This window comes from Rutidosis leptorrhynchoides, chromosome 9 (genome assembly GCF_046630445.1).
Source record: "Rutidosis leptorrhynchoides isolate AG116_Rl617_1_P2 chromosome 9, CSIRO_AGI_Rlap_v1, whole genome shotgun sequence".
Classification (NCBI taxonomy): domain Eukaryota; kingdom Viridiplantae; phylum Streptophyta; class Magnoliopsida; order Asterales; family Asteraceae; genus Rutidosis; species Rutidosis leptorrhynchoides.
In genome coordinates this window covers 340,469,013-340,522,676 of record NC_092341.1, presented here as the reverse complement: position 1 = coordinate 340,522,676, position 53,664 = coordinate 340,469,013, and the positions used below count along the sequence as shown (strand labels likewise).

The 53,664-nt window shown below is 33.5% G+C and overlaps 3 protein-coding genes across 3 annotated transcripts; all 3 read left to right on the top strand.

Moving 5' to 3' along the window:
* Nucleotides 1-23,995: 23,995 nt before the first annotated feature.
* LOC139869121 (uncharacterized) lies at nt 23,996-27,452 on the top strand. Its single transcript, XM_071857446.1, has 3 exons — nt 23,996-24,954; nt 25,061-25,536; nt 25,696-27,452. The coding sequence occupies exons 1-3, from the start codon at nt 23,996-23,998 to the stop codon at nt 27,450-27,452; spliced, it is 3,192 nt and encodes a 1,063-aa protein (XP_071713547.1).
* Nucleotides 27,453-42,753: 15,301 nt separating this feature from the next.
* On the top strand, nt 42,754-46,409 carry LOC139866221 (beta-carotene hydroxylase 2, chloroplastic-like). Its single transcript, XM_071854374.1, has 7 exons — nt 42,754-43,312; nt 43,647-43,706; nt 43,836-43,907; nt 44,750-44,884; nt 45,127-45,252; nt 45,964-46,020; nt 46,140-46,409. Exons 1-7 carry the CDS (start codon nt 42,893-42,895, stop codon nt 46,212-46,214), a joined length of 945 nt encoding a protein of 314 aa, XP_071710475.1. The 5' UTR covers nt 42,754-42,892; the 3' UTR covers nt 46,215-46,409.
* Nucleotides 46,410-48,599: 2,190 nt separating this feature from the next.
* On the top strand, nt 48,600-49,592 carry LOC139869120 (uncharacterized). The gene is made up of 2 exons (XM_071857444.1): nt 48,600-49,103; nt 49,218-49,592. Exons 1-2 carry the CDS (start codon nt 48,600-48,602, stop codon nt 49,590-49,592), a joined length of 879 nt encoding a protein of 292 aa, XP_071713545.1.
* Nucleotides 49,593-53,664: the final 4,072 nt, after the last annotated feature.

The window sequence follows — 53,664 nt, the reverse complement described above, 5'->3', positions numbered from 1 at the left end:
CGCACGCCGTTGAACTTTCAACATCAACGCCTAGGATGCCCGAGACGACGATGGACTAGTCACGGGTACGTTTCTTCACAACAAACCGTATATTTCATACTTATTCGATTCGATTATCGCTAGACGTTTTACAACCGAGACCTTGACTTGTACTCTTTACATTCCACCTTTTTCCCCTAGATACTACTTAGGCAATGTAAGCGACCAACGGAAAGATATTGTGTGTCTATAAATTTTATCGGAGGATATGCGTTAAGAAATTGGACTCGACACCTATAGAACTAAGGAGCTCAGAACCTATTCGTTAGGGAGAAATTGTTTCCCTACAACTAGGTATAGATTATTGTGAACCGAGTAATTTTCGGTTGGAAGCCGATACTCTCTTCCTCGTATCCATTACCTCATGATTATTTGCGTGGATCCCGTGTATTCCAAATCAACCTCCGTTCCGGTTATCATCAATTGGGGGTTAAGGGAGACGATGTCTCCTAAGCCATTTTTCCGAACTCGCAACGTAGTTGTAAATCTCTCTTAGTACCGTTTGATTTATTTAGGACTCCGTCCGTATTCATGAACCTCCTAAACCACGTATGCAACTTATCTAGACAAATCTGTTATCGTATTTATGGATGACATCTTAACTTATTTAAGTAAAGAAGGAAAACGAACAACATCACCATCTTACGCTCGAACTTTTGAGAAAAGAGCAACTCTATACCAAATTCTCCGAGTGAGAATTTCTGTTGAACGAAGTCCAATTTTCTAGACCATGATGTTAATGGTCAAGGCATTACAATCAATCTCGAAATCAAGCCACATGTAATCAGGAAACTCTACCAACTCGGACTTGTATTCGTAAAAATCTTAGATCTCGTCTGTTATTACCGAAGATTCATTTCTGACTTTTCTCGTGTTACACGACTTTTAAACTCGTTAACTCACTAAGGAAAACTTTAAACCTCTCCGTGTTCGCACCTTGAGCGTGATTCTTCACACCAACATTTCTAGTTAAAAATCGTATAGCAACAGATGGAACTCAAACATGGAAATATTTCTACTTGAACGACGAAAGGCATACTCTCTCGACTCAAAAATCAACATAACTAAAATTCGTTATTTTGCACGAAGAATTCGAATACTAAATTGTGGATCCGATCAATTTTCTCGTCATCCCGTACCACACTACCTACCTCTGTTATTTCACCATCACCGTCTGATATTACTGGAATTTAAGATAACACACAATCCAACGATACTTCACTCTTCTTTGACTTAACGCCCTTGTGTTTCTGATAATCGGTCAACTATTGTTCAACCCCGAACTATACAACTACGTGTACTACCTCGTTTCTCTTTCAGACTTCAACTTTTGACAACTAGAGGCACGTTATGGCAACCTCGAGATGTAAGCTCATCCTATTCTAGGTCCTCATTTCACTCCTATCTTTATCGCTCGCATTTCCGTTTAAGGAAACTCCTTGTAACATTTCTCCATGGATAGAGAAACTCCTTATATTACATTAGTATTCGCCACGAGGGTGAATAGTCCTAACGAACATTTTTCGAACCCTAACTGACTTGTTCAAACATATCTTAAGAGATTCTACACCAACACGGTGTATCTTCGTCATTTATCCTGTATCGTAATACTCGTTTCACTTCTAGTGTTACAAGAAACCTTGGGAACGCGTTTAGACATGAGTACCGCATATCATCCCCAAACCGATGGGCAAAGTGAACGTACCATACAAACATTGGAGGATATGTTACGGGCTTGCGTTGTTGATTTTGGAAAAGCTTGGGACAAGCACTTACCCCTCGCCGAGTTCTCATATAACAATAGTTATCGCGCGAGTATTAAGGCCGCACCTTTTGAAGCATTATATGGCCGAAAATGTCGCTCTCCTCTTTGTTGGGCCGAAGTGGGTGACGTGCAAATTTCCGGGCCCGACCTCATTCACGAAACCACCGAGAAGATTCTTCAAATCTGAGATAGGCTTCGGACGGCCCGGAGTCGTCAAAAATGCTATACCGACAAAAGACGCAAAGACCTCGAATTTCCAGTCGGTGACCGCGTCATGTTAAAAGTCGCACCTTGGAAAGGTGTCATCCGTTTTGGGAAACGTGGGAAACTAAATCCGCGGTACGTTGGTCCTTTCGAAATCTTAGAACGTGTTGGAACCGTTGCGTATCGTTTGGATCTTCCGCCTCAACTAAGCTCCGTCCATCCTACTTTTCATGTATCTAACTTGAAGAAATGTCTTGCCGAGCCCGATATCGTCGTTCCTCTCGAGGAACTTACTATTAATGACGAACTTCATTTTGTGGAGGAACCGGTTGAAATTGTGGACTACGTCGAGAAGGAATTGAAACAAAGCCGGATCCCGATTGTCAAGGTCCGTTGGAACGCCAAAAGGGGACCCGAGTTTACTTGGGAAAGAGAAGATCAAATGCGAAAGAAACACCCTCATCTATTCCCGGTTCCGGAAACGTCAGATTCCGAGGAAGAAACAACGACTACTACGCCTACCTAAATTTCGGGACGAAATTTCTTTTAAGGTGTAGGTAATGTAACATCCCGCCTTTTTCCGTCAACTTTTCCGTTTAACTATTTTAAACTCCGTTATATGTTTATAACATCTCCCGTTAATACGCGTTTCGATTTATCTTGTTTAGGTAATTTAACGCACCCGATTGGAAGTAGAGGGACTTGTTTTGCCAAAACACTAAAGTGGTGACTAGCCACTTGACTAGTCAACACTTCCACCTCATTTCTTCATTTTCATTTTCCTTTTCATCTAACACTTTCATATTTTTCTCAAATTCTTCATAAAGCAATTCATCATCCATATTCAAACGATCAAGCTTCGGGCCAAACAAATTACATATTCGAACTCCTCGTGATCTCCTCTTCGATTCCATACCAATCTCATTTCATTTGGGTAACTTTCTAAAATCACTAATTTTATGTGTTCTTGAGATTTTTGAGTTAAAAGGTTGTTGATTAGTGTCTATGGCTCAAGTCTAGTATGATTATGTGATTTGTATGCTTGTTCTTGTTATTTTGATGTAACTAGTTCATATTGAAAGATAACATGCTTAACCTTGAGATTTGAGTGTTTATATGTTGTTAGATGCTAAGACTTCATGTTTTAATTATGCTCCTAGTGTTACTAGCTTTATTTTGATGTAAAGTTTGATTAAGGAAACCTCCTAAACTTGATTATGAAATTTGGTGAATTTAGTTTAGGGTTTGATGAACTTGAAATGAATCTTAGATGCATTGAATGATTGCCATGTTGTTTTGTTTGCGTTTAGTTGTATTGTATGCTTGATTATCTTCAAAACGGCGTATTACACATGTGCATTAATTTCCCGAATCATAATATGGCATTTATGAAATTGGAGTAATAAATGATGAGCATTAATGGTGATTTTGATATGAGTTTGTTTGGTTTTGATTGAGTAAATGCGTTTAGTTATTCTCCTTGTCAAATTACCTTTCTAATGATATATGATATGCGTTTTAAGTGTTTTCGGTGCATGAGATGTGTTAAATTGTATTTTGGTTCGTGACTTGGACCATTTTTCTGCAAACTGCATGTTTCCCAGGTATTGCGCGCCGCGCATATACCCGCGCGCCGCGCAGAATTAGAAATCCCAGATGTTTGCCTTCGTGGTTAAGTTCTGACCAGGATTTACACTTGGGTGCGCGCCGCGCAACCCATAGCGCGCCGCGCATACTGCCCAGCTCATTTTGTCTTTGTTTTTCATGTCACAAAAATGTTTCCCGCTTTACTATAACCCCGTTTACCATGAAACTTGACTATTATGCTCGTATATGACTTCTCATCATGAGAAAATTGTCGGACACCCGACCCGACCCCGTTGACTTTGACTTTGACCAAGTTTGACTTTTAGTCAAACTTAACCAAACGATTATACAATCGTTCTAACATGCTTAACTACTTGTGTCGTGCATGAAACTTGACAAATTGATCCACGTGCTATATTAATCGAGTCGTAACGAGCCATAGGACTAATTGAACATCTTTGACCCTTCGTGACTATCGTTATTGATACAACCTATTTGTTTAGGTCAAGACTAGCATTGTTCTTTGCACACGTTACTTGTCGAAGTACTTTTTGTTCGTGCATACAAGGTGAGATCATAGTCCCACTTTTACTCTTTTAAACTTACTTTTGGGATGAGAAAACATAAACGATTCTTTTGAACTAAGTGAACACAAGAACGGGAAAACAAACATTCTACATACGAGTTTAGAACGAAAATCCTCAATCCGATTATCATTAGTTACATCAGATGGTGTAAGCGAGAACTTATGTTATATGGCCATATGGGTTGACAACCCTCATCTTTGACGGTTCGCTACCGTCTACGGATGAAATATATTTTCGAGAATCAGTGTTTGTTCTAGCACTATGGATGGGGTATACAATGGATGGAATGTTAAGCTTTGATAATTGGGTGCTCGTGAATATTAACTTTTAGAATGTATTACTATTATTTCAACTTTGCAAACCTTGTGGTTCGACTTACTTTACTTTTACTCACAAACTTACTTAAACCTATGATTTCACCAACGTTTTCGTTGACAGATTTCTATGTTTTTCTCAGGTCTTGCACGATATGTGATACATGCTTCCGCTCATTATTTGATACTTGCATTGGATGTCGAGTATACATGCTTTTCATGGAGCGTCTTATGACTTTACTTTAAACCGTGTCGCCTAGATTTCCTTTGTACTTATAACCTTGTAACTTAACTTTTGGTTGAACAATTCTTGTAAACTTTGGAAACAATCTTTATTTTGAAATGAAGGCGACATATTTTGGTCAAACTTTGTCTTAAAGACTTATGACCATGCAATGGGACCTACGTAGACGACGCCGTCACTTGACGATTTGTCGGGGTCGCTAAAGTTGACTAGGTCAACTAGTCAACTCCATCCTCCTCCATTCATTTTCATCTCCACCATCTTCATTACTTCCATCTTTTCTCTCAACCTTCAAACAAAAGATTCATCATCTAATTTCGATTTAGCAAGCAAACATCAAAACAAACTACATATTCTTGATCCTCTCATCATCCTCTACGATTTGATACTAACTTCATTGAGTTTGGGTAACATTTCTAAAACTCTAGATTTCTTTAAATTCGTGTTTTTGACTTGAAATGTTGTTAGTTAGTGTCTATGGCTCGTGTATAACATGAATATATGATTTGTATGCTCGATCTTGATGTTTTGGTGTAACTAGCTTGAAAATGAAAAGTGTATGCTTAATCTTTGATTTTGGATGATCAAATGTGTTAGATTGTTAAAGTTCATGTTTTAAAAGTGTTACTAGCATCATTAGCTTCATGTTGATGTATAGATTGATTAAAGAAACTTCATAAACGTGATTATTGATTTTGTGAACTTTTGGTTAGGGTTTGATAGCTTTAAAACGAACTTTTGATGCGTTGAATGCTCGTTAATGTTATTAATAAGTGTTTAGTTGTATTACATGTTTGATTACCTTCAAAACGGCATATCATATGTATAAATTGGATTCCCGGAACTTGAAATGCATTTGATGAACCTAAACTTTGATTGTGAACGCTTAACGACCATTCAACGAGGTTTCTGTTGTCTTAAATGATGATTTTGATTAATGATATGTGGTTAGTTGTATTCCTTGTCGAAATAGCTTTCCGATGATATAAAATACATGTTCTAATTGTTTGCGGATCATAAAATGTGATTGTTTGTGTTTTGGTTCGTCCATTTGAGGAATTCAGCAAACAGACCCTGGATGCCAATTGGGACGCCGTCCTGACTTTTGAGACGCCGTCCCACTCTTCATATTGGGACGCCGTCCTGATTTTGGGATGCCGTCCCACTCTTCATATTGGGACACCGTCCTGATTTTGGGACACCGTCCTGATACACTAAAATGGGCTGTTTTGCTTGGTCATTTGACGTAAAATGTTTGATATGCTACGGACCTCCGATTAACATGAAACTTGGCCAACATGCTCATATATGATTATATAATTTAGAAAAATTGTCGGATACCCGACCCGACCCCGTTGACTTTGACTTTGACCAAGTTTGACTTTTAGTCAAACTTAACTAAACACTTATGCAATCGTTCTAGTCTTTCTTTTATACTTGATTCTTGCATGAAACTTGACAACGTGATTCACATGCTATACTTTTCGAGTCGTAACGAGCCATAGGACTAATTGAACACATTTCACCCGACCTTGTATCGTAACCGGTTAATTGACACAACTTACTTGTTTAGGTCAAGGCTAAGCAACTTTCATGCATACGTTACTTTGTGAAGTACTTTTATACTCGTGCACTCGAGGTGAGATCATAGTCCCACCTTTTCAACAACTTTTTATACTTTTAAATTGTGGGCTGAGAAACATATACTTTGTTACATTTTGTACTACTTACTTTTATACTTTGAACACAAGTACAAGGAAAACAAACATTCCACAGCGAGTTAGAACAAAAATCCTCAATTCGATTATCATTAGTTACACTTGCAGGGTGTAAGCGAGAACTTATATTGTGTGGCCATACGGGTTTGACAAACCCTCATTTCGGACGGTTCGCTACCGTCTACGGATGAAATATATTTTCGAGAAACAGTGTATGTTCTAACACTATTGTGATGGGGTTCTATGGAAGGAAACGTTAAGTCTTGATAATTGGGTGCTCGCGAACAATACTTTTGGAATGCAAACGATTTTGATAATCAACTATGGGAATACTAAATCTTGTGGTTCAAAAACAACGTTTACAAATACACCTATGATTTCACCAACGTTTTTCGTTGACAGTTTTCTATATGTTTCTCAGGTTCATACTCGGCTACTTGATACATGCTTCCGCACACTTTGATTACTTGCTTGAGGTCAAGCATACATGCATACGCTAGTGATAGCACTTTTGGATTAAACCTTAAAGCATACATACTTACGCTATTTATAGCAACTGTGTTTTTAAACTAATTATGTCGCAAGTTATTTCATTTATACTTTATGACTTTTGTAAACTTAGACTTGTTGTCGAACGGTTTTGTAAACTAAACTTGCAAGTCTTGTACCTTTCAAATGAATGCGACATAATTTTGGTCAAACGAGTCTCATATAGGGACTACGACCACGCAACAAGACCTAAGTTAACGGCGCCGTCAATAACGGTTTTGGTCGGGTCGTTACAGTATTAATCCTTAGAATTGTCTTATGATTGTCATCACTAGAAAGGGTGAGTCTTGTACTTTGTAACTAGAAGCATATGCTAGCTTAGCTATCATCTTTCTTAAAGGTAACTAGGGAGTTGATTAATTCAATTGATTAATACTTTTCCAAGGTGAAGACAAGTTGATCTAAGTTAGAGGTAATCTTTCAAAGGGATAGAAGGATTAGGTTTATTGTCTAAGAAGAAATACATGACTTGTAAATCGATCTCCACCGGATTTGGAGAAAGGTGCTTAGTGAAGCAAAACTCCCGATTAGTGAATCGGGGAGTGAATTAAGGTGGATTAGTTAACATCCACCCGAACCACTATAAATCCTTGTGTTTATGTTATTTACTTTACGTTCCGCATTTACACACATTGGTTTGGGTTGACTAAATTGATCAAGGATTGTTCTAATTTTGTTGATCATCGAAAAAGTATTAAAAATCATATTAAGTAACTATTCACCCCCTCTAGTTACTTACAGAGCTCATCAAACTCTTTAAATTCTAAAATATAATAAAGAATTTTATCATGACACTGAAATTATTGCAAAAATCCAGAGTAGGGAACATCACATGAATCTAAGAGCCCCGAGTGATTACAAACAAGATCAGAAAACCCTTTCGCGTCCCAGATACGTTTGATGCAACTCATCAACTCTGGTTCATTGAGTTTACTGAAGATAATCAATGGCGCTTCAGAAGGGAGGATCAAATCCTCATCGGGAATCATCATTGACTTCTTAATCGAAACAGGAGACATATTCTCGTTACCTTGTAAAAAGATGCAAACGAGTTCCCCTTCAACGGAGGAAACTCCTGAAAATTTATAACCCTAGAAGGGTGAATAAAATGTTTACCATGAGACAAGGGTGGGTTACCATAACAAACCAATAAATCTTTCTTTCTTAAATCTTACGAGTCGGGTAGGGGCAAGATGGTCAACGGCCCGGGGCCCAAAAGTTTAGAAGGGCCTAAAATTTTGAATATGTATATACGTTTTTCAAAAATCTTCAATTAAATTAAATAAAAAATCGTCGATTAAAGTTATAATACTGTAATTATAAATAGTTATACGCATTGTAAATAAATAAAGAGATAAATTTAAGTATAACCTTTTTATATATATTAAAAAATTTAACGTATACGAATGGCTATTTTTATTTTCGCACGGGGCCTTCTAGATAGTTGAGCCGGGCCTGCTTACGAGTCGAGCATAAATATGATAGTTTCCGATCTAGATAGCAGACAACTTAAGTTCCAACGATGTGATCGAAATCACATTAAGAAAACAAACGAAAGTGAATCTACAACCCTCTCGAAAGCCTCAGTGCGATGTAAGCGTCAAGAACTGTCCATGTTCCCTTACACAAATCCCCGAGATCGTTTATACCAAATGTTTGTGGAAAGTTGTTATCCTGATGGAAAGTTTTGTAGTATTTATGTGATCCTTACATGACATGATGAGATGAAGAATGATGATCCCCGGTGTTTGAACTCGTTGGGAGTGTTCCCGTAAAAGTAGGAGCAACTATTGCGATAAGGGTTTATATGTTTGCAAACAAATATGTTTTAATCCAAGCATTACGAACTATGTGTAAATTTAATAATATGAATTGGGATAGGTTAACGTTTTCTTCTACCTTCGTGTTTGTATTTTTTACTTATCGATTATGTTTTGTATAATCCTTTGTTCAGATGTATATTAGGCATGTAAATAGCCTGTAGCTGTTTCCTTGAGTATCATGTAAATAAGCAACTCGTGTTGTATCTATATTTGTATTCTAATACAATTTGCTGCTTTAAAAAAAAAATATGAATATAATAACACATAATCTCGAGTATATGCTCGACATAAAAGAGTTGAAATGTACACCTAACACATAATCTCGCGTATACGAGATATAAAAGAGGTGAAATGTACACTCTCTTTTCATAATAGTTGAGTAAATGTTTCTTACAACATTGTACCATTCAAGTGAACGAAACTATAATTTTTTAGCATATACGAGTAATTAACATTTACTCTATATCTAAAAGTTTCGTTTACTCTTAGTTACTTAACTGTCTAAGAACACATTATTTTTTGTGTTCAACAATTAGTTTAATTATGGTTGTATATTTATCAAAAATTATGGTAGTGAAATATATGGAGTACGTTGGAGTAGAAGAATGAAGGGGACAAATCCGTGTTGGAGGCATTATTAATAGTTTCGAGAGACAAAAAAGCAAAAAGGTCATGAGATGAAATTCCACACACACAACTAATTCTAGAGACGTGTCCAATTTATACAACGTTTTAACATATCCTATATTCCCATCTTAGTTCAAACTAGAAACTTACCGAACGCGCGTTGCGGCGGTGGCGTTCGGGTCATAATGTGGGTGCTCTGGTTGTGCTTATTATGTTTGAAACTATTTATGATACGTGGGTCTTATGTTAATACACATAATGTAAACATTCATATAGGGAAAATGGCACGTGTGTTAAGTGTCGTTGTCAGAAAATCTATTCAGTTTGAACGTAGTTAGTTTCGTTTCGTTGATAAAATTATTTTGAGTCTAACGGTGCTAGAGGAAGATATGGGTTGTCATTGTGTTTAGCGTTTTTTAAAAAGTGTCCGTTTCAAGCGTAATTCTTATCGTCTTGTTCATAAAATTATTTCGAGTAAGACGCTACTGTCGAAAAATTTTAACTCGTGGCGAGCGGAAAGATACGGGCTGTCGTTGTGTTTAGCGTTCTTTAAAAGGTATCCGTTTCGAACATACCTTTTATCGTTTTGTTCATAAAATTATTTCGAGTACGACGCTGCTTTCGAAAAAATTTAACTCGCGGCGAGCGGGAAGATACGTGCTGTCGTTGTGGTTAGCGTTTTTTTAAAAGTGTCCGTTTCGAACGTAGTTAGTTTCGTTTTATTCACAGAAATATTTCGAGTTTAACAGTGTGGTCGGTGGAATTTAATTCGGAGCGAGGAGGAGATACGGGCTGTCATAGGGGTTGGGGGAGTTTTTTATTTTAATTAAGTAAATTGACGTTTTACCCCCCTGTAGTTCAGGGTAGTTTATGTAAGGTGTAGATAGTTGAAGGGGGTTTTGTGAATTTTTTTGGGGTGAAGTTTGGTCAATTGTCGTTTTGACATTTTTTGGGTGGACCAAAATCACCACGACTACTAGTATATAGGGGTAATAAATAAAGTTATTATTATTTCTTTTCAGCAGATTACGTGTCATTAGTTTATTGGTAACGTCTGTAAAATGGTACGATAAATACCTGATATTCATTCGATTAAAGTTAATCATGCAACATAATTGTTTTGAATGTAAAATGAGAATCTCAATATTTTGATTTATCTAATAGTTAAATACTCTAAAATCTAACAAGCAAAACATTAAGCAAAACATTAAGTATTAGTTATACTAAGATGTAAGGACATAAATAATCGATAAGTTGAGTTAAAATTGTATAAAAGTACATGTCTATATACCAAGTGGGTTCTCCATCATTTTGGGTAGAGTTATAATCTTGACAGGTCAAGCGAAACCATTCTAAAATGGTCTAGTAGGTAGTTAAGATCAGTAATATTTACTCCGCAATTTTTATTGTTTAAACTTTACTAGAACTGTACGCGGTCATAAAAATAAGACAAATTACACTCCTCATCCCTGTGCTATACCTAAAATAACAATCCGCATGCTTTACTTTTTTTTTTTTTTACATTCCTCGTCCATCTTATATCAATTTATTTCACTCCTCATCCTTCCATCCAAATCACGTTTATTTTAGTCGTTAACCTCATTCACATGCAGAACATGTGGGGGAATTTAAGTCTTTTTATTTAACACTTGATTTATGTATCTACATATAAACCACAGGGACGTTCATTCAACATGAAAAAAAGAAATCTAGGGTTTTTTAGACAAAATTCAAAATTAATCCCGCTGCTTCAAATTCCTTTGTCTCAACCATGGTTTTTTGCAATTGTGGTAGCACCCAATCCCTTATATATACATATTGCACAAAAAGTAAAGTGACAGGAATAGACATTGATTTTCTGAGGAGTCATAATTTTTTAAAATCACGACGTCGTGCTTGATTTAACTTGGCAATGGGCTATAAATCCAAGTCGCGACTTAGATTTAGCTTGGCAGTGGCCTAGAAAACCAAGTCGCGACTTGGTTTGCTAGGTGACGACCAGGCCGTGGCTTTTATTTCTCGGTCATGACTTGGTTTTCGGGGCCACGACTTGGTGTTTGGCTTCGTGTTATAGGGTCACTCGTTACTCGTAATCGTTCTCCTGCTTCGCTAGGCAACCTCTAGTAGAATGCACTTTCCGACCCCGCGTCTGGGTACCAGGGCATTGAGTTGACATGGCACCCCCTATATATACATATTGCACAAAAAGTGAAGTGACAGGAACAGACATTGATTTTCTGAGGAGCCATAATTTTTCAAAATCACGACGTCGTGCTTGATTTAGCTTGGCAATGGGCTATAAATCCAAGTCGCGACTTAGATTTAGCTTGGCAGTGGCCTAGAAAACTAAGTCGCGACTTGGTTTGCTAGGTGACGACCAGGCCATGGCTCATATTTCTCGGTCACGACTTGGTTTTCGGGGCCACGACTTGGTGTTTAACTTCATGTTATAGGGTCACTCGTTACTCGTAATTGCTCTCCGGCTTCCCTAGGCAACCTCTATTGCCATGCACTTTCCGACCCCTTGTCTGGGTACCACGGCATGGAGTGGAGATGGTACCCCCTATATATACATATTGCACAAAAAGTGAAGTGACAGGAACATACATTGATTTTCTGAGGAGTCATAATTTTTCATAAAGTGCTCAAATCATGTCGGATCGACCCGAAATTTTGCACGACTCTTACGTTAGATGAAACAAATTGATTCTCGGGTTCCGAAGTGTCATTCGCATGTCAGTTTGAGCTGCGGAGTTCTGGCTAGCCTTGGTTTCCGGTGACCGAGGTGCGTCTGATGGTTAAAATGCGCATGAAGTGATTTGGGTTTCCGTGAAACCTTGTATAGTTGGTATGTACGTTGTATGGTCTTGATGTCGAACCCGGCTTTCGACCACCACATCCGACACTTGATCGACCGAGAACATTATACGATGGAGGTCACCGTACGTCAACCACATTCGACACGTGAGTGGCTAGTATCGACCGGAAACATGAGAAATCTCTTTTAAAAACCCTCTCTTCAAATCTTGATTCATGTATTATATTGAAATTAACGAATTCTTGTTTTTTGTTAGTATTCTGATTGTAAGTTCTGTTATTGGATTGATCCACCCAATATTGATCGTTCTTTACAGAGTTCATAGAACTCAGCTATGCTAAAAGTCGAACAAGCTAAAATAAGAAAGTTGAAGTTGGTTATAATATGTACTTGGGTCGTATTCATTGTTTATTTTCTTGTATTTAAGCAAGGTTGCAAAACTCGCTATCCGGAGATTAATTGGTCGGGACTTTGAAATGAGTAATCGGCAATTCAGGCATTAATGGGAGATTAGTCAGATTATACTTTTTGTTTATTCATTTAACATATTTCAAAATTATATGTGTAAATATAGAATAAAACCATAAACATACACGTAAAATTTAAGATAATTGTCTGAAATCGTTCATTTTGTTCAAAAACTTTAAAATTTTAGTTTAAATTCATGTTAAATGGTTGACCAAATTTGACTTTGGCTGGCTTTGATTAATAAATACGATTTTTACCCATTAGCTAACATTGACCGATTAATTAATCGGATTTTGGAAAATAATAATGGATTGTTCAATTCTTATAAAAAAGAGTAAGCAGAGAATTAGTTGGGGGTTTTTACAATAACGTATTCAAATAGAAATAATGTCATCATTGTGTTATTGGTCCAGTGGTAATGACTCATACCTCTTTGTTAGAGGTCGGGAGTTCGATTCCTTAGGCGGTAACATTGTACACAATGAAATCTCCTTGATTTTGAACTCCACCCAAGGTCGTCTTTCGCACATTGCATTGCGGGGGCAGCAGGTGAGGGAGGAGTTTACTGGTCATGCCCTCGGATTGGTCCGAGTTTTCTTCAGAGCAGCAGTTTGGGTGGGTTTTGCATATGTGAAAGATGATCGTATGAGTTGTTTAGTCCCCTAGGTGATCTCAAACTACTGTTAAAAAAGAAATAGAAATAATGTCGCTCCCTTTTGTTTTGTAATTGAAGACTGCTAAAATTTGCACTTGTTTTTGAAAGTCGTTATTGTGTTGTGAAGTCATGTACTGCTACCCATACATGATATATGTAGTTGTTTTTATTAGTTGTTAATTGTTTGTACAACAATAATCAAATGGAACACCACAAAGTGTACAACAATAACCAAATGGAACAAAATGTACACCAACACAACAATTGATAAGTCTAAAACCAAATGGACATAAGAAGTCTAATAACCAAATGGAACACCACAAAGTGTAAGAGAAGTCTAAAACAAAGCAAATGCATACTACATTAGTTCAAAATATGATTAGTCTAAAACAAAAGACACGGTTCATTACATAACGCATTACATAACACCATAACAAAAGACAAATAGGTGATTATGTTGTTGCTTTCTTCTTAGTCCCACTACCACTTGCTTCATTTTTCATTTTCAAGTCCTTGCCTTTACTTTTGTTGCTCCATATATTATGCCTATATAATCCACAGTTTCAACAATGGGTACTCTTGCCCTTTCTTAGTCCCAATTTTGAATTTGCCTAAAAAGGCCCTAGATTTCTACTTTTATTGATGAAAGAACGTTCATGTGGTTTAGGAGTAGATACATAATCAAGTGTTGAACAAAAAGATTCCGCATGTTCTACACGTGAATGAGGTTATCGTTTGAAATTAATTAACGTGATTTTGACGAACGGGTGAGGAGAGAAATATTTGGATACGACAGGGCGAAGAGTGTAATTTTGTTTAAAAATAATGAGAAATAATCACGAGTTAATCAAATTATGTTGTATATATTTTAGTAACAAGTATTTCATTCTCCTAATAGTAAAAATCGAGTAAAATATTATTTATATACCAATTTTTGCAGGTCAAAATGTATTTTGTGAAGTAATAAATAAAATAGTGTTATAAAAGTCATGGATGCTAATTTTATTATTATTATAAACATTGTATAGTAGTTTTTTTTAGTATATATGTGTGTTATGAGCACATAAGGTGTACACCAAAAACATATATAAAACACCTACTTCTCTCATATTCCCTCTATATACTTATTAGTAGTCTACAGTCAAGAACCAGGCCACTAAAGAAAGTTATAAGCCTACAAAATTATAACACGTTATCAGCACGAAGTGCTCCGTATAATCAAGGTTTATCTAAGCAAGCACACGTCACTAATCAAGGTAAGAAATTATCTAACTTTTATTAACTTCACTAACATTTATATTTATGTTATTTAAGTTATATATGGTCGGTTATACCGCCTGAATTATATTTCTGTAATCTAACTTTTATTAACTTCACTAACATTTATATTTATGTTAAGTTATATATGGTCGGTTATACCGCCTGAATTATATTTTCTGTAATCTAACTCTTATTAACTTCACTAACATTTATATTTATGTTATTTAAGTTATATATGGTCGGTTATACCGCCTGAATTATATTTTCTGTAATCTAACTCTTATTAACTTCACTAACATTTATATTTATGTTAATAAGACCTCATGATTGTACGCAACACGTCATTTGACAACACGGTACTTTATGTACGCAACACGTCATTTGACAACACGGTACCATGGGTCGAGATTAATTCCGATCAATACGAATACGATGGGATCTTTATATGTTATCTAACATTTATGATTACTTATGCAATTAATCATTATTTATTTCATGCATACTAATGTTTATTCTTAAATTTATAATCTTAAAAGTTAAAATAGAAAAAGTAGTTTGTATTTTTATTAAAAGTAAATCTTAAAAGTTAAAATACAAAAGTAGTTTGTATTTTTATTAAAAGTAAATCTTAAAAGTTAAAATAAGAAAAAGTAGTTTGTATTTTTATTAAAAGTAAATCTTAAAAGTTAAAATAAAAAAAGTAGTTTGTATTTTTATTAAAAGTAAATCTTAAAAGTTAAAATAAAAAAGTAGTTTGTATTTTTATTAAAAGTAAATTTTAAAAGTTAAAATAAAAAAAAGTAGTTTGTATTTTTATTAAAAGTAAATCTTAAAAGTTAAAATAAGAAAAATATATTATAATAATATATATTATAACTTAATATATATTATAATAATATTATTAATAATATAATATGAACCTATATTCTATCCTTCCCTTATGGTTTTATTATTTGTAATCATACCATTATTCCTTTGTTTGCTACTTATGAATCTAAACTAATTCTAATTTCATGTTGTTATTTGTCTATGAAAAAAAAATTGATTATGATTATGATTATGATTTATGTTGTTCATCTTTCTGAAAATAGAAAATGTCAAACTTATTAAAGCTTGAGTTTGATGCCTTAGACGTATCGGGAACAAACTACACATCATAGGTTATGGACGTAGAAATAAATCTTGGATCATTGGGTATTCTAGAAACTTTAAAAGAAAATAATACTTGTTCCGATCAAGATAAATTAAAATCAATTACTTTTATTCGCAAACATATTGATACCACTTTAAAACATATGTTTCTCACTATCAAAGATCCACATGTTTTATGGGAAAGTATCAAGAGTAGATTCGATAATCAAAAGGAAATATTACTCCCAGCTGCGAGGGAAGAATGGAGAAATCTAAGGTTCCAAGATTTCAAAAAGGTAAGTGAATACAGCTCGGCCATGTTCAAGATCCGTTCAAAGCTTCAATTCTGTGGTCAAGAAATAAGTGATGCTGATATGATGGAGAAAACTTTCTCCACAATGCATTCTGCAAACATAACTGTGCAAGAAAATTTAAGATTGCAGAATTATAAAACTTTTTCCAAACTTCAAACTTATCTCTTAATTGCAGAAGTTAATAAAGAATTACTGATGAAAAATCAAGAATCTCGTCCTACCGGTGCTTCCTGAAGCTAATGCTATTAACAATAATAATAATAAAAGAAGAAATGCACATGGACGAGGACGTGGACAAGGTCGTGGCCATATTGGCCAAAACCATCATCATGGAAATTACCATAACAATAATAAAAATCATAACTATGTTCGAAATCACCCTTATGGTAATGGTCGTGGTGGTGGTCGTGGTCGTGGTGGTCGTGGTCGTGGACAAAGAAATAATAATCCACAAAATTATAAAATTCAAACACCATACAATCCCACAAATCACAATGTTGAAGAAGGCTCTTCAAAGAATGTTGAAGATTCTTGTTACCGATGTGGTAAAATTGGCCACTGGTCTAAAAACTGCCGAACAAATCAGCATTCTGTTAATCGGTATCAAGAATCCCCAAAAGAAAAACGAAAAGAAGCAAAATCTTGTGGATGACCTTGATACAAAAATCACTGAGCCAACTTGTGACTACTTTAATGAATAAATTTCTAATATCTATATATATAGATATCCTATTATATGTTTTCGTTAAATAAATGGTTGTAGATTTTCAATCTACACCATATCTAGTTTACTACATATTTCCTTATTATGTGTTATCGTTTGTAACATGTTTTGAATGTAATATATTGATGAATTATGTACTCATTATTTGTTTCTCATTTTTTTTTTTGAAGTTCATGATGTATACTGCTGGAGTAAAAAATCAGTCAAATGGTGGAGATATTTGTATTGCACACAGTGGTGCCACTCACACCATACTCAAATCTAAAAAATATTTCACAGACTTGAAAGCAACGGAAGGAACTATACATATTATATCAGGTCCTGTGGACTTAATAAAAGGAATGGGAAAGGCAAAGTTCATGTTACCAAATGGTACGAATTTTCTGATAAATAATGCCTTATTTTCTCCCATGTCAAAGAGAAATTTGTTAAGTTTCTCTGACATATACCAAAATGGATATGATTATCAGTCAGTGACAACAGAAAATGAAAAATATTTAAGTATCACTGATAAGAATCGTGTAATTAAAAAACTACCAAGACTTCATTCTGGTTTACATTATACACATATAAATGTACCTGAAGTAAATGTGGTAGTTAAAGAAAAATCCTGTGATCCTGTAATGATCAGTTTGTGGCATGAGAGATTAGGCCACCCAGGCTCAACAATGATGAAAAGAATAATACAAAATACACATGGACATCCATTGGCGGATCAAAGGATCCCTCATGATGTACTTATCACATGTACATCATGCTCACTTGGAAAGTTGATAATAAGACCATCACCTCTTAAGGTTGAAAAAGAATCACCAATGTTTCTTGAAAGAATTCAAGGTGATATATGTGGACCAATTCATCCACCATGTGGACCATTTAGATATTTTATGGTTCTAATAGACGCATCTAGTAGATGGTCTCATGTTTGTCTATTATCAAGTCGAAATATGGCATTTGCAAAATTTCTTGCTCAAATTATTAAATTGAGAGCACATTTCCCTGATTATACTATTAAAAAGGTGAGACTAGATAATGCCGGTGAGTTTACGTCTCAAGCATTTAATAACTTTTGCATGTCTATTGGGATTATTGTTGAACATCCCGTTGCCCATGTGCATACACAAAATGGTTTAGCTGAATCATTAATTATACGATTGCAGCTAATAGCTAGACCATTGATAATGCGAACAAAACTCCCAATATCTGTATGGGGCAATGCAATTTTGCATGCTGCATTATTGATTCGCATTAGACCAAGCGCAAGTCATACATATTCTCCATTGCAACTTGCTTTTGGCCATCAGCCAAATATTTCCCACCTTAGAACATTTGGTTGTGCGGTTTATGTCCCTATCGCACCACCACAACGCACTAAAATGGGTCCTCAAAAAAGGATGGGAATATATGTTGGATATGAAACATCTTCAATAATAAGATATATTAAACCCATGACGGGTGATGTTTTTACAGCACGTTTTGCTGATTGTCACTTTAATGAAACATTATTCCCTAGATTAGGGGGAGAAATAAAAAATAAAGAAAATGATGTTTCATGGTGTGAACCTCAATTAATGTATCTTGATCCTCGCACAAAAGAATGCGAGACCGAAGTTCAAAAAATAATGTATATGCAAGAACTTGCGAATAAATTGCCTGATGCATTTACAGATACAAAAAGAGTGACTAAATCATATATACCAGCAGCAAATGCTCCAGCTCGAATTGAAATTCCAAAAACTGGCAATAATGTCATTCTTGAGTCTTTGCCATGCCAGAAACGTGGGAGACCAATTGGTTCCAAAGATAAAAATCCTCGAAAAAGAAAATCAGCTGATAATGAGGTAAAACAAAGTGTTCAAGAAGAACTACAAATCAATACTCCTTCTGCAGAGGAGATTGATGATGTCAATACGGAATTTTCAATCAATTATGCACATTCAAAAATATTATGGAACCGAAATGAAATGAAAAATCTTGATGAGATATTTTCATATAATGTTGCATATGACATCATGAATGATGATGATGATCCAGAACCAAAATCTGTCATGGAATGTCAAAATAGACATGATTGGGATCATTGGAAAGGAGCAATACGAGCTGAATTTGAATCGCTCAATAAAAGAAAAGTTTTCGAATCTATCATTCTCACACCTAAAGATGTGAAACCTGTGGGATATAGATGGGTTTTTGTACGAAAAAGAAATGAGAAAAATGAAGTTACAAGGTATAAAGCTAGACTTGTAGCTCAAGGTTTTTCTCAAAGAACAGGAATTGATTATGATGAAACTTATTCTCCTGTTATGGATGCAATTACTTTTAGATACTTAATCAGCCTGGCAGTTTCTAAAAATTTAGAAATGCATCTCATGGATGTTGTGACTGCTTATTTTTATTGATCACTTGATAGTGATATATATATGAAGATACCTGAAGGATTTAAGGTATCAGAAGCAACCAATGCAAAACCCAAAGAAATGTACTCAATCAAGTTACAAAGGTCTTTATATGGGTTGAAACAATCGGGCCACATGTGGTATAAACGATTAAGTGATTACTTGATAAGCAAAGGGTATACCAATAATCTTATTTGCCCATGTGTTTTCATTAAGAAAACAATATCCAGATATGTGATCATAGCTGTTTATGTTGATGATTGTGACGATCGCTCCAAATCCATATGGACGAACACGTCATTCATTGATTTCATTGCGAGGTATTTGACCTCTATGTGATACATTTTGTAACATTGTATTCGTTTGAAAAGGTATTTCATAAATGAATATATAAATTCCAGGTTTTTAACATCTGATGATTCCTACGTATAGACAATCACCATTTAAATGGTTTACAATAATACATCTGTTGACAATACAGTCAAAATAAGATACATGGTAATGGTTTGGTGAATGCAAGTTTCTTGTATATAGCATGTATGACTCCAAGCACATATCTTGTATCACGTATAAGCAAACAGCGGAAGACTTCTAGAAACCTGAGAATAAACATGCTTCAAGTGTCAACACAAAGGTTGGTGAGTTCATAGTTTTAATATTACACATAATCCGTATATTAATGTGGATTACAAAAGTTCAGTTGTTTTATTCAAAACGTTTATCAATAGGTTTTACATAAAAGGTGGATCACAAGATTTCAGTTGTTTCATCCGAAACGTTTATCAATCGGTTCTACAAAATTGAGCACCCTGGTAACTAAACTTTAACGTTTATATAATTTGTACCCTTTGTATAATCATCTTAATAATACACGCAAACCAACGTGTACGCTTCTCAAATAGCATACGTCCGTTAAAAGGCTAGCGCTCTAGCTCGGACGGGGATATCAAGCCCTATGGATCCATATACTACTACTCGCGCCCACCAGTTCTTATAACCGGCAGTTACTAGTTACCAAAGCTAAGGGATTTTCGGTTCAAACTCAGTATAGAATTTAGTATGTACTTGTGTCCATTGTTTAAAATAAAGTGCATGTATTCTCAGCCCAAAAATATATATTGCAAAAGCATTTAAAAAGGGAGCAAATGAAACTCACACATATAAATATTGTGTATCGGTTAATAAAGCATTTGCATGTATTCTCAGCCCAAAAATGTAGAGAGTAAAAGGGATCTTATGAAACTCACAGTTTAATATTGATATACAATATTGCAGGAAAGCACGTAGACGCATCGGAGATGATAAACACGAGGTTTGATTCACAAAAATACACCCGAACATTACCCATAATTTCCTTGGCAATAACTCATATTTTCCTTAGCTCTTTCCCGCTCGAAAACATATTTTGAAATCATTTGGACATTACCTCGTCGTAGTATTTTATGTGTAATACTAATAATACAAATACTACTAATAATAATAAGATTAATAATAATATTAATCTTAATAATAATAATAATAATAATAATAATAATAATAATAATAATAATAATAATAATAATAATAATAATAATATAAATTATAATAATAATACGGAGTAAAAATAAAATGAAAAAAAAAAAGAATGGAACCAGTCGAGCTTTTATAGGTGTCTCCTGAATTCAGACCCCATGCGATCGCATGGGTTCTGTGCCTATATGCCATGCGATCGCATGGCTGCTCCTGCCAGCTCACATTTGCTTTGTAATTTAGCTCGTCGACATAATTAAATATTAATATAATATATAATTTAAATAATTAATTATATATTATATTAAATTCACGTGCATAGTTGACTTGTAATTTTTGTTCCGATAAGTCGTACTTCATCACTCGACTTATGTCCCGGTTCTGGTTTTTCGAATGTCCTTTCGTACGCTGAGAAAACTTGCATTTTACGTTTCGTGACACGTACCTTTGTCAAAATATAGCCTTAAGTTATCCATAAACTATACCACTCATAGTATATCTTAAACTTTCGAGTATTTTGGTCATTTACTTCTATAAATCATCGTCTCGTTATTTGCTAAAAATACATTTTAAAATAGTGGTTTACTGTAGCAAAGCTACTGTAGCAAAGTCAAATTTTACTGTAGCAATTAACTGTAGCAAAGTCAATTTCACTGTAGCAAATAGTGATTTTCGAAAACACTGTAGCATTTTGAGTAATGTGGCAATTTGAAAACACTGTAGCAAATTAGTGTTTAACTGGTTCATCTTAAACGCTTTAGTTAACTTATCTAAATATCAATTGAATCAATAAACGAATGTTACTATCGTTTATTATATATATGTATATATCTTTTTAATATACATAAATCAGTTTTTAAATACACATTGGACGTTATTTATAAATAAATTTTAATAATAAATATTTCAACTTATCATATACATTCAAATAGATATTTAAACCAATAAGTTTAATGTACGGTATCAAACAATTAATACATTGTTACCTTTTCATGTTATAGTATATATGTATCTTTTTACATATAATTGTTCGCGAATCGTCGAAAACAACCGAAGGTATTTAAATATATAAAAGTAATTCAAAAATTTTGAGATTCAGTTTTACAGACTTTGCTTATCGTGTCGGAAATGTTAATCATACAAAGATTAAGTTTAAATTTAGTCGAAATTTCTGGGTCATCACAATGATCTTAACATCATAGGAACAAATAAAGAGATCCATGAAGCCATTCAACTTCTAAAGAAAGAATTTGAAATGAAAGATCTCGGAAAAACCAAGTATTTCCTTGGTTTACAAATTGAACATATGCCTAATGGTTTACTTGTACATCAAACAACATATACTGAAAAGATTTTAAAACGTTTTAATATGGACATGGCAAAACCATTAAGTACTCCTATGGTTGTTAGATCACTTAATGTTGACACTGATCCATTTCGTCCCTGTGAAGATCATGAAGATATCCTGGGACCAGAAGTACCATATCTTAGTGCAATTGGAGCTCTTATGTATCTTACAAATTGTACAAGACCTGACATTTCTTTTGCAGTTAATTTGTTGGCAAGGTTCAGCTCATCTCCTACCAAAAGACACTGGAATGGGATCAAACACATATTTCGATACCTTCGAAGAACTACTGATTTAGGATTATTTTATTCTAACGAATCAAAACAAGATTTGGTTGGTTATGCAGATGCAGGTTATTTATCTGATCCACATAAAGCTAAATCTCAAAATGGATATGTATTCCTAAATGGAGGTACCGCAATATCATGGCGTTCTCAAAAACAAACACTTGTTGCAACATCATCAAATCATGCCGAAGTGATTGCATTACATGAAGCTACTCGGGAATGTTTTTGGTTGAGATCAATGACACAACTCATTACTGATTCTTGTGGACTAGAACGCGATAAAAGTCCAACAACTATATATGAAGATAATGCAGCTTGCATAGCACAGATGAAAGAAGGGTATATCAAAAGTGACCGAACAAAACACATACCTCCTAGATTCTTCTCATACACTCAAAATCTCATTAAGGACAACCAGATTGAAATGAGATATGTTCAGTCCAGCAAAAACTCTGCTGACCTTTTCACCAAAGCACTTCCAACTGCTATTTTCAGAACACACGTTCATAATATTGGCATGAGGCATGTTCAGAAGATGTAACAATTCAGGCGTTGCCTACTTGAGGGGGAGTCAACTCTATGCTGCACTCTTTTTCCCTTAGCTAAAGTTTTATCCTAATGGATTTTCTTTAGCAAGATTTTTAGCGAGGCAGTACTAGTTATTCTATAATAAAATTGTCATCTAAGGGGGAGTGTTATAAAAGTCATGGATGCTAATTTTATTATTATTATTATAAACATTGTATAGTAGTTTTTTTTAGTATATATATGTGTGTTATGAGCACATAAGGTGTACACCAAAAACACATATAAAACACATACTTCTCTCATATTCCCTCTATATACTTATTAGTAGTCTACAGTCAAGAACCAGGCCACTAAAGGAAGTTATAAGCCTACAAAATTATAACAAATAGAAATTTATTAAAGAGTAACTTTGAGCGGATTAATGTGACGTCGAAATAAGTATATTTGTACAAGAAAATTATGCTATATTAAATTAAAGTAGGTTAGGAAAAGTTCACTATATATATATGATCAAGATAATTACGGAGTATATTATAAAAAACTCAATAATTGGGTAACAACATTTTTTGGCCATGCACCTCATATGATATTGGTCATCGTATGTAACCACATTTTTTTAGACTCCCTTATTTATTACTCGGAACTAATAAATATAAATACTACATATTTATTACTCATTATAAACAATAACATATACTCAGTATTTCAAAAATTGGAGATTAACAACAAATATTTTTATTTGAGATGTAACATGAAAGGCCATATTTTCTGTTTGTGTTGTGCCGTCGTGACATATAGTATAAATAAAACGTAACCCGTAGAACAAGTAACATGTTTCCAGTATCACTTATCTTCGTCATGCAATACGTATGTCCTTTACAAAAATATGTTTGTCTACTACACTGGAAAAATTTAATTAAATCGTGATGAACGATCTAATACAACAAATTAGGGTTTAATTTCACTCCTACCGCAATGCCAAATTATCGACTCTTTTAATGTTATCTTATACTTATATTAATTATAACTCTTTTAATTATTGACTCTTTTATCGGTTTAGGACCAAAATTCTTAATATCATCTTTTAAAATGATGGGGCAATGGTCGGACTTTCCTCGATCAAGAGCAACCACCGAAAGACAATTCCGTTAGGCGGAAGAATTTTCACTCGAGTTAGTGATGATGGCACTAAATTTAGCAAGTTAGACCGATTCATTGTTAATGATTGCTTTCATGGTTTGTGGAATTGTCTTTCGGTGGTTGCTCTTGATCGAGGAAAGTCGGACCATTGCCCCATCATTTTAAAAGATGATATTAAGAATTTTGGTCCTAAACCGATAAAAGTCTTTGATGAATGGTTAGAAATGGAAGATGTCGATAATGTCATTAAAGAAGCATGGGTCGAAAATGGTGGTGGTGGGAATCGTAAGGATTGTTGTCTTAGAAACAAAATGAAAAGAACCAAACTCGCTTTAAAAACAAAAAGTACACAAAAGTTTGGCAATCTTGAGAGTGAAATTGAAGTTTTGAAAACCACCTCGAACACACTTGAACTAAAAGCCGAAAGAGGTCTCCTAAATGATGTGGAAAGAAAACAATGGCTTGATGCAAGAAATGAATGGTTCCGTAAAGAGAAAATCAAAGTCAATATGTTAAAGCAAAAAGCTCGGGTGCGGTGGGTCCTTGAGGGGGATGAAAATACTCGTTACTTCCACTCGGTTATTAAAAGAGGATACAATAAAAATAATATTAGGGGCCTTACAATTAACGGGGTATGGTGTGAAGATCCGAATGACATTAAAGAGGCGGCGTTTCATCATTTCAAGAGTCGTTTTGAAGAACAACCGGGCTTTAGACCTAGTCTCATTGACCTCACATATCCTATGTTGTCATCCGATGAGGCTATTAGTCTTGAAGCTCCCATTAGTGAACCGGAAGTACTTGAAGCGATTCATGATTGTGGAAGTTCGAAAGCTCCGGGTCCCGATGGATTTAATTTAAGATTTTTTAAGAAGTTTTGGGATATTATTAAAGTAGAAGTGCTTGAGGCTATCACTTGGTTTTGGGAAAAGGGGGAGTTCTCGAAGGGGTGCAACGCATCTTTTGTTACTTTAATTCCAAAAAAAAAGTGATCCGATCACTCTTGGTGACTATCGTCCTATTAGTCTTATCGGAAGCTTTTACAAAATTGTTGCAAAAATCCTTTCCAATAGACTAAGAAAAGTTATTCCAAAGTTAATCGGTTCGGAGCAAAGTGCCTTCCTTAGAGAAAGATACATTCTTGATGGTGTCTTAGTTGCAAACGAGTCCATTGATTATTTGCGAGATCATAAGAAAAGAAGCCTAGTTTTCAAGGTTGACTTCGAAAAAGCTTTTGATAGTTTGAATTGGGAATTCCTTATAGAAGTCATGTCTTGCATAGGTTTTGGCAATAAATGGTGTAAGTGGATTCTAGCTTGCTTAAAGTCGGCTACCAAATCTATCCTTATCAATGGATCGCCCACACAAGAATTTAATATTGGTAGAGGTGTAAGGCAAGGCGACCCTCTTTCTCATTTCCTTTTCATTCTAGCCGCGGAAGGTCTCAATATTCTCACTAAAGCCGCGGTTGATCATGGATTATTTAAAGGTGTCAAGATAGGTAATGATAAAATAGTTATTTCACACTTGCAATATGCGGACGATACAATGTTTTTTGGTGAATGGTCCAATTCAAATGCTCGTAATCTTATCAATATTCTTAAATGTTTTGAGTTAGCTTCCGGCTTGAAAGTAAATTTCTATAAAAGTTGTCTTTAAGGGGTTGGTGTTAGTTCGGATGAGATCGAGGCTTTAGCTAATCGTATGAGATGTCAAGCCGGTAAATTTCCTTTTACCTACCTTGGCCTTCCAATTGGGTCGAAGATGAAGAAAATTAGTGATTGGAATCCGGTCATTGAAAAATTCAAGAAACGATTATCGGAATGGAAAATGAGGACGATGTCCTTTGGTGGTAGATTGGTTCTTCTTAAATCGGTGCTCAATAGTCTACCGTTGTATTATTTTGCGCTTTATCGTGCCCCGCCTTGTGTGCTTAAACTTCTAGAGAGTGTGAGACGTAACTTTTTTTGGGGCGGGGATTTTTCGGGCTCAAAAATTTCTTGGGTTAAATGGACTCATACTTGTATGTCCTATGGGGTGGGGGGTCTCAACATTGGGTCCTTAAAAGGCAAGAACCTTGCTCTTTTGGGCAAGTGGTGGTGGAGGTTCAAAACCGAAACCAATTGCCTTTGGACTAAAATTATTCAAAGTATTTATGGAATTGACGGTGGCTTGAGGTCGGGTGATGGGCTTGCCCGTCGATCGACCTCGGGTATTTGGAACAACATTATTTTTGCAGGAAATGTCATTGAAGATTGTGATGTCGCTTTCAAAAATTCCTTCATAAAGTCAATTGGTGATGGCAAATCTACTCTTTTTTGGACAGAAAATTGGTGCGGGTCAGAATGTTTCAAGGATTTGTTTCCAAGGCTTTACATGCTCAAATCAAATAAGGATGCGATGGTTAGTGATCGGATTGTAATGAATAATTCGCCCAGAATTCATGAAACAGCAGCCTCGGGTAGTATTCCCTTAGCTCCTGACTTACCTACTGTCCCAGAGGCTGTTTCGTCAGATGATGGTAGTAATCGTGCTACTGTTGGGGATGATCCTGCTCAGATTCATGCGCTGTTTGATGTCCCAGCCCATACCGATGCTCCTGATCCAGCCCAACGTACAGTAGGCCATGTTACGGCCCAATTGTCTTTTATTGATGGTGCTAATGTTTTTACAGGTCCTGGTGGTCAGAATCATTCTTCGCATTTTATTGCCTGGTCTTGGAGTCGTACACCTACAGGAAGAACACTAGATGAATTGGTGGAAATCGAAAACTTAATCAAATCTTTTAATTTCGATCTCAATGCTCGAGAATCTTGGAAGTGGAGTCTTGCGAATAACGGTGTGTTCACGGTCAAGAAATTATCATCCCTCCTTGACGCTCATATCCTTGGTAATCCTATCGGTCCTTACAAAACTTTAAGAAACAAATTGGTACCTAAAAAAATTGAAATTTTCGTTTGGAGGTCGTTAAAGAGGAGAATTCTGGTTCGGATTGAAATTGACAAAAGGGGGATTGACCTCCATAGTGTTCGATGCCCCATTTGTGATGATGATCTTGAATCGGTCGATCACTCCCTTATTGTTTGTAAGTTTGCTAGTGATGTTTGGTCTCAGATTCATAAGTGGTGGAACTTTGGCTCTTGTAATTTTGTTAACATCGATAGTATTAAAGGTGCTTTATCTCTCCCGTCTACCGCTCTTGGTCAAAAAATTTGGCAAGCCGTGGTATGGGTGAGTGCTTATTATTTGTGGAAGAATCGAAACTCAAAGGTGTTTCGAAATGATTCGTGGTGTGCTTCGGTTTTAGTTAATGAGATCCAAATTAAATCATTCGAATGGGTCTCGGCTCTGGTTAAAGGCAAAACAATCGATTGGCTAAATTGGCTTGTTAATCCTCAAAAATATCTAGAACTTTAGTATGTTATTGAAATGTGTCGAAAGTGTGTTATTGTAATTGTAATCGTGTAACATTAGCTCGGGTCGGTCAATCTTGTTTTGACCGACGCCTCGCATTGTAATTTTGTTCGTTGGTAATATATTTCATCTTGCTTTTCAAAAAAAAAAATTTATATCTCAACATATTTACTTACACACATAACATAACGTTACACACATTTTAAACCTCTTATATTCAACATTACAACTTGTAAAAAAGATGTTCCTTATACTTATCAATTGAATCAGGGGCGAAGCTAGAAATTATGATTAAGGGTGGCTTAATAGTGTAGATTAACACATTAGTAATTTTCTACTATATGCAAGTGCATCTCAAAAGTTTACACTAATGTTTGATAAATATAATTTATTTAAATAATACATACATACATATATACAAAGATCAAATGTTATTCCTCCCTTACTTTTGAAATAGTTACATAATTTATAAATTTATATGAAAAAATTTCATGACTCAAAATATAAAAAGTGAGAAATTCTGTTGAATGTGCACAAAATCTACATGTTAATATATACGAGTTACCCTTTATATATATATATATATATATATATATATATATATATATATATATATATAGCCAAAAGTTCAAACGAGAACCATAAAAAGGCGAGAACTGCGAGAACTTTTGATTTATAAAGATTTTCAATCACACATAAACCTTGATGAAGAGTATGAATGAACATAAAATAGTTGAAAAACGATTATATTTTACCTATATAACTAAATATTTAGTTTCTCGTTCACATGTGCATATTTGTTTCTTAACATGTGAACAGTTTCATATAATTAACAATTTAACTTGCAATTTGAGCAAATGAACATATGTTCGTTAATGATATGTGCATTAATTAACATTTGCATGTAATTTGTTACATTTAAACGCATAAAAACTACTAAATGAAATAGTTCTCGCAGTTCTCACATTTTTAGTGGTTCTCGTTTGAACCTGACCATATATATATATATATATATATATATATATATATATATATATATATGTATATATATGTATATATATGTATATATATGTATATATATGTATATATATGTATATATATGTATATATATGTATATATATGTATATATATGTATATATATGTATATATATGTATATATATATATATATATATATATATATATATATATATATATATATATATATATATATATATATATATATGTATAGCGAGGGTCCATAGAGAACCAAAAGTAGTAGAGAACCCATAGAACCATCGACTAACCTTTCATACTTGCGTGCAGATTTTTTTTGCAGTTTTTTTTTCTTTTTACAGATTAACTTTTTTTCGTGCAGATTGACTTTTTTTTGCAGATTGAGAAATTTTTTTTTGCAGATTGATTTTTTTTCCTGTGCAGTTTTTTTGTGCAGCAGATTGACTTTTTTTGTAGTTTTTTGTGCAGATTGACTTTTTTTGTGCAGATTGACTGTTTTTTCAGGTTCTTTTTTCTGATTGACTTTTTGTTGTGCAGATTGACTTTTTTTGTACAGATTGACTTTTTTTGCGTGCAGATTGACTGTTTTTGTTTCAGTTTTTTTTAATGCAGATTGACCTTTTTATTTGTGTAGATTGACTTTTTTTTTTGTGCAGATTGACTTTTTTTAGTGTGCAAATTGACTGTTCTTTTTTTTTGTGCAGATTGATTTTTTTTTTGAAGCTCAATCTCCACGTAGATTGAAGTTCAATCTATGAGTTCTATGAGTTTTCTACGTAATCTAGTTCTCTATGAATCCTTTATATATATATATATATATATATATATATATATATATATATATATATATATTGTGACGATCGCTCCAAATCCATATGGACGAACACGTCATTCATCGATTTCATTGCGAGGTATTTGACCTCTATATGATACGTTTTGTAAACATTGCATTCTTTTGAAAAGACACACCATAAATGAATATTTAAATCAAAGGTTTTCGACATATGATGATTTCTTCATATAGACAATCACCATAAATAATAGTTTACAACAGTACTTCCGTTGACAATGCAGTCAAAATAAGATACTTGGTGATGATTTGGTGAATGCAACGTTTCCTTGGAAAAATATGCCATGTAAGACTCCATGCACATAGCTTGTCTAATATATAAGCAAACAGCGGAAGACTTCTAGGGAACCTGAGAATAAACATGCTAACAAGTGTCAACACAAAGGTTGGTGAGTTCATAGTTTTAATGTATCATATAATCTGTACATAAAGGTGGATCACAAGATTTCAGTTGTTTCATCCAGAAACGTTTATCAAAATATTCTACGAAATTGAGCACCCTGGTAACTAAACTTAACGTATATATAATTTGTACCCTTTGTATAATCATCTTAATAACACACGTAAACCAACGTGTACGCTTCTCAAATAGCATACGTCCGTTAAAAGGCTAGTGCTCTAGCTCGGACGGGGATATCAAGCCCTATGGATCCATATACTACTACTCGCGCCCACCAGTTCTTATAACTGGCAGTTAACAGTTACCAAAGCTAAGGGATTTTTGGTTCAAACTCAGTGTAGAATTTAGTATGTACTTGTATCCATTGCGTTTAAAATAAAGTGCATGTATTCTCAGCCCAAAAATATATATTGCAAAAGCAATTAAAAAGGGAGCAAATGAAACTCACGCATATAAATATTGTATATCGGTTAATAAAGCATTTGCATGTATTCTCAGCCCAAAAATGTAGAGAGTAAAAGGGATCATATGAAACTCACCTTAGCAGCATATAAAGTCGTTCACCAAAATATGACCGAAACTCGGATTACCAAATAACCGTAGATCTCAACGTATCAATATTGAGATTCAATATTATAGGAAAGTACGTAGACGCAACAGAGATGATAAACACTAGGTTTGATTCACAAATATACCCCCGAACATTACCCATAACCTCCTTGGCAATAACCCATAATTTCCTTAGCTCTATCCCGCTTGAAAACCATTTTGAAAGTGACACGCTCATAACCTCGTCGTAGTATTTTATGTATAATACTAATTAATAATATTAATAATAATAAGATTAATAATAATATTAATCTCAATAATAATAATAATAATAATAATAATAATAATAATAATAATAATAATAATTTATAATATATATATATATATATATATATATATATATATATATATATATATATATGAGAGAAGAGGTCGAGAGATAGATTGAGTAAAAAAAATGGCAGAAACGATCGAGCTTTATAATGTGGCCTGATATCAGACCCCATGCGATCGCATGAGGAATGTGAGGGGATTCCATGCGATCGCATGGATCCCTTTTCTAGCTCACATTTTTTGATTTCTTCCTCGTCGACATAATATTATAATATTATGATACGTAAATGAAGTTTAAAATTTTAAAAAGTCGTATTTATTAAATACTTCAGGAGTATTCTATGTAACTTATAATTAATAATTTCTATCATGTCGTTTTCATGTGAATAGTAAATGAATTAATTTAAATTCAACTATTTAAGCTACACGTTGTACGTTGTGCTTTACAAATTGTACATTATTAATTTAACTTCGTTTCTTAAAAAAAAATACAAAAATTATATCATAAAAATAAAATGACTTTATATGTAAAAATTTTAATTTGAAATAGCATCATTTAATAGTAAACTTTTAATCATTTCGTATATAAATATTATTCGCATGATTCCGTATATATCGAAAACTCTTATATTTATTAAAATATGTATATAATACATGTTATGACGTTCGTGAATCGTTGGACAAACAAGGTGGTCAACCGTTATATAAAAAAATCATTTTCAAAAGTTTTAAAACTTGTCAAAATTCGTTGCTTATCATGTCGAAAATATTAAATCATATAGAGAATTGGTTTAAATAAGTCGAAATTTTTCGGGTCATCACAGTACCTCCCCGTTAAAGAAATTTCGTCCCGAAATTTGAGTGAGGTCGTCATGGTTAACAATAAAAATGTTTTTATGACGAATATGAGTTGATAAATAGAATTTCTATCACCGTTGAATAATATGGATAAAACAATCCAATTACTCGAAGCGTATGAGGGAAGTTATCGTAAAAGAGTGAAATGAAGAATAGAGATGCATCTTATCTCTTGACGTAGTAACGATTGATTTTCGGAATTTAAAGAATAGAAAATCTTCATAATCTAAATAAGATTTGATTCTTCGGTAATTGCGGAAATTAGGATTTCCTTTGATTAAATGCGTAATCTACCTCGATTGCTATGTCTGATATTTTGCTATAAATTAACCACTTCTGTTTCATTATTTTCACCACTCCTACATCTTCTTCCTTATTTCATACTTCCAAAAGATTGTGAAATGCTTAATCCAGTTCTGATTCTTGATATACTCCTAACTTTTATATCTGTCATTCTTCTTTTTCATCTACCACCAGAGGAAGTTATTTTCTTCTACTATTACCTTGGGGTTATAGTGTTTTTCATTCTCCCGTGTCTTTATATTGCTATACGCATTGATATACACGGTTTGTAATTTCGGGGTTGTTATCGGGCTTTATATTCTCCATTATATTTCGGAGCTTCATGCTTACGTTTTCTCTTCCCGACCTTAAGTCAAGCGAATAATGGTCCAGAATTCGTAGGTATGGAGTTTTGGATGAACATAGTTAATGTTCTGAGAAGGTAATCGTAATGGCACGATCTTCATTTTTCAAATTACCAGAATATCCGGAAAAGACCGAATCATCAAGAAAAATATTTTCTTGATATGTTTAGAGGTTAAATAGAATAAAAGAGTTATGTAACATGGTTCATGACGAGGGTGTGATATGTGAACCTTTATCACGTTTTATTAGAAACTCAGCATGACTTATTGTAATATAATCACGTTGATCAAGTGTCATTATATTATACTAATTCATGCTTTAGTTCCCAACACTACTTCAAAACATTCATTTTTCGAATTTTTTTCAGATTTTAGAAACTAAAATAGTTTCTTTTATGATGTAACACAGATAGCGTGAAGAGATGAATGATTTCATATAAGAATAGTTATGAAAATATCTTCAGAATATGGAGGATATTTATAATGGAAGATACGATGATATCTTAGAATTTTTAATATCAGAGGATGATGCAGAAAATCTGTCTGTGAAGGTTTAGAATAAGAAGTAAGGTTCTTACTAATGGTTTCAACGGACACTGAATCATTTGGATTCTTTGAAGGTAGATTTCGTCCTTGTGATTTGTCTACAGCTTCCTTCATACTTTGCTCAATCCGTTTTCCAGTTTCAAACCTTCTCTTTTTCTGTGCTTTTCCAACACACTACTCTTTATCATCAAACTTTCGACTGTTAAAATCGTTTACAGTTTTTGCTTCTTCATCAGCATTTTTCCAAAATTCGAAGAACTAGTTTCGTAGTTTGGGGTGTTTTTCAGAAACTTCTCACTCGAAGTATGTAAGTCTAGAAGATAGATGTTATCTATATATAACTGTTGTCGTAGAAAATGCTGCGAGATTCAAAATACTGATTGCTAATTCCCGGTAGTTGGTATGGCAATTACCGTTACAATATGTGGATGAGTACATGATAGGGTTTCAATGAACAATTATAATGGTTTTTCGAAGAGACTTTAAGTCACAGATTAATGAATTTGCTGATACATTTACTGTTAATGTGGTGGAACATGAAAGGTTCCCCAGTAACAAAAACGTATATGCCAAAGTTACAAGTCTGAAAGGTCGTCGTTGACTGGTTGAATGGTTGATAATACTGGATACTTTGAAAAGGAATTGCAAGGTTATTTTTGGTAAAAACAATACCAAAGGATCTTTCACAGTTTTGAAGTCAAAGTATAGCTTTGAAAGGTGTAGAGATCTAATAATGATTTCACCGGTTCAGAGTTATGACTTGGATTCTGATCCGTTAATATCAGAATATGTAATTGAATTTGTATGAAAACGATTGTATATCGCTGTGAGCATAGTTAATAATTTTTGAATCAAAGTTGAAGAATGTACAATATAACATATTAATTGTGAACTTATATATTTCCCGAGTATTACTTACCCGTTAAAGATTTCACAATTAATACTTTGTACAAAAGAATTTTTATTACCGTTTTTATGAAAATATATGTATGTATATTTTTTTCAGATGTAATACATATTTAATGAGTTAATATCATATTAAGCTCATTTGATTTTCGGTTTGAATTAGAAATGAATAATCTCTAAAATATTAAAGATTACATAATCTTTGCGGAGTATTTCGCTAATGAAATCAATACTTCATTATTTATTCTTATTGATATTCCTTGGTGAAGGGTGTTGATATTCATGGAATTCTTGCAAACTTCGCAAGGTGCAAATGATGTTTTCTAGAAAGTTTCGAGTGCATCGAAGATGAAAGTGTAAAATCAACCGTATTATTGAATAATACACTTGGTTTATTATGAAACGGAATTCTTTGGATTGAAACAAAGATTGTAGTTAACAATGGTTAAATTGTTAAGGAAGGATGTACATCATTGCATATTAGTAATATGAACTAACCGAGTAGTACCTACCAGTTAAGTTTCACACGTAATAGCTTAGTACGAAAAGATTTATTTTGATTTCAAAATTCATATATACTAAATATACATAAAATTTCTTCAGGGAAAATGAGTTAATACTTCATTGGTTATTGTTGCTGGTATTTCTTGGTAACTACTGTGCGTATGACGTTGATGCTCGTGGAACAGATTGTGAAGTTGAGGTTTGCGATGCGGATGTTGTTGGTGGTGGTAATGGTACTATTTTTGTTGATGATGGTGGTACTGGTTATGCTGCTGGTGCTGCTGCTGGTGTTTGTAACCTTCGCACCATATACTCCAAAGCCACTACCCGAGCGCGAAGCTCGTTGACTTCTTCTATTATACCGGGATGATCGGTGGTTCGGACGAGCGGACGAATAAGATTTAGAATGTGAGATAGTATATAATCATGACTAGATACTCTGGAAATGAGAGAGAAAATGGTATTACGAACAGGTTCGCCGGTAAGTGCTTCAGGTTCTTCGCCAAGAGGGCAATGTGGTGGATGGAAGGGATCGCCTTCTTCTTGTCTCCAATGACTAAGTAAGCTACGAACCCATCCCCAATTCATCCAGAATAGATGATGGCTAATTGGTTGATCCATTCCGGTTACACTGTCTTCGGAGTTCAGGTGAATATCCATATCGGAATAGCTGTCAGAGTTTAAGGAATTTGAACTAGATACGGGATCCATCTTGTATAATTAGGGAGATGATTTTTGATATGAATTAGATTATAGAATTTAGTTTGGTATTCTTCAATACATAATTTACATATGTATATATAATACCAAATTCCATAAATCACGGAGAAATTTTCGGAAGATGTCAGGAAAAGTTTACAGTAACAGATACGCTAAGATATGAATTTTTTTTCTATACACTATTTATGCAATAAATGCAGAAAAACGTGTTTAGACTTTAAGAATGATAAGCATGTAATTTCCGACAAGAAATAATAAGCAAAACTTTTAACATGCAGACACGATCGAAGTCCAGGCTTACTAATGCATCCTAACAACTATCAGTTAGACACACTCATGCAAGACCTGGTTCGCTAGGACCAACGCTCTGATACCAACTGTGACGATCGCTCCAAATCCATATGGACGAACACGTCATTCATCGATTTCATTGCGAGGTATTTGACCTCTATATGATACGTTTTGTAAACATTGCATTCTTTTGAAAAGACACACCATAAATGAATATTTAAATCAAAGGTTTTCGACATATGATGATTTCTTCATATAGACAATCACCATAAATAATAGTTTACAACAGTACTTCCGTTGACAATGCAGTCAAAATAAGATACTTGGTGATGATTTGGTGAATGCAACGTTTCCTTGAAAAAATATGCCATGTAAGACTCCATGCACATAGCTTGTCTAATATATAAGCAAACAGCGGAAGACTTCTAGGGAACCTGAGAATAAACATGCTAACAAGTGTCAACACAAAGGTTGGTGAGTTCATAGTTTTAATGTATCATATAATCTGTACATAAAGGTGGATCACAAGATTTCAGTTGTTTCATCCAGAAACGTTTATCAAAATATTCTACGAAATTGAGCACCCTGGTAACTAAACTTAACGTATATATAATTTGTACCCTTTGTATAATCATCTTAATAACACACGTAAACCAACGTGTACGCTTCTCAAATAGCATACGTCCGTTAAAAGGCTAGTGCTCTAGCTCGGACGGGGATATCAAGCCCTATGGATCCATATACTACTACTCGCGCCCACCAGTTCTTATAACTGGCAGTTAACAGTTACCAAAGCTAAGGGATTTTTGGTTCAAACTCAGTGTAGAATTTAGTATGTACTTGTATCCATTGCGTTTAAAATAAAGTGCATGTATTCTCAGCCCAAAAATATATATTGCAAAAGCAATTAAAAAGGGAGCAAATGAAACTCACGCATATAAATATTGTATATCAGTTAATAAAGCATTTGCGTGTATTCTCAGCCCAAAAATGTAGAGAGTAAAAGGGATCATATGAAACTCACCTTAGCAGCATATAAAGTCGTTCACCAAAATATGACCGAAACTCGGATTACCAAATAACCGTAGATCTCAACGTATCAATATTGAGATTCAATATTGTAGGAAAGTACGTACACGCAACAGAGATGATAAACACTAGGTTTGATTCACAAATATACCCCCGAACATTATCCATAACCTTCTTGGCAATAACCCATAATTTCCTTAGCTCTATCCCGCTTGAAAACCATTTTGAAAGTGACACGCTCATAACCTCGTCGTAGTATTTTATGTATAATACTAATTAATAATATTAATAATAATAAGATTAATAATAATATTAATCTCAATAATAATAATAATAATAATAATAATAATAATAATAATAATAATAATAATAATAATAATAATTTATAATATATATATATATATATATATATGAGAGAAGAGGTCGAGAGATAGATTGAGTAAAAAAAATGGAAGAAACGATCGAGCTTTATAATGTGGCCTGATATCAGACCCCATGCGATCGCATGGGGAATGTGAGGGGATTCCATGCGATCGCATGGATCCCTTTTCCAGCTCACATTTTTTGATTTCTTCCTCGTCGACATAATATTATAATATTATGATACGTAAATGAAGTTTAAAATTTTAAAAAGTCGTATTTATTAAATACTTCAGGGGTATTCTATGTAACTTATAATTAATAATTTCTATCATGTCGTTTTCATGTGAATAGTAAATGAATTAATTTAAATTCAACTATTTAAGCTACACGTTGTACGTTGTGCTTTACAAATTGTACATTATTAATTTAACTTCGTTTCTTAAAAAAAAATACAAAAATTATATCATAAAAATAAAATGACTTTATACGTAAAAATTTTAATTTGAAATAGCATCATTTAATAGTAAATTTTTAATCATTTCGTATATAAATATTATTTGCATGATTCCGTATATATCGAAAACTCTTATATTTATTAAAATATGTATATAATACATGTTATAACGTTCGTGAATCGTTGGACAAACAAGGTGGTCAACCGTTATATAAAAAAATCATTTTCAAAAGTTTTAAAACTTGTCAAAATTCGTTGCTTATCATGTCGAAAATATTAAATCATATAGAGAATTGGTTTAAATAAGTCGAAATTTTCCGGGTCATCACACATATATATATATATATATATATATATATATATATATATATATATATATATATATATATATATATATATATATATATATATATATATATACACACGGAGTTACTAGCAAAAATTAATTCTCTAAGTTTCTTATTGATATAAATTCTGTAACAACTTATTCAAACATTAAAGAAATATTCTATTTTCAAAGGGATAAAAATATTGAGTTGTAACTTATTTACTATATTAATTATTATAATATTTGATTCTTTGCAAATTATGCCATGTATTGACATGTTGTCTCATTAGATAATACAATATTTATTTACAGTGAAATGACCCGTGAAATCACGAGTTTGTTTAAACGAAACAGTTTAATATATGTTTTAGGTATTAAGTGAACGTAAATGGTAAAGTTATTTAATTTAATGACCCGTGGAACCACATAGTCCGACTAAGAAACTCGTCAGCTGAACATTTCATCAAACACCTAAAATGCATATTAAACAATCCACATCCAATCATAAGAGATAATATTGGTTATCATTTTATTTTAAAAGTATAAATTAAAATATAAATTTAGAATTGTTTACTTCTTCTTAGCTTTTATATCTTCTCGTACTCAATTCAAAATAATTAATCAAAATACTTCAAAATTATTTAATTTAATAATTAAAATAATTATTAATAAGTAATAATAATAATTAATTAATAAGATTTAATTTTAATTCAAAATTATTTAGATTAATAACATCACTCACCATACTTAGATTTTTTTCTTTTTCTTTTTGATTTTTTTTAACAAAGGAAATTAGCCTAATAATGACATCATCATTGTAGAATTTTAATATTAACTATAGATAGATATCTTCATGATGGTTGTAATTGATATATTGTAAACTTGAGGGGTTAAAATGATATATACGATACTAGTTAAAGGACTTATAATGAAATAATAAACCATTTTCTTCTCACCTAACGTGGAAGTCTAGAACACCATTTTACCAATCTGAAACCTAAAGAATCAATTGACGCCTTCACTTTTAATTTTTAAATAACAGTTCAACAGTATAGATAATGATCGAGATTTGGGCATTGGGGGAGGTTGAGCACCACCATGTCCTCCTTGTCTCCGCCCATGAATTAAAAGTTTTACATAACATTTATAAATGATAGATCTTGGTCTCTATTTATTAGGGTATGTTATCTTGCAGATTTTTTTAAAAGGCAAAATTATATATTTATGTATAGGGTCAAGGCTACCGAATAGCTTTATACTTTTATTTTTGTTTTAATGTAGGCTATATACTCAGGATAAACCAGTGTAGGTCACATATTTTCAAAAAGTATTCTAATGTATACTATTGGTGACCGGTTACCCGCGTGTGCAGTCTATGAAGCTAACAAGCGTTAACATTTAGGCGTTTTTAGGATACGATTTCTTCATGAAAGTTGTTTTAATTCAATCACCTAACATTCGTGAACTAAAATCAAGACCTGGACATTCGAGAAACAATCCAATTGAATTGTTGACCAAACTCTCATAAACTTTGACTTTTCAAATTGCTGTTCTTAGACGAATTAATACGATCTTATGCAACATGAAGCTTGAAGAAGTAATTAAGAACTTGAAACGCTAATCAATTAGATCCATGAATGCTTCTTGTTACCGTCCGTTAGCTCCAGAGACTGCACATGCAGGTAATCGGTCACCAATAGCCTACACTAGAACACTTTTTGAAAGTATGTGACGTACATTGGTATTTTTCTAGGTATATAACATACATTGGAACAAAAATAAAAGTATAAAGATATTTGGTAGCCTTAACCTTTATATATATATATATATATATATATATATATATATATATATATATATATATATATATATATATATATATATATATATATATATATATATATATATATATATATATACCACAAAATATTACAAAGACGGGACGTCACATACACGCGTTAGTCAGCAGATGACTATGATATCCCGAAAAACACGGCAAAAATATACAAACATACACGAATGGGGGTGCAGAGATAGCAACCCAGAATTTAAGTTAACTCGAGATACATTTTCGGATACATGATCCACACCAAGTGAATCTAACTTTCTTCCTTTTATTTTCCGCGAGTTTTATTCAAAAGATTTCACCTATTATCACAATCATTCTTTCAGAAGCTCAAGTACGATGTGCATCATAAGTTTATGAAAGTCGTATGTACGTATGTGTCGTATCTCTAATGTGTAGATATCTAAATTTGGCTTAAGTGGTACGGGGTGAGATCCAACTTGAGGTACTGTCAACCCACATTCGATTCTCACTCCAAGCAGGGAGTTTCCAACCTTTGATGGTATTGCCGACATCAATGCGATTTGGAAAGGTTTCTGGGAGTTTTCCCAACCTTCGATGGTGCTGCCAACAACGTCGCGAATTGGGTTTTCTCTTAACGCGTATGTGAATGACAATGAGAGCATTCGATGTCGATATCACCGTTCATAAAAACAAGTATGATATATAACATTAAAAACGCAACAAAAGTATTGTTACTTTCAGTTTTTGTTATTCTGCTTTATTTACCCGTGTTCATAAGATTTACCAGGTATTAATGATCAATGATAACGGGTATAAAATTATTAATTTCATTTTGTTTTTAATTGATAACAAATTGTACAACGAAATTTTGCTAAAGTAGTATGGGGGTGAGATCCAACTTGGGGTACTGCTAATCCAAGTTCGATTCTCACTCCAAACAATGAGTTTCCAACCTTTGATGGTACTGTCAACATCAATTCGATTTGGGAAGATCTCTTGGGGGAGGGGGTTCTCAATCTTCGATGGTACTTCCAACATCGTTGCGACTTAGGTTTTCTCCAAACGCCCGTGTGAGTGACAAATGAGCGCATTCGATGTCGATATTGTAGTTTAAAAAACTTTTGATAACAAATTGTAAATGTCAATTGTTATAGTAGGAGATTTATCATAAATATTAGTTTTGATAAAGGACAAATTACTAAAAAAATACGAGATAAAATTCACAAATTTCTCTCTAGCAAGTAGAATTACGGACTATAAGAAGAAAATAAAGTCCTTATTTATTTGATTTGCCCAGAATCAGTTCTCCAAATTTCTCAATAAAAGAAATATCGTGTTTTTTTGTTCACAAAGGATATTAATTTCAATTTAGTATTTAAAATGGTGCTTGATTGGAAAATGGTTACAATTGAAGATAAATTAACATGTGTCATTGTTTTTTACGGAGTATGTTTCATTGTTAAGTTGTATTTCCATATCATTAATTACTAGTGAAATGATCAAAGGAACCACAAGTTTGTTTAAATGAAACAGTTAAATGATATGGTTTAGGTATTAAGTGAGCGTACATGCTAAAGTCATTTAGTTTAATGACATGTGAAACCACAGATTCCGACTAAGAAACTTGTCGTTATTTTTACAAACATATTGTTATACTTAACTTGGTCAGAATAAATGAACTACGTTCTCCCACCACTTTCATCTAATTTTCATCACAATTATTATTTTTCTTGTCATAAAAGTTACATTACAATATTTTATTGAGACATGTATTTTGCGTACATATGTAACGTAATTAATTCCGCAAAAAGAACTTATAAATAATACTAATAATAATATAATAATAATAATAAAGTTTGCTCTAAATTGAGTATTTATATTTTTAATAATAATTATTAGTAAAAACAAATGCCTATTTAATTTAAAAAAAAACTAAAATACAATTATTATATGAATGTTGTACAATATGCTTTAAATTTTTACATATGGTCATTAGGGTGTTTTATTATAATGTTGTACATAATGTTTCAAATATTGTAAATATGATTATGAAAATGTTTTACCATAAAGTTATACATAATAGTTCAAAAAATTGTACATATAGTGATGGGGGTATTTTATCATAAAGTTGTACATAATGGTTCATATATTATACAATTAACATGTTAATATTTTTATTAAAAATAATTATTTATTTTAATGACATCATCATGAGAGGTTTAAATTTTTTTTCTTTATTTTTGAAATTTTTTAAGCTTAAATAATTCTTATTTATGACATTATCATTTTAAAGATTTATATAATACTATAGATTTATATTTTTTCTATTTATGTCAAATTTCAATATCCTCACGCTTAAACTCAAATCAAACTAACTAGAAAAGATTTCGGACCGCGCGTTGCAGCAGAATATTTTAACGTCTTTTATGATTCTTATATTGAGCGAGAACTAAAAAAAAATTGCGAACTAAAAGAAGAAAAAAGGGGATAGGAAGAATCGAACTCAGGTCTTGTCCCTTACAAACTCATGATTACTCTAGTCTTCCACTTGATATAATAAATTGGGTTTGTTTATTATATATATGTTACCCTTAAAAAAAGAAGCTCCGTTTTGAATATTTTTACTTGTGTTTTGTTCGTAAAATTATTTCGAGTTGAACGGTGATGACCGATGAACCTAAATCGCGGACGAAAAAAAGATAAATCTCGTTAAAAATTTAGGTGGATTTTATTTACTATTAAAAAGTTACATCTTAGCCCCTCACTAAAACTCACTTAACTCAAACTTATCCCTAAGTAATTACATGTTTTATCCCTAACTAAATCACATTTAACTCAAACTTTCCCTACCAAAAACTACATACATTATAAAATAAAGCGACCATATTTTTGATTGCATTTAGTACATATGGAAATAATGATGATAAAAACTAATCAATATCTCAATTGGTGTATACTTCTAATTTTAATTCTAATTCTAATGTGTGTATGTAGATATAAATAAAAGGTAAGGTAGAAAATTGTAGTACTGATAAAATACAATTAATAATAATTTTTTTTAAATGGTATGTTTTTTATTTAGAGATAATTAATTTTAACCAAGGAATACTTATTACAGTTTTTTAAAATTTATTCCAATATGAAAAAGGAGTACTATGGTATCACCAAGGGCGATTCTTTGGCGGCTTTCTATAAGGTTATAGACAATATGAAAGGAGTTCAATAGAGACTCGTTGCTAATTCAAAAGATTTGTCTTCCGATACGTTACAAGCTAGGAAGCCGAAAAAAGAAACTACAAAGATATTGACTCACGCCGAGGAGTTGGTGGTGTTTGGCGGATTCATCAAAGACGCTTGAGCGTTCTTGGATCCTACATTGGTGATCTTCCTCTTTGTTTTTAGATACATCTTAATCCTCCATTGTTGTTTAGATTGTGGCATTTTTCTTTGTTTTGGTTGCTAGCTTCTTGTTGTTTTTGTTTAGTTATGCTCGGGTTTATTTGGTTTGTAAGTTTGAAGGAGGATTCATTCTTCCGATGATCCTGCCTGCTTGTTAATATAAGTTTATCCGTTATATATATATATATATTATATATATATATATATATATATATATATATATATATATATATATATATATATATATATATATATATATATATATTAAAATATCATTTGAGAAAACACCAATTGCAAGACGCACTTAAATACCAAAAACTAGTGCAATCAAGTTGGTGACAGAGCGAGTATAAAAAGGACTCACTTGCCACACCCAAACCAACATGTGGTCTACATCTATACACCCATTTCTCCAATTCCACCGCCCCTAATCTCTCCACCAATTCAATTCCGCCCATTTCAATGGCGGCAGCTACAGTAGCCGCAATCGCCGTCCCCTGTAGCAGCTCCCGCTCTTTCCGGTTAACTCGAACTCCATTTCAAAAACCTTCTTCCAGATTCAAAACCACCATCCGATATTTTGATCCACTTGTTCAAGTCAGACGACGGTCTAGTAGTTTAACCGTTTGTTTTGTCGCCGGTGATAAAAAGTTTGAAACACAAATTGTTGAAGAAACAAGTGACTCGGACGAGATAATTCCGGTAATTATTAGTACTCCGAGTAGTAGTAGTAGTATTAGTAACCAACGAGTTATTGACGAGAAAATGGCGAGAAAAAAATCGGAGAGATTTACTTATCTCGTTGCAGCTATTATGTCTACTCTTGGTATCACTTCTATGGCTATTATGGCTGTTTATTATCGCTTTTCCTGGCAAATGGAGGTATTTTTTTTTTTTTATATTTTTTAATGTATGTATTTTTACCAATTGATATATACTACGTAATGTTTCAACCAGATACTAATTTATGTAAAATTTGGTATCATTAAAATGAGACGAAATTTTACTTGGTATCGGGTTAAATAATATGGTTACATAAATTGGTAACGAATAAACTCGTAAGTTTTTTGATTCATAAAAACAAAGTGAACGCTAGGTTGCATAATAAATACAGTAAAACGTTATATTTTTAATAATCATAATTAAATAATTAAATTAGATTAGATTAAAAGCATATAAATCCTATTTTGGATGAAAGTAAATGAATTTTGTGCAGGGTGGAGAAATTCCCTATGTGGAGATGTTTGGTACATTTGCTCTTTCTGTTGGTGCAGCGGTATACACTCATCTCTTTATTATTATTATCGATCGATATATAAAAATATACGTATTTTAATTGCTGTTTGTAAATGAGAATTTATTTAATTTTAATTTGGGTGAAATGTTTATGAATTATTATGTGCAGGTAGGAATGGAATACTGGGCAAGATGGGCGCATGAAGCGCTATGGCATGCTTCATTGTGGCACATGCATGAGGTAATAAATTTAATTAATTAGCGAATTAAAAATAACTAAATAGATTTTGTGTTTGACTCCAAATCTTTATAGTTGAATTTTATACTGTAGTTAATTGCTAGCTTATTTATTATTCCTAACTGTTTATTTATTTAATTATTATATTATGGATCCCTATGGTACCATATTTATGTATGGCATAAATTCGCTGTTCGGGGATTAATCGAATTGTACTGTATACATTAAAATGCTAAATTTTAAAAATTATATGTGTAAATATAGAAAAAAACCATAAATATAAAAATAAACTCTAACGTAATTGTCTAAAATTATCTATTTTGCTCAAAAACTATAAATTTTTAGTATAAATTCATGTTAAAATGTTAACCATTTTTAACTTTGACCAACTTTGATTACCAAATTCGATTTTGAACCATCAAATGATGTTGACTGTTTAATTAAACGGATTTTTGGAAATCGGAACGACTCTTCTTAAAAATGATTAATCGAGGATTAATCGGCGAGTAATCGGGTTTTTTGCAACACTGATGGCATATCTATCTATCTTCCCATGAACCTTTTCCCCTAATCAAGGAATCAAAGTCAAAATATGGTGTTATTCAAATTATTGTTATACGTAGTATGTCCCAAAAAAATACTCGTAATTAAACTTACTGTTTTATCACAATTTATTACTTTTAATTATTTAATTATCACTAACTTTAATTACAACACAAAATTGACAAGTCACTAATCTATCGTAAATAAAAGAAGAAACAGAAAGAGATGCACTTATTTGAGACCGAAAACGTTTAGTTAATGACTAGTCTGTTTGATTATATTTATGTTAAATTTTATTGCAGTCGCATCATAAACCAAGAGACGGGCCGTTCGAGCTCAACGACGTGTTTGCCATCATAAACGCAGTTCCAGCAATTTCGTTACTCAACTACGGTTTCTTCCACAAGGGCATCTTTCCCGGTCTATGCTTTGGTGCGGTAAGTCACTCAAATTTTGTGTGTTGCAAAAGTTATAAAATGTCACAATTAAATACTACAAATTTGGACGGGCATTAAAATGGACATATAATAGGAAGTACATTATAGGTTTAAGGTGGGTGTTGATTACAACGGTTACCTAACGATAGATCGTGAAAATGTTTTTTTTCTTTCTAGTTTTTGAAAAAACAAAAAGTGTTACTAAAAAAGTTGATTTAAATTATGTGGTGATTGGTGCACAGGGGCTAGGGATAACGGTGTTTGGAATGGCGTACATGTTCGTCCACGATGGACTTGTTCATAAGAGATTCCAAGTGGGTCCCATTGCAAATGTACCCTACCTTCGTAAGGTTGCAGCTGCTCATCAGGTACATTGTACACTATTAACATGTGAACACCATTCATCCACCTTCCTTTATATCTCTCCCTTTAAATTCATTTTAATTTCTAATAATTATTATTATTATTATTACAATTATTATAATTTCTCAAAAATTATACAGTATGTAGTTTCAAAAAGTTTGTCGTTTGGTTCCAACAAAATTCACAAAATCCTATTGTTTATGACAGCTATAATTCATTTCATTTGTTTTTATATATATATATATATATATATATATATATATATACATATATATATATACATACATATACATATACATATACATACATTACGATTACTATACTGAATATATTACATTATAATGTAAACGGATAAACAATAATATTTCAAAAAAAAAAAAACATTTAATATTTCATCTGTTCGGACTTCATGGAGAGACCAAATATTTTTACTTAAGTGTACGCGGCCTACAATTTACTCCATTAATATTTACGACATTTTTCCGGAAGACCCTAATATATAATGCTAGTGAAGTTTGAATCTCTTTTTTTTGGAACGCAAAGATTTTCATTAAAACACGCAAGATGCATGATAATAAGACTTCAACCACTACTAGACCTTCTCGTGATGGTTACAATTTATTGTAATTACGTTAAATACTATATTACGAAAGTGTAACTATGTTTGTTACAGTTTGACACAATTAACCCTTGATCACACAAATTGGTGTTTTCAGTTGCATCACACGGAAAAATTCAATGGAGTTCCTTACGGATTATTCTTGGGACCTATGGTAAGAAGTGTCCAAATTTTAAGTTATAATTAGGATTATGATTATGATCTTAATTTATAATTTCGTTAAGGCGATTTTATATGGATTATGGCTTTAAATTTTTGTTGATGGTTGTGTAGGAGCTTGAAGAAGTGGGAGGAAACGAGGAGTTGGAGAAGGAGATTCAAAGAAGAATCAAGTTGTATAATAAATAAGAACAATCAACGTAAATACAAATTAATTTAAATTTGAGTTTGTTTGTTAATTGTGTTATTCGCCTTTTGGTCACGTATAGAAAAGTTATAAGGTAGAAAAAGAAAGAATGAAAGCAATGACATATATAATTGAGACGTACGGAATGCATTTTTGTTATTTTATCTAATTACGTAGTGCTTTTTTATTTTATTTTATTTATTCGAACTCTTTGTGTTATATTGCACGTAACTACGCCGGTGAAACTATAATTACGTTTTCACGATGTCTGTCGCGTTTTAGATGTGTTGAAAAAGCATGTTTTTAACAAGCTTTCAAAATTGTGCTTTATTCTTTTCTTTTTTTTTTTTTTTTTTTTTTTTTTTTTTAAGCGAGGAAACCCTCCTATAAACGAGCACATTAGCTCTCTCATAGAAGGTAAAAAACCTCGGGTAATCAAGCCTCCGGCGCGAGACCTGGTACCGGGTGAATTGCGCTTATGCGCACCTTCTAGTCACATTCCCTTTTTGAACAATTTGGCATAGTTAAGAATTGAACCCGGATGATGTGCTTTATTGTGCTTTATTCTAGTAACTAGTAAAACATAGATAAATTTGTTAGGAACTTTTTATGCATTCTTTACTTTTTACTAATATAATAATAAGATGAGATAATATTCTGAAATTGCAATTTTAATTAAATTAATATTTATAAATTTGAATCAAGTTAAAACATTTAGACGAGTACATATTTTTCTTAGAATCAAGAAATTAAAAAATTAATGCTAGAGATAAAAATTACTCCGCATATCTTTATAATTTATCTTTGACTTTAATTTAACTTTAATTATTTTTTGGGCTTAAAACCATAATCGATACTTAATATTAATATATTTTTTTTATTGAAATAACGGATACTGTAAAATAGAAATTTTCATAAAAAAATGAAAGACCTGATACAAAAAAATGAAAGACCTGATACAAACAGAACACACCAAATAGACTCTAAACATGTAAATGTCACAATTTGAAGCTAGCTTTAACTCTACCTAATCAAAAGCAATCGGTAAAACGATGAGCCCCGATAGTAAAGAAACAAACAAGCCGATCACACAACCAAGACAACCACAAACTTAATAAAACTTTTTTTAGCGAGAGGTCAGGAGTTCGACTCTCGTGAGGTGCAGCGTTTCACACAAGGTTGCCCCTTAACCCTTGAATTCCCACCCAAGGGTGCATTCCGCACATCGCGTTGAAGGGGCATTGGGGGAGGGGGCTTTTACCCCTCATGCTTTCGAATTCGATCGAATTTTCTCCTGACTAGTAGTTGATGACGGGTTATACATCTGCGAAAGATAAGTACATCGATGGTTTAGTCCTCTTGATGAGCTTTTAAAAAAGGGGAAAATGTTACATATTCCACCTTGACCTCCACACAAATATAATATATTCCACCTTGACCTACACAAATTAATAATTCAAAATATTTTAATTTATCATTCGTTGGCTTTTTGGTCCCACTATTGCGTAGCCGACTAACCGACCTCATTCTAACACTCAGTCAACTACGGTTCGCGCTTAACTAATTTTAACCAATTTACCTAACCCATTAACTCACCCAGTCACCCTCACAAATCAATCCAAAAATATTTATAATTGTTTTTTTTTTCAAAACTTAGAAGACTCGATTTATTAATTAAAAATGTCACCTTAGTACCACTAAACAAATGACTATTTGATCATTTGTATTGTTTCTCTTCTGGACAAACTACAAATTTTTTGTTACGGTCATTCAATGATGACGTAACTAGATATGTACAACCTAACTAATAAATATTGTATATCATATGAATATTTCTGACTTTTTTAATCACCTCAATTTTTTTATTTCCATTTTTGACAAAAATAAAAAATAAAAAAAAATAAAAACTTTATAACAAAGGTATCTTCGTCGAAATATGAAAGAGGTCAACAAAATACAACTGATCAAAATACTAGGTTCAACCAGGGTAATTATAAGGCGTCATCCAGGATTATGAGATTGAAGAATAGGGCTCGAGTGGGAGTCAATTATGGTGATGCATCTAAATACATATGTAAAGGTTGTGGTTTTAGAGCAAAGAAGACTGCGAAAAAGAACAAATCTGGTGTTTCTTCCAGATCCATAAATATGGATGAGCTGAGGTGTTATGGGGAGCAAATCGGCCTGATTTGGCCTCCCTCTGTATCTCAGTAAGTCCATTTTTGTTTCTGCTTCGTTTACTTTTATTTCCTTATGAAGGTTTTGTCTCTGAATGTTCGAGGGTACGCGGTTAAGGGGAAGTTCGGTTGGGTCAGAAACATTTGTGTAAAAGAAAAACCGTGCATAGCAGTTTTTCAGGAAACTAAGTGCGGTACTTTAGATGATAGATGGATTACTACATTGTGGGGGGTTCCAACTTCGGGTATGTCCAAAAAGAAGCATCTGGTAGATCGGGTGATTTGTTGGTCATTTGGGATTCTAATGCCTTTGATATTATTGAGTGTACCGGGTGTGATAACTTCTTTGCAATAAGAGGTAAATGGATAACGTCGGGATTTGAATCTATTATTGTTAACGTGTATGGTCCTCATAATGATCGGGGCAAAGAGGCCTTATGGGATTCCCTAGAAGGATTAATCCAAAGTGTTGATACATCGTGGCTACTTGTTGGTGATTTTAATGAGGTGAGGGTTTTGGAGGATCGACTTAATTCTCAATTTATTCAAAGTCGGGCGGATAGATTCAATGAATTTATCATAAGGAATGGTTTGATTGAGATTGAGATTAATGGGAGAAAATTCACGAGGATTAGTGATGATGGCTTGAAGTTTAGTAGGCTTGATAGATTCCTTGTAAATAATAGCTTCCTTAATTTATGGGAAGATCTCTCGGTAATTGCTCTAGATAGACATCTTTCGGATCACTGCCCTTTGGTTTTAAGAGATAAGCATGTCGACTATGGCCCAAAACCATTTAAAGTCTTTGATGAATGGTTCAATGATTAGGAAGTGGATAAAATTGTGATGGATGCTTGGGGTCATCCAATTAGGGGCTCGAGAAAGGATTGTATGTTTAGAGATATGTTAAAAAATGTCAAAAGGGCTTTGAGAGATTGGAGCTCAAAAAAGTCCGGAACTCTTGATGATGAGATTGAATCTTATAAAAGGGAGGCCATGGAATGGGAGTTAAAAGCCGATTCGACTAACCTTACGGAACAAGATCGAGATAGATGGTTGGAGTGTAGACGTCATTGGGTGGAGAAGGAAAACATTAAATCGAATATGTTAAAACAAAAGGCGAGATTAAAATGGGCGTTGGAAGGGGATGAACATTCAAAGTTTTTCCATGCTTCAATCCGAAGGAAAAATAGCAAAAAGTAATTTTCGTGGAGTTAACATTAATGGCACTTGGTGTGAAGATCCAATGGTTGTTAAGGAAGCGGTGTTCGGACATTTTCAAAAAATTTACTCTGCTAATAAAAGTGTCAGGCCTAGCTTCCGATCCTTCTGTGATGTGGCTTCTGTCTCACGGGCTGGACTTAACAGCAACACAGACCAGGTGGTTGGGCCTATTGGGCCTGGAGTGTCTGGCCTGGATACGGGTCCTATGTCCAGAAATGAGCTGCCTGATCCCTCGGCCTTCCATGTTGGCGGGCCACCTGCTACTGTTGAAATTGGGCCGACTCTTCATGCAAATGAGGCCTTCACAGATTGCTTCAGGCTTACACAAGAAGAGGAAAATAACCTCGAGTTGCAGTTTGATGAGGAGGAGATTTGGGATGCTTTAAAAAAAATTGCGCAAGTAATAAAGCCCCGGGACCCGATGGTTTTAACATGAAGTTCTTCAAAAAGTTTTGGTCCATTATTAGAGAGGATTTGGTTGAGGCTATCCGGTTCTTTTGGAAAACGGGTACCATATCTCCGGGTTGTAATTCGTCTTTCATTACTCTTGTTCCGAAGATTGCTAACCCGATGAGTTTGAATGAATACCGGCCGATTAGTCTTATTGGTAGTTTCTACAAAATTATCGCGAAAATTCTTTCTAATCGAATTAAGAAGGTTGTCCCAAATTTAATTGGTTTCGAGCAAAGCGCGTTCATTAAAGGGAGGAACATCATTGATGGAGTCTTGGTGGCAAATGAATCTATTGAGTTTCTTAAGAACAAGCATTTAAAAAGCATGGTTTTCAATGTTGACTTCGAGAAGGCATTCGATAGCATTAATTGGGAGTTCGTAGATGAGATGATGGTGTTGATGGGTTTTGGTGCTAAATGGAGAAAGTGGATTTCATCATGTCTTAATTCGGCATCAATTTTGGTTTTAGTTAATGGCTCCCCCACTAAGGAGTTTAAACTAGGGAAAGGTGTTAGACAAGGCGATCTCTCTCGCCTTTTCTTTTCATCATTGCGGTCGAAGGTCTTAATTGGTTGGCTAAGTCGGCGGTGTCAAAAAATCTTTTTGAAGGCATTGAGATTGGTCATGATAAAGTACGTATATCCCATTTACAATACGCGAATGACACCATTTTTTCGGAAAATGGAGCTTTGAGAACATTAAGAATCTTATGAAGCTCCTAAAATGTTATGAACTTAGTTCCGGATTAGAAGTCAACTATGGTAAAAGCAATTTGTTCGGGGTGTGCGTAGATAAGAATGAAGTGGATCTTATGGCTAGTTTGTTTGGGTGTAAAACGGGATCTTTTCCAATGACATATCTCGGTCTCCCCATTGGTGCTAATATGAAAAAACTTGTAAATTGGAAGCCGGTGATAGAAAAATTTGAAAAGAGGTTGTCGGATTGGAAAGCGCGTAAGATTTCATTTGGTGGACGTTTAACTCTTGTGAATGCGGTTCTAAATAGCTTGCCATTGTATTTTTTTTCTCGCTCTTCCGTGCCCCGCCCTCCGTGCTCAAAAAACTCGAGTGTGAAAGAAGAAAATTTTTTTGGGGCGGGTCGGGTGATAACACAAAAATCTCTTGGGTAAAATGGGATGATGTCATTCGCCCTTATGTGGATGGCGGACTTAACTTGGGTTCCTTAAATTGTAAAAATTTAGCCTTAATTGGCAAGTGGTGGTAGAGGTTCTTAACCGAAACCACTTCCTTGTGGGTTAAGGTTATTAAAAGCATTTATAGGGATTCGGGACTCCTTTTTTCGGGTGGGAATAATATTTCTAACAATTCTTTGTGGAGTAATATTGTCAAAGCAGGATTCGAGATAAATAACATGGGCGTTGAATTTACAAGTTCATTCGAGAGAAAGATTGGTAATGGGTGCAAGACAAGATTTTGGGAAGACGCTTGGCTAAAAGATAAACCGCTCAAGGAGATTTTCAAGAGGTTAGTGAGGCTTGAATCAAACCCCCTCGCTCTTGTTTCTAATCGGCTGCTGTATGATCTCGGGTCAGGTTCGACCATAACCTATTGGGAATGGTCACGAAGTTTAGCAGGAAGTACGAAGGATGAATTTGACGAGCTTATGGGATTGGTGACAGCGATTGCAATAAATCCGGAGAAAGAAGATACTTTTTCTTGGAAATTAAGCGGAAATGGTTTGTTCTCAACAAAAAAATTAACAAAGCTTATTATGTCGAGAACATACGGTACTAATGGTGCAACTTCGGCTACAATGAAGAATAATTATGTTCCAAAAAAGGTGGAGGTGTTCGTTTGGAGGGCAAAAAAGGAAAGGCTCCCTGTCTTGTCCGAACTCGATAAGCGGGGAGTTGATGTTCATTCTACTCTTTGTCCTCTTTGTGGAAATGAGATCGAATCGGTTAATCATGCTCTTCTTAAAATGTCCCGTTCATATTGATTATAAACGTTCCATATTAATTGATTTCGTTGTGAGGTTTTGACCTCTATATGAGACGTTTTTCAAAGACTGCATTCGTTTTTAAAACAAACCATAACCTTTATTTTATCGACAAGGTTAAAAGGACACCACCTAGATTATCCAGAAATGATAATCTAAAAATATCACACTTACACACTACCAATACATATTGGTTTACAATATTAATATGTTACAACAAAGTAAATCTCGAATGCAGTTTTAAACAATATTATACAAGCATGCTGACACCAAATCTTGTCCATATTTTAGCATGTAACAGCGGAAGCTCTTAATAATCACCTGGGAATAAACATGCTTTAAACGTCAACAAAAATATTAGTGAGTTATAGGTTTAACCTGTATATTTATCAAATCGTAATAATAGACCACAAGATTTCATATTTCAATATACATCTCATACATAGAGATAAAAATCATTCATATGGTGAACACCTGGTAACCGACATTAACAAGAGGCATATAAGAATATCCCCTATCATTTCGAGAAATCCATCGGACATGATAAAAATGAATTCGAAGTACTAAAATATCTGGTACTTTGGATGGCGTTTGTTAGGCCCAATATATCTATCTTTAGGATTCGCGTCAATTAGTAGATCGGTTTACTAATTCTTAGGCTACCAAGCAAAAGGGGCATATTCGGCTTCGATCATTCACCCATATAATGTAGTTTCAATTACTTGTGTCTATTTCGTAAAACATTTATAAAACTGCATGTATTCTCATTGATAATGCTAAAAACGAACATATATTTCATAGCATTATTCCTCAAGAAAGACAAGCTTTTAGTTGCAATTGTTCTATTTACAAGTAATATTCGTTTAAATAATAAAAGGTGAAGACAAAAGACAGATTCGACGAATTGAAGACGCAAACGACCAAAAAGCTCAAAAGTACAAAAGACAATCAAAGAGGTTCCAATTATTGATAAGAAACGTCTCGAAATTACAAGAGTACAAGATTCAAAACGCAAAGTACAAGATATTAAATTGTACGCAAGGACGTTCGAAAATCCGGAACCAGGACCAGAGTCAACTCTCAACGCTCGACGCAACGGACTAAAAATTACAAGACAACTATGCACATAAATATAATATAATATTTAAATAATTCTTATAATTATTTATATATTATATAAATAAATAAAAACCGTCGGCAAGAGAGACTCCAAAATGGGTGAGCTGTAATTTCAAACTCCGCGACTCGCGGAGTTTGAAAGCCAAAAATGCCGCGAGTCGCGGAGCCCCAAGTTTTGAAAATCCCTATAAAAGCAACCGAATTCTGAGCATTTTTAATCATCTTTTTTTTCCTTCTTCTCTCAATATATACGTAATATATATATATATAATTTAATTTTAATTTTAATTTTAATTTTAATTTTAATCTTAATAATAAGGGTATGTTAGCGAATGTTGTAAGGGTGTAAGTCGAAATTCTGTCCGTGTAACGCTACGCTATTTTTAATCATTGTAAGTTATGTTCAACCTTTTTAATTTAATGTCTCGTAGCTAAGTTATTATTATGCTTATTTAATCCGAAGTAATCATGATGTTGGTCTAATTACTAAAATTGGGTAATTGGGTTTTGTATCATAATT

What these genes read in the sequence shown, in the direction of transcription:
- LOC139869120 (XM_071857444.1), top strand. Translation starts at nt 48,600, where the DNA reads ATGGATTACTACATTGTGGGGGGTTCCAACTTCGGGTATGTCCAAAAA. An exon ending in ATTTATGGGAAGATCTCTCG is followed by an intron (nt 49,104 to 49,217) that starts GTAATTGCTCTA and finishes TTCAATGATTAG; the next exon opens with GAAGTGGATAAAATTGTGAT.
- LOC139869121 (XM_071857446.1), top strand. Translation starts at nt 23,996, where the DNA reads ATGGTCGGACTTTCCTCGATCAAGAGCAACCACCGAAAGACAATTCCG. An exon ending in GTGCTTGAGGCTATCACTTG is followed by an intron (nt 24,955 to 25,060) that starts GTTTTGGGAAAA and finishes TCGTCCTATTAG; the next exon opens with TCTTATCGGAAGCTTTTACA. An exon ending in ATTTAAAGGTGTCAAGATAG is followed by an intron (nt 25,537 to 25,695) that starts GTAATGATAAAA and finishes GTTGTCTTTAAG; the next exon opens with GGGTTGGTGTTAGTTCGGAT.
- LOC139866221 (XM_071854374.1), top strand. Translation starts at nt 42,893, where the DNA reads ATGGCGGCAGCTACAGTAGCCGCAATCGCCGTCCCCTGTAGCAGCTCC. An exon ending in GCTTTTCCTGGCAAATGGAG is followed by an intron (nt 43,313 to 43,646) that starts GTATTTTTTTTT and finishes AATTTTGTGCAG; the next exon opens with GGTGGAGAAATTCCCTATGT. An exon ending in GATTATTCTTGGGACCTATG is followed by an intron (nt 46,021 to 46,139) that starts GTAAGAAGTGTC and finishes ATGGTTGTGTAG; the next exon opens with GAGCTTGAAGAAGTGGGAGG.